Source organism: Oncorhynchus masou, chromosome 6 (assembly GCF_036934945.1).
Source record: "Oncorhynchus masou masou isolate Uvic2021 chromosome 6, UVic_Omas_1.1, whole genome shotgun sequence".
In the NCBI taxonomy this organism is placed as follows: Eukaryota; Metazoa; Chordata; class Actinopteri; order Salmoniformes; family Salmonidae; genus Oncorhynchus; species Oncorhynchus masou.
The window spans coordinates 27,024,836-27,096,924 of record NC_088217.1 but is presented as its reverse complement, the minus strand read 5'-3'; the positions used below and the strand labels follow the sequence as shown (position 1 = coordinate 27,096,924).

At 45.3% G+C, this 72,089-nt stretch overlaps 1 protein-coding gene across 2 annotated transcripts; it reads right to left on the bottom strand.

Annotated features, from left to right (window-relative positions):
* Positions 1–21,420: 21,420 nt before the first annotated feature.
* LOC135541784 (RNA-binding protein Musashi homolog 1-like) lies at positions 21,421–71,863 on the bottom strand. 2 transcript variants are annotated; one of them, XM_064968158.1, is made up of 14 exons: positions 71,750–71,863; positions 71,249–71,289; positions 70,331–70,412; positions 70,111–70,195; positions 54,425–54,466; positions 53,892–53,984; positions 44,654–44,702; positions 26,887–26,969; positions 26,624–26,741; positions 26,092–26,172; positions 25,348–25,404; positions 24,962–25,018; positions 24,533–24,687; positions 21,421–24,111 (listed from the first exon to the last, which is right to left on the bottom strand). In XM_064968158.1, exons 1-14 carry the CDS (start codon positions 71,809–71,811, stop codon positions 24,073–24,075), a joined length of 1,044 nt encoding a protein of 347 aa, XP_064824230.1. In that variant the 5' UTR covers positions 71,812–71,863; the 3' UTR covers positions 21,421–24,072. The 2 variants fall into 2 exon arrangements, with proteins under 2 accessions (XP_064824230.1, XP_064824231.1); XM_064968159.1 differs by lacking the exon at positions 25,348–25,404.
* Between the last annotated feature and the right edge of the window lie 226 nt (positions 71,864–72,089).

Genomic DNA, 72,089 nt, shown 5'->3' with positions numbered 1-72,089 from the left:
GCTGAGCACAGTTCTAAGGCCTACCTCCAGTCAGGAAAGGAATCCTCGTGCACAGACACCATAACCCTGTCCTGCTGTCAGTGGGGTAAATATCATTATGGCTTGTATAATATCTTGTAAAAACACAGGTAACACTACACATACAATATATGCCTGTGTGAGGCCAGGACAGTCTATGTACAGTATGTTCTCTTCCATTACATTGATGCTCATTAATCCCCTGCTTTGTGTGTATTCCTGCCAGACGCCCCACCCCCAACACCCTGCAGTAAGCCCTGATGCCCATGGTAACCTAATGTAGCAGGCCCTGATGCCCATGGTAACCTAATGTAGCAGGTCCTGATGCCCATGGTAACCTAACGTAGCAGGCCCTGATGCCCATGGTAACCTAACGTAGCAGGCCCTGATGCCCATGGTAACCTAACGTAGCAGGCCCTGATGCCCATGGTAACCTAACAGAGCAGTCCCTGATGCCTGACTGAGGGCTTGTAGGCCTGTTGTAAGGCAGGTCCTCACCAGACATCACCGCCAACAGGGTCGCCTACGGGCACAAACCTACCGTCGTTGGACCAGACAGGACTGGGAAAAAGTGCTCTTCACTGATGAGTCGCGGTTTTGTCTCACCAGGGGTGATGGTCAGATTTGCGTTTATCGTCGAAGGAATGATCGATTTGGAGGTGGAGGGTCCATCATGGTCTGGGACGGTGTGTCACAGCATCATCGGACTGAGCTTGTTGTCATTGCAGGCAATCTCAACGCTGTGCGTTACAGGGAAGGCATCCTCCTCCCTCATGTGGTACCCTTCCATGACCCTCCAGCATGACAATGCCACCAGCCATACTGCTTGTTCTGTGCGTGATTTCCTGCAAGACAGAAATGTCAGTGTTCTGCCATGTCCAGCGAAGAGCCCGGATCTTAATCACATTAAGCAGGTCTGGGACCTGTTGGATCGAAGGGTGAGGGCTAGGGTCATTCCCCCCAGAAATGTCCGGAAACATGCAGGTGCCTTGGTGGAAGAGTGGGGTAACATCTCACCACAAGAACTGGCAAATCTGGTGCAGTCCACGAGGAGGAGATGCACTGCAGTACTTAATGCAGCTGGTGGCCACACCAGATACTGACTGTTACTTTTTATTTTGACCCCCACTTTGTTCAGGGACACATTATTCCATTTCTGTTAGTCACATGTCTGTGGAACTTGTTCAGTTTATGTTTCAGTTTTTGAATCTTGTTATGTTCATACAAATATTTACACATGTTAAGTTTGCTGAAAATTAATGCAGTTGACAGTGAGAGGACGTTTCTTTTTTTTGCTGAGTTTATATACTGTGAAACAGGACATCCACACAACACTACTCTATCTGAAACCAACAGCCTTGATTGTTTTTTATTTTATTTACCTATGCAAGTCAGTTAAGAACTTATTCTAATTTACAATGACTGCCTACCCCGGCCAAACCCTAACCTGGACGACACTGGGCTAATTGTGCGCCACCCTATGGGACTCCCAAAAATGTCCAGTTGTGATACAGCCTGGAATCAACCCAGGGTCTGTAGTGACGCCTCTAGCACTGAGATGCAGTGACTTAGACTGCTGCGCCACTGGGAGCCCCAGTGATGGATAGCAACACCTGTTTCCTCTTCATATCCACACTGGCTACTACAGCTGAAATGTATGAGGAACAGGTCACAACCAGTTGCAGTCATTTAGCATTAAGCTATAATGGAGTGTGTACTGTATGTCACATTTCTGAAAAAGGAGAGGAGCTCCAAAGTAGCACTAACCTAGCAGCCTCTGGCACAGGAAGCGTGTATGTGTATGGAGCAGCAGCAGAGCCCGTTTCAGGTTTCTTTCTGCCAGTTCCACATCACAAACCCAGGAGTTCCAAAGAAACATCAATCACACAGACTTGTCTAAAAGCTGTTTTCATTTGGAGTGTCTGAGGTGTGTCTCTTTGTGATGTGGTGTTTTAACCAGGAAGTTAGTTTAAGTTCCTTTAAAGCACAGAGATCATGGATATAGTTTCTCTATCCTGAGGGTTTAGTTGGTGGACGATACTCGGATGTGGGGTGGGAACTGTTTACCAGTGTGGTATTGTTTTTTTCTAGCAGTCATTTCTCCCTCCCAATGTAAAAACAAACATTTTGTTTTAACCCTTTGTTGGTACAATTACGTTGTCTGTCCAAAAGCATCTACAACCTGTAGCAAAACACTTCATGGATACCAATTAATTTTATAAAATAGACAAGAAATGTTGAACGGAGAGATACACCTTAGTTTTGTAAAAACAAAATGTTTTCTTTTCATAAAGCAAAACATAATATTTTTTCCACACAAAGCTCTTATTTGAAACCACACTACCATAAATCATACCAGTATGTCATCTGTTCTGGTTAGCTTGCAAAAGGTGGTCCCACCACAGCTTCCTACAAAAGCTAAAGTGTTTACATTTGGCTCTACTCCAGCATTTTGGATTTGAGATCAAATGTTTCATATGAGGCGACAGTTCGTGTCATCTGACCATAGCACCAGTTCCAATCCAAGTGCCAATGCCATTTAGTAAACTCCAGGCGTTTACATTTGTTGGTTGTTATCAATGAAGGCTTTTTTTTGGACAAACATTTTAAAGAGCCTATTGAAATGGAGATGGCGCCTAATTGTAGAGATGGTGACCTCAAGATACAACCAAATTCTGTAATTCTCCAACTTTGCCCCCTGTATTTTTCTTTGGCTCCCTGAACCATCTTCCTCACTGTGCATTGGGACAAGATACACTTGCATCCAATACCGGGCAAGTTTACCACTGTTCTAGAGGTTTTAAACTTTTTAATTGTTACCACCTAATAGTGGTAATATTGTGTTATATTTAATGTTTTTGCTATTTGTTTTGTACCCATTGCCTGATTTATGAAGGTCAACAACCATTTGTCTCTTTTCATTTGTGAGCTCTGTGCCTTTTCCCATGGTGATAGATGACAAAATGATTTTACTGTACATGCGTGTAACCTCAGTTTATACATCAGTGAAACAGGAATCCATGGAAGGCCACAATACAGTTCCTTAACCTCTCTAGGCTAGGGGGCGGTATTTTCAAGTGAAAAGCGTGCCCAAAGTAAACTGCCTCCTACTCAGGCCCAGAAGCTAGGATATGCATATAATTGGTAGATTTGGATAGAAGACACTCTGTAGTTTCTAAAACCGTTTGAATAATGTCTGTGAGTATAACTTATTTGGCAGGTGAAACCCTGAGGACAAACCATCCAGGAATTTGTTTTTTTAGGTCACTCTCTTTTCAATGGGTTTTCTATGTGAATCTATATTTCTAAGGCACTTGCTTGCAGTTCCTATCGCTTCCACTAGATGTCAACAGTATTTAGAAGTTGGTTGATGTTTTTCCTTTGAGAAATTAAGAACTAGGGTTTTTCAGAATGAGGGTTGAGTCTAGTGTACTGTTTGTTAGGGGCGCACGACCTGAAAGCTCGCTCCACTTTGTTTTTATCCGCTATTGAACGCAGTTTATCCCGTCTTAAATTTGATCGATTATTTACGTTAAAAAATACCTAAAGTTGTATTAGGAAAGTTGTTTGAAATGTTTGGACAGAGATTACAGGTCATTTATTATATACAGTGCCTTGCGAAAGTATTCGGCCCCCTTGAACTTTGCGACTTTTTGCCACATTTCAGGCTTCAAACATAAAGATATAAAACTGTATTTTTTTGTGAAGAATCAACAACAAGTGGGACACAATCATGAAGTGGAACGACATTTATTGGATATTTAAAACTTTTTTAACAAATCAAAAACTGAAAAATTGGGCATGCAAAATTATTCAGCCCCCTTAAGTTAATACTTTGTAGCGCCACCTTTTGCTGCGATTACAGCTGTAAGTTGCTTGGGGTATGTCTCTATCAGTTTTGCACATCGAGAGACTGAATTTTTTCCCCATTCCTCCTTGCAAAACAGCTCGAGCTCAGTGAGGTTGGATGGAGAGCATTTGTGAACAGCAGTTTTCAGTTCTTTCCACAGATTCTCGATTGGATTCAGGTCTGGACTTTGACTTGGCCATTCTAACACCTGGATATGTTTATTTTTGAACCATTCCATTGTAGATTTTGCTTTATGTTTTGGATCATTGTCTTGTTGGAAGACAAATCTCCGTCCCAGTCTCAAGTCTTTTGCAGACTCCATCAGGTTTTCTTCCAGAATGGTCCTGTATTTGGCTCCATCCATCTTCCCATCAATTTTAACCATCTTCCCTGTCCCTGATGAAGAAAAGCAGGCCCAAACCATGATGCTGCCACCACCATGTTTGACAGTGGGGATGGTGTGTTGTGGTTGATGAGCTGTGTTGCTTTTACGCCAAACATAACGTTTTGCATTGTTGCCAAAAAGTTCAATTTTGGTTTCATCTGACCAGAGCACCTTCTTCCACATGTTTAGTGTGTCTCCCAGGTGGCTTGTGGCAAACTTTAAACAACACTTTTTATGGATATCTTTAAGAAATGGCTTTCTTCTTGCCACTCTTCCATAAAGGCCAGATTTGTGCAATATACAACTGATTGTTGTCCTATGCACAGAGTCTCCCACCTCAGCTGTAGATCTCTGCAGTTCATCCAGAGTGATCATGGGCCTCTTGGCTGCATCTCTGATTAGTCTTCTCCTTGTATGAGCTGAAAGTTTAGAGGGACGGCCAGATCTTGGTAGATTTGCAGTGGTCTGATACTCCTTCCATTTCAATATTATCGCTTGCACAGTGCTCCTTGGGATGTTTAAAGCTTGGGAAATCTTTTTGTATCCAAATCCGGCTTTAAACTTCTTCACAACAGTATCTCGGATCTGCCTGGTGTGTTCCCTGTTCTTCATGATGCTCTCTGCGCTTTTAACGGACCTCTGAGACTATCACAGTGCAGGTGCATTTATACGGAGACTTGATTACACACAGGTGGATTGTATTTATCCTCATTAGTCATTTAGGTCAACATCGGATCATTCAGAGATCCTCACTGAACTTCTGGAGAGAGTTTGCTGCACTGAAAGTAAAGGGGCTGAATAATTTTGCACGCCCAATTTTTCAGTTTTTGATTTGTTAAAAAAGTTTGAAATATCCAATAAATGTCGTTCCACTTCATGATTGTGTCCCACTTGTTGTTGATTCTTCACAAAAAAATACAGTTTTATATCTTTATATTTGAAGCCTGAAATGTGGCAAAAGGTCACAGAGTTCAAGGGGGCCGAATACTTTCGCAAGGCACTTTATTTTGTAGTCATGTTGCGCGAGTTGGAACCGGTGTCTTTCTGGATCAAACCCGTCAAATAAATGGATATTTTGGAGCTATAACGACGGAATTAATCGAACATCGAACAAAAGGACCATTTGTGATGTTTATGGGACATATTGGAGTGTCAACAGAAGAAGCTCGTCAAAGAATCGGCATGAATTATTTAGTTATTTCTGAGTTTTGTGTCGCGCCTGGCGGGATGAAATATGATTGTCTGTGTTTGTTTGATGGGGTGCTGTCCTCAGATAATAGCATGGTTTGCTTTCGCGGTAAAGCCTTTTTGAAATCTGACAAGGTGGCTGGATTAACAAGAAGTAAAACTTTAATTTGGTGTATTGCACTTGTGATTGTATGAAATGTAAATATTTATAATAATTTAATTTGAATTTGGCGCTCTGCCATTTCACCGGATGTTGTCAAATCAATCCCGTTAACGGGATTTGATCCCTAAGAATTAAGACAGTTACCTGACAGTAACTGAAGTGCCAAAAGTTTTGTTAAGCATTCCCACAGATTACGTTTTGGTTTTCTTAACAGGCAGTAACTGAGTCTCTTGTTGTCCATGTGACTTGTGTTAGACAGAACACAGCATGCTAGCGTGTCATGCAGCCCAACACCAGCAGACAGGGAAATCTGTCCCTATATTTAGCCAGTGATGGGTGATACTGTTACATATAAAACTATATGATCCTTCTGACTCTGCAGATTGCAGCTGACTCTAAGGGGACTAGGGGAGAGGGGCGAACAAAGGCCGGAGCAGGTTGTGGTCAGTCATTAGGACTATCTGCGTTCAATCAGAGCTATCTATGATTAAAACTAAAATCCTCTCAGAACAACTCGTAAACCCTTGCCCTGTCAATGGAAAACCCAAACATAAACCAACTGCTTAGGTGTTTCTTTAATACATTTGTTTCAAATAAATCTATATTACAGTTTTTTTTCGATTGCTAAACGACAGTGGGCACAACTGGAGTCACATGTGCAAAACTCTAACTACAGTCTGCACAACCAACAGTCACCTGAGCTAAACAGTTCACATCACCTGCAAAACTCATTCCAAGCAACACAACTCTTAACACATGGCTCAAAACACGCTCAGTGCGTCCAAACACTATGCACAACCCTCACTGAGACACACACTGTCACTCAGAACACACTGAGAGTAAAAACACTAGCATCAAACAGAAAATACAAACTTTTCATCTTTACAGTTTGAACAATTTCTGTGACTTCATACAAAGTAATATTTTCTTCAAAGAAAAGAGCGACATTCTTTCACATGATTTATTAAAATTTTTAGAACATAACAATTCTTTAAGGTAAATGAAAATTAGCAGTTTGCTTCGATAGTCTGTAGTAATTTACGGAATTACAGTAAAGAGAAAAAAAGGTAGAAACTAAAAGTACATACTGTAATTTGAACAAATAATTGAGGGGCTAATCCTGCCTCTCTCTAGCATCAGGCCACAGGTTTTCTTCAACATCACATCTAATGTTTTCTCTTGCCATGCACCTGGGGAAGAACCTTCTGGAGTGCCTTATCCATCCCTGGCAGTCCTCTGGACTCGTGTCCTCACATCCGGCACACATGGCTTCCAAAAGAGACATTTGGTCATGTGGGTGGTGACCAAACACTTTCCACCTCCAGGCAGAGAAAAACTCCTCTATTGGGTTGAGGAAGGGTGAATATGCAGGCAGGTACAAAACCATAAATCTGTGATGTGCTGCAAACCAATCTGTGACAGCTGCAGAGTGGTGAAAAGCAATGTTATCGCAACCTATGACAAAAACTTGGGGGTTTCTTACTGGCTCCCCCTGTTCTGCTGGCACTAGCTGAGCATAGAGCTGTTCTAGGAAAGCTATAAGCCTTTCTGTGTTGTATGGGCCAATGAGTGGTGTGTTGAGAAGCAAACCATCATTGGGCATTGCAGCACACATGGTGATATTTCCCCCCCTTTGGCCTGGAACCTCCACAGTGGCCCTTTGACCTATAACATTCCTTCCTCTGCGTCGTGTTTTGGCAAGGTTAAATCCAGCTTCATCGATAAATACAAATGAATGTGGTCTTTCCAGTGCTTCCACCTCCATTACTCTCTGAAAACAGTAAGTGCACAGTTTTACTGTAGAAATGCTAGTGGTTTTTTTTACTGTAAATATTTTGTATAGCTGTGTACGTAACCTCAGACGTCTTACCTGGACATATTGGTATCTTTGCTCTTTTACCCGTTCACTGTTTTTCTCGAACGGTACAGTGTATAACTGTTTCATTGTAACTTGGTGTTTCTTTAGGACTCGAGCAATAGTTGTTGTGCTGACAGAATTAACATTTTCAAGTATATCATTATCAGCCAGCACTCAATCTTGAATCTCCCGCAGTTTTATTGCATTGTTGACAACAACCATGTCAACAATAGCATTTTCCTGCGCATCTGAAAATATTTTTCCTCTTCCCCCTGTTGGGGGCAGCCTTTGGGTCCTGTTGTAAATATATATTTTACAGTCAAACTTACTGTAATATATATCTGTGTAAATATTCTATAATTGCAATACAAAATAGATTCCTGTAATGTTTTCATTTACTGTAAGGATGTAACTCTCACCTGTTTGTATGATGGAAAATTCGCATTACAGATGCCACTGTGGATCTTTGCAGATGGGTTGCACCCTCAACCCTGCCTCTCTCAATGAGAGACCATGGTTCACAACATGGTCTATAAGTGTAGCCCTTATTTCATCTGAAATAACAGCTCTTTGTCTTCTTTGTCTTCCTCCGAGGGCATCCGCCCTCTCCCTGCCACCCTTCTCCCTCCACGAACCCATCTTCCTTGTTCCATTTCCAAAATGGTTCTTTCTGAGCTCTACCTATATATACTGTAATATGTGTGTGTGTTCACTAACAAGTCTAAAACAAGACACCTGCTTAGCCTTTCAGCTGAAATTGCAATCAGCAGTGTTTGAAAGGCACAAGGCTGAAATCTATTCCGTTTTGAATGTGTGGTTCACAGTTTTGACAGCTGTGTGTTAGCATTTGAACAAAGTGCTGTAAATCCACAGTGTTGTGCAGGTTGTGGTCAAAGTCATGGGATGTGTAGAGTTTTGAAAACTGTGTTCAAGCAATGAAAAACGAACTAGAGTTTGGTCCACATGAACTGCTCCTGTGCAGACTGTAGTTAGAGTTTTGCACATGTGACTCCAGTTGTGTCCACTGTCGTTTAGCAATCGAAAAAAAATGTATTTTGATATTCAAATACATGACATTCTGTTGGTAATGTGCATATATTGTCATTATGTGTTTTTTGACATAAGAAGAAAACACTCCTACACATACATATTTGGAAGATGTAATATTTAGTAGAAAAACCAAAAACATCTATGACAGTAAACACGAGACAGTTACATAATTGACACAACAAACATTACAAGTGATGACGAAGAGGCACAATAAATACTTGTTAGCATGTCAGTGAACACATATTTGCAGTGGCAACATGTCATTGATCTCCCCTCCCACAGCCCACACTATAAATCAACCCACACAGGAGTAGGCAGGTGTTTCTGCCTATTCTAATGTAAATGTGTGTGTGTGTGTGCGTGCGTGCGTGCATGCGTGTGTGCCTGCATGTGTGTGTGTGTGTGTGTGTGTGTGTGTGTGTGTGTGTGTGTGTGTGTGTGTGTGTGTGTGTGTGTGTGTGTGTGTGTGTGTGTGTGTGTGTGTGTGCGTTTGTGCTTGTGTGTGTGCGTGCGTGCGTGCGTGTGCACATGGTGTTGTGTGAGGTTTGTGCTGTAGGTATCATAGGATACAGAGGCCAGTGTTCCATACAGAGTCATTCAAAGGATAGTCTTGCTTCTTAAGTTCTTCTCCCAGATGGAAGGTATAGCAGGGTGTGGAGAGCATGTGATGGGGTGGAGTCCCATTTTTTGTGGGTGAAGATTACTGCCAAATCTGGCGCTGTAGAACCTTCGTTCTAGTCCACCCAGAGAGGTGTCTGGGTCTTTGATCTTAGTTTAGCTTTCTCCAGCGTAATTCTGCTAAAAGTTATACTAGAATAGAGAAAAATACAGACACACAGTACTTTATGTCTGTTAGACCGTTCAAACAGTTTTTGTTTTCTTTTAAATACTTGGAGCTTTTGATTGAGGCTGCCTGAAGTGCCAGATGGGTGGGGTTTGCCATTGGTTATCAGCAGTTTATTAGGTACACCACCCTGTTCATGAAAATGGATCGTTCCTACAGAAAGTGAATCATCACGTGGCAGTAGCTTGCTATATGAAGCATGCAGACGGGCATGAAGGCATTCAGTTACTTTTCGATTGAATGTTAAGCAACTTTGAGCTTAGTATGGTCGTCGGTGCCAGGCGCACCAGATCCAGTACCTCAGAAACAGCCAGTCTCCTGGGCTTTTCCCTCACAACTGACGCGGGTTTACCAAGAATGGAGCGACAAACAAAAAACATCCAGTCAGTGGCTGACCTGTGGGACAAAACAGATTGTTGACAAGAGAGGTCGAAGGAGAATAGCAAGAATCGTGCACGCTAACAGGCAGGCCACAAAGAGAAAATAACAGCGCAGTACAACAGTGGTTTGCAGAATGGCATCTTGTCTATTTTTGTCACGGATGGGCTATTGCAGAAGATGACAACACCGGCTTCCACTCCTATCAGCTAAAAACAAGAAGAAGCGACTCCAATGGGCAAGCAGTTTTTATTTTACCAACACAGGACAATTGAGGAGTGGAAAAACATTGCCTGGTCCGAAGAATCCCAGTTTCTGTTGTGTCATGCTAATGACAGAGTCAGGATTTAGTGTCAACCGTACAAGCTGGTGGCGGTTCTATACCCCTGTCCAATCTACAGCAACTGTGTGAGGCCATCGTGTCAGCATGGACCAACATCCCTGAGCTGCCAGAGTCTCCCGTCTGTCCTGAGCTGCCAGAGTCTTTTGTCTGTCCTGAGCTGCCAGAGTCTCCTGTCTGTCCTGAGCTGCCAGAGTTGCCAGTCTGTCCTGAGCTCCCAGAGTTGCCAGTCTGTCCTGAGCTCCCAGAGCCGCCAGTCTGTCCTGAGCTGCCAGAGCCGCCAGTCTGTCCTGAGCTGCCAGAGCCGTCAGCCAGCCAGGAGCTGCCAGAGTCGTCAGTCAGCCAGGAGCTGCCAGAGCCATCAGTCAGCCAGGAGCTGCCAGAGCCGTCAGTCAGCCAGGACCTGCCAGAATTGCCCTTCACACCGTTCGTCCGGTGCCGCCGGAGTCTCCCGTCCGTCTGGTGCTTCCGGAATCTCCCGTCCATTCGGGACCCAGGGCTAGGGTCCCCAGTCCGAGGTCGGCGGCAAGGGTTGCCGGTTTTAAGAGGCCACGGAAGTGGGGTCCACATCCCGCGCCAGAGCCGCCACCGCGGACAGACGCCCACCCAGACTCTCCCCTATTGGTTCAGGTTTTGGGGCCGGAGTCCGCACCTTTGGGGGGGGGGGGTACTGTCATGTTCTGACCTTAGTTCCTTTGTTTTGTCTTTGTTTTAGTATGGTCAGGGCGTGAGTTGGGGTGGTCAGTCTATGTTGGTTTTTCTATGTTGTTTTTTCGAGTTTGGCCTGATATGGTTCTCAATCAGAGGCAGGTGTCTTTAGTTGTCTCTGATTGAGAATCATACTTAGGTAGCCTTTTTCCACCTGTGTTTGGTGGGTGTTTATTTTCTGTTTTGTGTGTCATCACTAGACAGGACTGTTTCGTTTGTTTGTTCTTCCTAGTTGTTATTTTGTTTTAGTGTTCAGTTTTGATTATATTAAAAATCATGAACACTTACCACGCTGCACCTTGGTCTTCACCTTCTTCCACCGACGACGGCCGTTACAATACCTGTACTTGTTAAATTATTTGGAGTAAAAAAAAACTGTCAAATTTATATGTGATCTTCACATGTGAATGAGGTACTGTACAGGATACATAAAACCACGCATGGGTTCAAATAGTATCCATTTTCTTTAAAATATTTTGAGTGTTTGATTGAGCCTGGCTAGAGTGCCAGATGGGTGGGATCTGCACTTTTAACTATTCCATTGATTAAATTGCACCAGGCAAGCTCAATCAATTGCCTAAATACTAAATGAACACAGGTCTGCATAACATTGTGTGTCTGAGGGAGAAGAGAGGGGTGGGAGAGAAAGTAAGGGAGTCCAAACTCTTGGATAGGACAGTGTGTCAGTGACGTGTATGTCAGAGGGCAATTAGATGAAACCATGCCCTGTCACACACACCTGTTCCTCTCATCAGACATGTGTGGCTCTTTTCCTCAAACACACACCGACAGACACACACACACACACACCGTGTATACACAAAAGGCCACAAGCAGATTCTCAAATACACACCAGATTACTTGTAGACTATTTCCCATGTTACTAACACCATTGCTCTTTCTTGGTCACACACAGACATACAATGGCTTCAGAAAGTAATTCATAACTTCACCATGCTCAAAGGGATATTTAATGTCTGCTTTTTTATTTTTTACCCATCTACCAGTAGGTGCCCTTCTTTGCGAGACATTGGCCTTTGTGGTTGAATCTGTGTTTGAAATTCACTGCTCGACTGAGGGACCTTACAGATAATTGTATGTGTGGCGTACAGAGATGAGATAGTCATTCAAAAAACATGTTAAACATTATTATTGCACACAGAGTGATGAGTCCATGCAACTTATTATGTGACTTGTTAAGCAAGCTTTTACTCCTGAATTTATTTAGGCTCGACATAAAATTATCAAGATAATTCAGCGTTTCATTTGTAAAAATCTAAAAACATAATTCCACTTTGACATTATGGGGTATGGTATGTTGGCCAGTGACACAAAATCTACATTTATTAATTTTAAATTATGGATGTAACACAACAAAAAGTGGGAAAAGTTAAGGAGTGGGAATGCTTTCTGAAGGCACTGTATGACACACACACACACATCGTGGGAAAGTTGGGCTAGAGATCCTAGTGTAATTAGCCAGCTCTCAACTCTGTATCTTATGTACTGACATGTAATGTTAGCTTAAGACCATGTGAGAATTGCAGAGTAGCACTTTGTCCTGCCAAGCATTTTAGCTGGTACACCAGATCTCAATGTTTACTGCGTGTTGCTGGAATCCCAGAGAAACAACATGGAAGCGGATTGTTAACCAGATTAATATTGCATTCAAAAGCATGGGGAAATGTCTAGAGCAGAGCAGCCTTCCGCAATAAGGTGCGCTCTCCTCCACTTTCCCCATGCTTTTGAACAACTGCTAACAGAGACTATATTTCTACAAGCATTGCTACATTTTCCAAAAAAACTAGACAGATTATTATGGACGTTTCCAATAAATTGAAAAACGGAAGTAAAAAAACAAGTTAAACTTAAAAAATAAAAAAATACTACAGCAACAGAACATGCAAATAGGATTATTTGTATAATTGCAAATATCGTGAAATACAATAGCCCATACGTTTACAATGTATTCATCATGCAATATATCACACTCTACATTGGCTTTTCCTTTCATGGAAATTTACCTGATGTTGGCCTGGCTTCATCAATAAGTGCATCGATGACGTCACACAGTGACCATATGTACATACCCCAACCAGAAGCCATGGGTTACAGGCAACATCCTCACTGAGCTAAAGAGTAGAGCTGTGCCCTCAGACTAACCATCAAACAGGGAAAACGTCAATACAGGACTAAGATTGAATCGTACTACGCCGGATCTGACGCTCGTCGGATGTGGCAGGGCTTCCAAACTATTACAGACTACAAAGGGAAGCACATCCGCGAGCTGCCCAGTGACACGAGCCTACCAGACGAGCGAAATCACTTTTATGCTCGCTTCGAGGCAAGCAACACTGAAGCATGCATGAGAGCATCAGCTGTTCCAGAAGACTGTGTGATCACGCTCTCCATAGCCGATGTGAGTAAGACCTTCAAACAGGTCAACATTCACAAGACGGATTACCAGGACGTGTACTCCGAGCATGCGCTGACCAACTGGCAAGTATCTTCACTGACATTTTCAACCTGTTCCTGATGGAGTCTGTAATACCAACATGTTTCAAGCAGACTACCATAGTCCCTGTGCCCAAGAACACCAAGGTAACCTGCCAAAATGACTACCAACCTGTAGCACTCATGTCTGTAGCCATGAAGTGCTTTGAAAGGCTGGTCATGGTTCACATCTGTCAGGATTTGGCCAGGGTTGTTCCGGGTTTTGGTCAGTAGATGCCCCCATTGTGCTTTTTGTCCTTATGTTTTTCCCTTGATCCCCATTAATTATTTGCACCTGTGCCTCGTTTCCTCTAATTGTATTTAAACCCTTAGTTTCCCTCAGTTCTGTGCTCTGTGTTTGTATGTTAGCACCCTGCCCTAGTGTTCTGTGTACTCTTGTCGATTCCGGGTGACGCTCTTGTGGTATTCTGTTTTTTGTTTTTGTTTATTTTTTGTGAGTTTCTTTTGAGGCCTTTTTGTGCTTTTCCTACCACCTTTTGGATTTGCCATTTTTTGTATTTAAGGATTTTTTCTTTATTAAATACACCGTCTTAAGTACTGCTGTGTCTGCCTCATCTTCTGGGTTCTGCTGACTATTCGTGGCTCAGTTGGTTAAGTGACTGTTTCTCACTCCGGAGACCCAGGTTCGAAACCGGGTCCTGACAGAAACACAGAGCCAAAAATGAACCCAGAGGCAGCCAGTTCCCAGGACCTTTTTGCCACGCTGTCCCACCACCAGGAGACTGTCCAACGCCACGAAGCCGCCCTGGTTCAGCAAGAGGCCTTAATGGCTAGACATTCTCATCTTCTGTCGGAGATGCTGACTTCCATTAAGCAAATATCTGATCGACTTACCCCGGCAACAGTTCCCGTCCCAGTACCTCAGGTTCACGTACCCATGGCAGTTAACCCCCTGGCTGAACCTCGTCTTCCACCTCCCCAACGGTTCTCAGGTGATCCAAGTGCTTGTAAAGGGTTTCTCACTCAATGTTCTCTCTCCTTTGAGCTGCAACCCTCGTCGTTTCCCACCGACCGGTCTAAGATCGCATATATCATCACCCTGCTGTCGGAAAAAGCCCTGGTCTGGGCTACTGCTGTGTGGGATGCCCATAGTTCCTGCTGTGCCAGCTACTCTGCCTTTGCTGAGGAATTCAAACGAGTGTTTCAAGGCCCAAGCAGTGGTTCTGACTCAGCCAAACAGCTCCTGACTCTCCATCAAGGTTGGCGCAGCGTGACGGACTATGCCATCCAGTTCCGCACGGTGGCAGCAGCGAGTGGCTGGAACAACGAGGCGCTCACGGTGTGCTTTCTGAAAGGCCTTTCCGACACTATCCAAGATGAACTGGCCACTCGGGAACCACCGGACAATCTCGAGTCCCTAATCAAGTTGGCCTCACGCATTGACCAGCGTCTGAGAGAGAGAGAACTCAACCGTAGACCTCTAGCCCCTATCAGTCCCAGCTCCGAGTCCCCACCTTTATCATCGCTGGCTCCACCGGAACCCATGCAGATTGGACGCATCTCCCAGGCTGAGAGAGACCGCCGGATGAGGGAGCGACGCTGTCTATATTGCGGCAAACCGGGCCATTTCCGTTCCACGTGTCCCGGGCTCCAGGGAAACGCTCTGTCCCGTACAGACCGGGGGAACTGTAACGGGAAACATAACCTCCTCCCATCCGTCCAACTCCCGTCTGCTCATTCCAGTCACCCTCTCCTGGGACAACCACAAGCTTCACCTTCAAGCCTTGGTAGACTCTGGAGCCGCAGGTAACTTCATGGATGGTGTCTGGGCGAAGGAGAATGGCGTTCCCTCTGAACCTCTAAGTGACCCCATGAGGGTTACTACATTGGATGGAAGCCCTTTGGGATCTGGACTTGTCACTCATGTCACTACCTCCTTGCGACTTTCAGTTTCACAACACCAGGAATTGATGAACTTTCATTTGATCTCCTGTTCCGAGTTCCCTCTCGTCCTTGGATACCCCTGGCTTCACAGCCATAACCCTCACATCGACTGGTCTGTGGGCACTATCAAGCAGTGGGGTCCTACGTGCCAAGCTACTTGTATTTTCCAGAATTCCCCGAGTTCTACTCCCGAGTCTTTAGAATCCATCGACCTGACCCGAGTTCCCGAGTGTTACCATGACCTCAAACTGGTGTTTAGCAAACAGAGGGCCACCATGCTACCACCCCATAGACCTTACGATTGCCCCATCGACCTGTTTCCGGGCACTTGCCCCCCCAGGGGTCGGATCTTTTCCCTATCTCCACCCGAACGAGCTGCTATGGATACCTACATCAAGGACGCTCTGGAAGCAGGCCTCATGCGTCCATCCACCTCCCCGGCGGGAGCAGGGTTTTTCTTTGTGGCCAAGAAAGACGGTGGATTACGTCCTTGCATCGACTACCGGGGACTCAATGCCATAACCATCCGTAACCGTTACCCGCTACCCCTTATGGCCACAGCCTTCGAGCTGCTCCAGGAAGCAGTTGTTTTCACTAAGCTTGACCTGCGGAACATCTTGCATGCGGATCAGACCTGGTGACATTTACATTACATTACCATCAATAGTGCATCTAAATCATTAAGGGGGGGTGGTGATTACTTATCCTATCCGGATCAGACCTGGTGACGAGTGGAAGACCGCTTTCAACACGCCTACTGGTCACTATGAATACTTGGTGATGCCCTTCGGCCTGACCAACGCCCCAGCGGTGTTCCAAGCGCTCATAAACGATGTGCTTAGGGATATGCTTAACATATTTGTGTTCGTTTACTTGGATGACATCCTCATCTTTTCGAGCTCCCTTCAAGAACACACTAAGCATGTCAGACAAGTACTCAAACGCCTCCTAGACAGCCATCTGTACGTTAAGCCGGAAAAATGTGAATTCCATTCATCCCGAGTACAATTCCTGGGATTTGTAGTGGAACCCGGTCGAGTCCAAATGGACCCTAGGAAGGTAGGGGCGGTAGCGGATTGGCCCACCCCCAAATCCGTTAAGGATGTTCAGCGTTTCCTGGGCTTCACAAACTTTTACCGCAAGTTCATCAAGAACTTCAGTTTGGTGGCAGCTCCTCTCTCAGCTTTAACCAAAGGTGGCAATGCAAGGTTTTTGTGGGGAAGAGAAGCCGAGACGGCCTTCCAAGGACTCAAGCAGCGCGTTCTCTCTGCTCCCATCCTGATACTACCGACTACGGATGAACCATTTGTGGTGGAGGTAGACGCATCAGAGGTTGGTGTTGGAGCTGTCCTGTCTCAGAGGGGTGAAGACAAGAAGCTTCATCCGTGCGCTTTCTTCTCACACCGGCTTACCCCGACTGAGAGGAACTACGATGTGGGGGATCGTGAACTCCTAGCGGTTAAGATGGCATTGAAGTAATGGAGACACTGGCTCGAGGGGGCTTCTCACCCGTTTCAAGTGCTTACGGACCACAAAAATCTGGAGTATATCCAGCAGGCGAAGCGATTGAACTCTAGACAAGCTAGATGGTCTCTTTTCTTCAATCGATTCCAGTTTATCCTCACCTATCGGCCCGGGTCGAAGAATCTCAAACCGGATGCCCTGTCCCGAGTCTACGCTCCTGCCATTCGAGATGACACGGACATGCCTGTCCTTCCTGCTGCTAAGATTGTGGCTCCGATCTCGTGGCAAGTTGAGGATACCGTGAGACGTGCTCAAGCTAGCGAACCGGACCCTAAAGGAGGCCCTGCCAATCGGTTGTTTGTCCCCAAGGCAGTGAGGACTCAGGTCCTTCTGTGGGGGCACTCCTCTCGCCTCACCTGTCATCCGGGCGTAGGTCGCACCTTGGAGTTCATCCAGCGTAAGTTCTGGTGGCCTACCATAAGAGAAGACGTTGCCACTTTCGTCAATGCCTGCCCCGTGTGCTGCCAGGGCAAATCTTCTCACCTCCGCCCTCAAGGACTCCTTCACCCTTTACCTGTTCCCCACAGACCCTGGTCCCATATCTCATTGGACTTTATTACTGGACTTCCTCCATCCCATGGCAATACTACTATCCTAGTCATAATCGACAGGTTTTCAAAGGCGGCCAGGTTCGTCCCTCTGACTAAGTTACCTTCTGCCAAGGAAACGGCTGAGTTGGTAATTAATCATGTGTTCCGAGTCTTCGGCATTCCTCAAGATGTGGTTTCTGACAGAGGTCCCCAGTTCGCCTCAAGGTTTTGGAAGGCCTTCTGCCAACTCATGGGGGCTTCTGCCAGTCTATCTTCAGGGTACCATCCGGAGTCCAACGGCCAAACAGAGAGGATGAATCAAGAGCTGGAAACCACCCTCCGATGTATGACTCGTGACAACCCGTCCACATGGTCATCCTTTATTGTTTGGGCCGAATACGCGCACAACACCTTGCGCTCCTCCTCCACTGGTATGTCCCCCACGAGTGTCAGTTTGGCTATGCTCCTCCATTGTTCCCGGACCAGGAGGCAGAAGTCAGAGTGCCTTCAGCCTTGAAGTTCGTCAGACGCTGTCGGCTTATGTGGAGGAAGACCCGTCTTAATCTTATGCGTTCCTCACAGAGGTATCAACAACAAGCCAACAGACGTCGCCGTCCCGGGCCTACCCTGCGCCCCGGCCAGAGAGTCTGGCTCTCCACAAGAGACTTACCTCTACGGGTGGAGTCTCGCAAGCTGTCCCAAAAATACATCGGTCCCTTCAAGGTTGCCAGGAGAGTTAACCCAGTTTCTTATCGCCTACACTTACCCAGATCCCTTAAGATTAATCCCACATGTCATGTTTCATTGTTAAAACCTGTTGTTTTTTCTCCCCTTGTCCCGGCAGACAGACCTCCCCCTCCGCCTCGTGTCATTGGAGGCCAGCCGGCTTATACCGTCCACCGGATACTGGATTCCCGCCGGGTGCAGCGGTCCTGGCAGTATCTGGTGGACTGGGAAGGCTACGGTCCTGAGGAGCGCTCCTGGGTTCCTGCCAAAGACATCCTGGACCCTGACCTCATTCGTCAGTTCAGGGTCCTCCACCCTGAGAGAGCTGGTAGGAACGTCAGGAGCCGTTCCTAGGGGGGGGATTCTGTCAGGATTTGGCCAGGGTTGTTCCGGGTTTTGGTCAGTAGATGCCCCATTGTGCTTTTTGTCCTTATGTTTTTCCCTTGATCCCCATTAATTATTTGCACCTGTGCCTCGTTTCCTCTAATTGTATTTAAACCCTTAGTTTCCCTCAGTTCTGTGCTCTGTGTTTGTATGTTAGCACCCTGCCCTAGTGTTCTGTGTACTCTTGTCGATTCCGGGTGACGCTCTTGTGGTATTCTGTTTTTTGTTTTTGTTTATTTTTTGTGAGTTTCTTTTGAGGCCTTTTTGTGCTTTTCCTACCACCTTTTGGATTTGCCATTTTTTGTATTTAAGGATTTTTTCTTTATTAAATACACCGTCTTAAGTACTGCTGTGTCTGCCTCATCTTCTGGGTTCTGCTGACTATTCGTGGCTCAGTTGGTTAAGTGACTGTTTCTCACTCCGGGGACCCAGGTTCGAAACCGGGTCCTGACAACATCAACACCATTATCCCAGAAACCCAAGACCCACTCCAATTTGCATACCGCCCCAAAAGATCCACAGATGATGCAATTTCTATTGCACTCCACACTGCCCTTTCCCACCTGGACAAAAGGTGAGAATGTGAGAATGCTATTCATTGACTACACCTCAGCATTCAACACCATAGTGCCCTCAAAGCTCATCACTAAGCTAAGAACCCTGGGACTAAACACCTCCCTCTGCAACTGGATCCTGGACTTACTGATGTGCTGCCCCCAGGTGGTAAGGTAACAACACATCTGTCACGCTGATCCTCAACACGGGAGCCCCTCAGGTGTGCGTGCTCAGTCCCCTCCTGTACTCCCTGTTCACTCATGACTGCATGGCCAGACATGACTCCAACACAATCGTTAAATTTGCAGACGACACAATAGTGGTAGGCCTGATCACCGACAACAACGAGACAGCCTACAGGGAGGTCAGAGACCTGGCCGTGTGATGCCAGGACAACAACCTCTCCCTCAACGTGATCAAGATAAAGGAGATGATTGTGGACTAGAGGAAAAGGAGGACAGAGCACGCTCACATTCTCATCGATGGTCCAAACACACCAAGACAGTTGTGAAGAGGGCACAACAAAGCGTATTCTCCCTCAGGAGACTGAAAAGATTTGGCATGGGTCCTCAGATCCTCAAAAAGTTCTACAGCTGCACCCTCAAGAGCATCCTGACTGGTTGCATCACTTCCTGGTATGGCAACTGATCGGCCTCTGACCGCAAGGCACTACAGAGGGTAGTGCGTACCGCCCAGTACATCATTGGAGCCAAGCTTCCTGCCTTCCAAGACCTCTATACCAGGCGGTGTCAGAGGAAGATCCTAAAAATTGTCAAAGACTCCAGTCATAATGTTCTCTCTGCTACCGCACAGCAAGCGGTACCGGAGAGTCAAGTCTAGGTCCAAAAGGCTTCTACCCAGACGATTTGAACTGTTATTTAAATGCTTCCCTTTAACTATTTGTTATCTTTTTTTTTACTTAACACTTATTTTTCTTTTAACTGCATTGTTGGTTAAGGGCTTTATGGTAAGCATTTCTCTGTAAAGTCTACACCTGTTGTATTCGTTGCATGTGACAAATATGATTTGATTTGACTGGGTAAGCGGGACTGAAGCTGGAAAGGATTGTTAGCCACAGGTAATTGTGGACGGGAGGTGGAGGATGCTGTTTCCCCATAAAACTCAGTCTGTCAAAGTTTGCACTCCAATTTACGGAACTCTTAGCTCCCAAATGCCCTCTTATCGGCTCCAGAACCAGAGGGCCATGGTATGAGCAACAGATGACGGCAGGAGAGAGAGAAAACAGAGAGAAGAGCCAAAAAACGATGACTAAAAACAAATGGAAAGGTAGGACAGAGAGAGATAAAGAAATCTCAGCCCCCCCCCCAAAAAAAACAAAGAAAAAAATAATGGCCAAATGACCTTGAACCCTGGAGCTTCAGGGATGGTACAGGAAACACTGTACAAGTAAAAATCCCACTCAAGACGAAAAAAGGGTATAATGAGACTTTGACAAAGGAACAATGGAATAGCCAGTCAAGGAGTAAAGGTTGTCAAGCTTCCCGGAACTGATCGAAACTGTGTGAGAGGTCTGAAGAAGGGAGGTAGTTGTGGGATTAGGTGTGAGGAGGACTGTACCCCCACACACCTCACCCCCCTCCCCAGGCAAGAGAAAGGAGGGAGAAGAGAGTTCAGGACTTGACCTAATTTGCTGTGATTAACATTAATATCCCTCTTTCTCACACACATAGACCTACAGAAAGACTGGAATCTCCAGCATCCCCAAATGACATTTTGGTAAATGTACAACACTGTATTCCCCACACTCATAAACAACAATTACTCACACTGCAATCAATACACAAGGGTGAATAGCTTCTGTTTCAGCCCACCTTCAGCACACCCAGCTCATGTTCAGTAGGCACGAAACAGGACAAATATACCTAGTAAAAATGTTACATATTATTATTATGATTTGCTTTGTGACACTGCCAAGGTCAGGAGTGGTGCTGTAGTCCTGCCAAAATATATGTGCTAATGCTTCCCATACATTTATATTCTCCTCCTACTATAGATGAGCTTACTAGAGGCTAGTACAAATGACATCAGTCCCTGAGAGTGATGACACAACAGTCTAGATGACACTGTAGCTAAGCACATGTTGACATGTCATGGTACCTGTTCTGCAGGATTAAGTTAATATCAAATTTCAAGACATTCTAAAATAAAATTGCAACACTGTGACCCAATAACGCATTGTATAACTTGCAATAGGACAACTGTCAAAATACATAAAGGGTATAAAAGCATATATACAAAAATAAACATTCAAGAATGTCTCTCCTTCAATATTTATTTATGTTATACCTACATTTATGGAAGCAGATTCATGCCAAAACAAATACAAATTTAAATCAAAATATTTGTTTTGGTATTAATCTGCTTCCATAAATGTAGGTATAACATAAATAAATATTGAAGGAGAGACATTCTTGAATGTTTATTTTTGTATATATGCTTTTATACCCTTGCTTAGTCTCGAACTCTCAGAAAAACAAACAGAACCACAATCTCAGTGGAATACTTTAAAATAATTTATTAGGAATTGTAAAATTGAAATTTCCAGAGTAGAACAAAATAAGAAATACATATGACAAAACGGGCGGGGAACAGTCCAAATAAAAGTTGAGTTACAGTGTTGGGCAAGACCTTGGAGCTCTAACAACCAAGGCCTTGCCCCTTTCCCGACCCTGAAGAAAGCATCAACACAAACAAACAAAAGAAACACCAGCGTCTTAAAAATCACTGAATCATTATGGTACATGGGGAACGAAATCGTACAAAAGAAAAAAATATATTTTTTTGTTCTGAAAATAAGTCTTAATGCCATGGAATTATCAATACTCATATTGCTATTAATATCATTATTATTTCTAAGGTAAAAAATAACTTATTGCTTTTTGTAAGTTAAAAAGTTACAGTGTTCGTGTCCAGCAGTAGTTTTGTGTAGTGACCCAGCCAGTTGGAAAAGGGCAGTACTAGCCAGTTCAAAATGGGAGATTCTTTTTCATGTTTATTGGAAGACTTCGAGGAAAATGTACAAAATTCATGTGATTTTCATTGAAATAGCTTTGTGACACACTGTCTCCTCCTCCCTTCCAGCTACTGGTCTGTGTATACCTATTTTCTGTACTGACTGGGACAGAGGCCCTATTCTATTTTGATTTATCTAGCCCTAGTCCCTATGTGCAGGGTGTTAGACTAAATGGAACCAGACAAACATATCAGTACCAAAATGGCTTTACCAAAATCAAACAAATGCATCTCAACTGTCAAATATTGCTAGTTCCATACTTCACCTCACTATTTTTTATTTTACCTTTATTTAACTAGGCAAGTCAGTTAAGAACAAATTCTTATTTTCAATGACGGCCTAGGAACAGTGGGTTAACTGCCTGTTCAGGGGCAGAACGACAGATTTGTACCTTGTCAGCTCAGGGATTTGAACTTGCAACCTTTCAGTCCAACGCTCTAACCACTAGGCTACCCTGCCGCCCCATTGTTTGTGTACACGCACTATTATGCGTGTACACAAACACTCACACACACAAACACACTTTCACACATAATGACACACACACTTTCAGAAGTCATCAGAGGACAAATACAACCATGATGTAATAGTATTTTAAGAGTCAATTGCTTTGTTAAGTATGTCCTTCATTTGTTTCTATGGTCCATATGACCCGTACACTGAACACCAAGAAAGAAAGAAAAAACATAATGAAGGAAAATAGCGCAAAATATACCTAAAATAGCACAAAATATATCCCACCAAAAAGCTGTATTAAAACCCACCCAATCCCCCTTAACCCCACCCATGCACCCTCACCATAGCCAATATATAAAAAAACAGGGCCTCGTTTAAGTTTTTCCTTATCCAATCATCTGTTCCAATTCAAGTTCTTCTGAGGGATACGTGGATGTCATGTCCATATAACTAGAATTACTAGAATCCCCATTCAAGTAATTCTATTTTTATGTTCATGTGACGTGATAAGACTGTGCCTTTAAGGGGCCCGATTCAATAGAAACCGGTTACTGGCACAAATCAATAACTCTGTTGTAGCGCTGTATGACAAAATGCAGATTTGGAATTCACACACTACAGTTAATACATGTTTACAGTAAGACACGGAATGAAACTCAACTGCATGTAAATTCAAGCGTGTTCTCTTGTTGTTACTTTTGGATAATCTCTGAAACCAATTTCTAATGAATAGGATCTTATCACTCCGACTTATTTACAAATATCATCTAGTCTTCAACCCTGCTCATGCATGTTGTTGGCCTAAACATTAAACAAATGCTGAGGGCATAGCCACTTTCAAGTAGAAGTTAAAAAGACTTCCAGTTTAAATGGCGCCCGACCGATTAACCTTACCTGCCAATCAAAGTACAACCCCCCCCCTCAAAAACTCTATATACAATATTTTACAGGAAGGAAATAAAATATTCCTTTCAAAACCAATTACGGAAAAAAATACCTTCCCGATTATCATCATTACGTTCAATATTAATAACAATATTACAAATGTTTTGTTTTAAAAACTATCAAAATATACATTTTAGTTTTCTTTTCATGTTTCCTGGGACATCATTTCTTTGTTCTTCAACTGTTTAAAATGAGTTAGGTACTCCTTTTGACAAGGAGACCCAATCCCACACACCATTTCAGTTCTCTCTGCCCCTCTATTCTCCTCGTTCTCTCCATCTCACCTCAGTAACACATTAAAGGGAGGTCAAAGGAGCAGACAATAAATCAAAACATTGTGATTAAATAGAAATTCATCAGATATAAAGTAAAAATACATCTGACAGAATCTGTGTTTGCCATGAGCGCAACCCAGTCGTTCTTTTCACATGTATTTTTCTGTCAGAACAATTTTTTAAAAAGAAACAGCATTGGAATCTAATTAAATAAACCTACGTGAAGGTAAAGAATAGAGGAAGAGACTGAGAAGAGGAAGTGATATTAGTACAGTAATACAAGATACAGGAGCCTAAAATATAAAATATCTTCTTCAGTCGGTGGGTGGATTCAGAGGGAGCCAGGGGTGGGGTTTGACCTGTGGCTGCCAATTGGATTGTGCCATGGGTAGGCACACAGCAGTTTGATTGGCTCGTCAGCAGAAGAAACCTCCTTCCGTGTCCGGTGATTGGCTGAATCTACTTAGTGGTACCCATTGGTAAAGGCTGCGATCAGAGGACCCTGAGAAAGAAGAGAGACACACAGACTATTAGAGAGTGCAGCTGGTAGATATTTTGACATTCAGAAAGGAGATGATTCAACAAAATTGCAAATAGTGCAGTGATTCGTCATTATCGAATAAATCGAATTTTGGCAGCTTTACACTTCCATATTAAACTGGTAAGCAAACCCCTGGTTTCCCCTCGCATCAGATACATGCCATATGCCACCAAGCGGGCTCCTTTAGCTGATTCTTATAGATCCCTCTTTGCGATATTCCAACCCTAGGTTGTATTCATTAGGAACCAAAAGGAACAAAACAGACTGAAGCAAGGAAGGACTTGTCAAATAAGAAATGCTCCTTTTCCATTGCAAATCATTTTGCTATGGTTTGCCCTAATAAACACAACGACCCTGTTCTGTCTCAGTGATAGTGACGTACCCCGAGACCGTGGCCAAATCCTGAGTTGGGGCCAGGACTGGCTGTGCTGAGATAGCTGCTGACTGCTGAGTCCTGACTTGCTGCTGCATACAGGTCAGCCATTGGCCCAGGGCTGCTGGTGCCCAGGTAGCCTGAGTTACGTGACTGGGTGGAACCTGAGAGTGTGAGAGTGTGTGAGAGAGAGAGAGAGAGAGAGAGAGAGAGAGAGAGAGAGAGAGAGAGAGAGAGACAAGGAGAAGGGAGAGAGAGAGAGAGGGAGAGAGAGAGAGGGAGAGAGAGACAGGGAGAAGGGAGGGAGAGAGAGAGGGAGAAAGAGAGAGAGAGGGAGAGAGAGAGACAGGGAGAAGGGAGGGAGAGACAGTCAGTCAGTCACATACATATGGACGACAGACAGACACAAACAGAATGATGAAGGAGAATTATCTTTACCTCTCATAGCAGCTGCTGCTGCCGCTGCCATTGGTCCGTAAGCTGACAGTGGAATGGCTGAGGGACAGAGGAGAGAGGGACAATTTCACAGTGTTTGGCAGTGTGTGAATTTAGTTCACCAAACCATTCATCGTCAGGTAGTTGACAGTTTTAAAGATGGTGAAACCATGCAAAAAATATCCAAGCATTACATTGCTGCGGTCAATTCCATGACCATCAATATTTTTTGTTGTTGCAAAAGTTGTGCTTATATCAAAGTTATTAGGCTTGAACTCTTCCCGATTGGAAAAAGGAGGGCCATTACTAAATTCCGCAACAGGCTAGCACTGTTGCCTTGCAAATAAAGAGAAAGAGAGCTGCTTGTAGATCTTAGAGGAGTCACTGACCTGTGAGCTCAGAGGGGTGGGGTGATGTCAGAAGGGGGGTCCTCTCTAAATGGAATTCTAGAACAGAAATGTCAAGAGAGCGCTTTTTTAATACAAACACCATCCATGTGGCTACCGACACACACACACACACACACACACACACACACACACACACACACACACACACACACACACACACACACACACACACACACACACACACACACACACACACACACACACACACACACACACACACACAAGCAGGCACATAGGAGAACACACACAAGAAAGCAATTTACAGTGAAGAGACTACAGGGGAGGAGGGTGGTAGGGAAAAAGGAGAGGAAGCAAGAGCCGTGAGGGGAGAGTGGACATGAAAGAAGGAGAAAATTAGGCGATGGGGAGGGAGATAGAGGTACAGCACATTTCAACAGATTGCAAGATTACTTTTACCATGAGAGGGGAGGGGAAATGGAGAAGAGGACCGGGAAGAGGAGGATGAGAAATCCTAAATACAACTCTCTGAAATCTACAAGCAGCCAGATACTCTGCTATATGTGCTTATATATGGAGTATAAAGTGTAGGTGTGTGTGTATATGTTTATCAACTAACATAAAAATAACATCAATATGTTTGGATCACTAGGCCAATGCATTGTTTCCTAGGCAGATCTTTGGATGAATAACAGACTCAAGTCGTCTGTACATCTGTAACTCAACCTCTCCATGAATCAATGTGACAGAGAGTGATGTTCATACCAGGGAACTGGTAGGTGTATCCAGGAGCGATGCCAGGGTAGCTGCGGCTAGCGTACGTAGCTGCTTGGAAGCCTGGGTAGCCTGCGAAGAGAGAGACAAATAAATACCCATCATTATATGGCTGAACACAGCTGAAGGAGATGAAATTGCATTCATATTAGACCTCATGTAGCATGTAGCAACTAGCACTACAACTCTGTACCAATGCTGTTGCCATAACTGTAGGTGGAGCAAGAGACAATGATTTCACTGTGGGCCATGGCTTACTTGAGTTCCACTGAAACACTTTCTCCCTCTACCTCTCCCATCTATTTAGCCCTGCTCTCCGGTACTGGTCCTGAACTCATAAAGCTTCTTTAAGTAGGAGTGTTGATCTAGGATCAGGTCTCCCCGGGTATATCATGTAAATCGTATTCATTGTGAATTCAAAACACAAAACTAGATCAGCACCCCTACTCAGAGACGCTTTGTGAATATGGTTCCAGTGTTTAGTGGTGGCAACATGACTGTGTTATTGATGTCCTGTTCTTACTCAGCATTCCGATCCCCAGCATGAAAGCGTCCACGCCGTAGGGCATAATCCTGGCACGACCTCGAGCCGTACCCGTCGGTGACATCACTTCCTTGGGCTGGGCTTTCTTGCACTCCACCTGGAGAGGAAAGCTAATACTTTTAGATATTCTGCACAAAGACACACACTCCTCGCCATAAACACTGGCACACACACACACTCGCACATACACATTCTGTACATGTTGTCCACATACACACTGTACATGTTGTCCACATACATACCATTTTGTTGTTGATTTCGTGGAAGTGGATCTCACACACTTTTTCCACCATGTCTTCATTCTCAAAGGTCACAAAGCCGAAACCTGGGGGGGGACAGGAACGCGAGGAAAGAAAGTTAATGATTGGGACACAGCCCCTTTAATGCTCACTTTTCGGGCTAGTAACCGAAAGGTTGTTAGATCGAATCCCTGAGCTGACAAGGTAAAAATCTGTCGTTCTGCCCCCTGAAAATGTCAGTTAACCCACTGTTCGTAAGCCATTGTAAATAATAATTTGTTCTTAACTGACTTGCCTTGGTAAATAAAGGTAAAAAAATCTATATATACCCTTCCTTTCTCCTTCAAAGCATGTTTAATTTGCTTTCAACTATTCAATCCCTTTCAGATGAAAGAACAAATAGGTATCGGAGACTACATCAAAGTATTGAGACTCACCTGGTCTCGACCCCTTTTCCCTCTCTCTCCCTACCCCATTACGGACAGATCGGAATTAAGGGGGGGGGGGGGCTGGTCCAACTCAAAGTGGCATTAAAGAAAAAATGCGCCTCCCTCCCCAAAGTTCCAACATTTTTCACATGACCCTACCTTTGTACTGGGGATTTTGCACCAACCGGTTTCTGTGCCAGTGCACCACACAACCAAAAACAAAGCATACCGACTTAGAGCTATTCAATATAATGGTTTGTGTTTTCAACAATAAATAGACTATGTCAATCTCAACAAACAGAAAATACACATCCCTCCCTACCATGTAGGCTTACTCAGTATCGAAGGCTTGACAATCTCCGAATGGCAGAAGTCTCTTTCCATTTATCAAATATGCACAGTTTGGCTTGATTGCTTGATTGATTTTATTTCTCAGTTTAAAAAAATAGTTTTTTACACAAAGTGACCAGGATTGCACAATAAAGTTGGGGACTTACTCCCATTGTGGTCCCTATTTTTTGACATAAATACATATACAATTACAGAGGTACATACACATTACAGAGAAACAGACAAATTACAGAGACAGAGACGAAAAAATGAGGGAGGAGTTTAAGTACAGTTCTTACAAGCCTGTTTGTCTGGTAGCTTATTCTTTAGATGTTTGGGGCTGCAGGTGAACCATGTGCAGGCATAATCAAAGTGAAACTGGACTAGCACCCTTGCCAGAGTCTTTAGGGTGCCTATAGCTAGGTTTCCATCCAACTGACGACAACTTTTCATGTGAATATTCTAAATCTTCCAAAAAACAATATGCCATTTCAGTTTCCTTTAGGAAAATTTGGCGCTGGACAACATGACTGGGAAGATATTAATTTACTGGACATTTGAGAAATGTAATGGACATCCATATGCATTCAGATACAAACTGCTGCAGCCAGCGCCATCAATAAACAAGGGATGTTGGCCAAATGAGCCACATTTACTTGTCCTTAAAAACAGCCTATAACAAATGACAAAAACATAATTCCATGTGTTTCGATGTGTAGAATATGTAAAACTTTCCAGCCTAAAACTTAACAGGTTTTGTTTAGGCTACTTTTCTAAAACAATAATTGTCGACCTCATGGTTCAGCTGTCAGAGATTTGAGCACTAAATGTATCAGGGCATTGCATGCAAAGGCCTATAGGCTTAGGTGTCCACTGTATGATATTAATATTTTTATAAATATATACTACACGTCTCAAAAAAAATAAAGCTAACACTTAAACAACACAATGTAACTCCAAGTCAATCACACTTCTGTGAAATCAAACTGTCCACTTAGGAAGCAACACTGATTGACAATAAATTCCACATGCTGTTGTGCAATAAAGGAGTGGTTCTACAGGTGATAACCACAGAACACTTCTCAGTTCCTATGCTTCCTGGCTGATGTTTTGGTCACTTTTGAATGCTGGCGGTGTTTTCACTCTAGTGGTAGCATGAGACTGAGTCTACAACCCACACAAGTGGCTCAGGTAGTGCAGCTCATCCAGGATGACACATCAATGCGAGCTGTGGCAAGAAGGTTTGCTGTGTCTGTCAGCGTAGTGTCCAGAGCATGGAGGCGCTACCAGGAGACAGGCCAGTACATCAGGAGACGTGGAGGAGGCCCTAGGAGGGCAACAACCCAGCAGCAGGATCACTACCTCCGCCTTTGTGCAAGGAGGAGCACTGCCAGAGCCCTGCAAAATGACCTCCAGCAGGCCACAAATGTGCATGTGTCTGCTCAAACGGTCAGAAACAGACTCCATGAGGGTGGTATGAGGGCCCGACGTCCACAGGTGGGGGTTGTGCTTACAGCCCAACACCGTGCAGGACGTTTGGCATTTGCCAGAGAACACCAAGATTGGCAAATTCGCCACTGGCGCCCTGTGCTCTTCACAGATGAAAGCAGGTTCACACTGAGCACATGTGACAGACGTGACAGTCTGGAGACGCCGTGGAGAACGTTCTGCTGCCTGCAACATCCTCCAGCATGACCGGTTTGGCGATGGGTCAGTCATGGTGTGGGGTGGCATTTCTTTGGGGGGCCGCACAACCCTCCATGTGCTCGCCAGAGGTAGCCTGACTGCCATTAGGTACCGAAATGAGATCCTCAGACCCCTTGTGAGACCATATGCTGGTGCGGTTGGCCCTGGGTTCCTCCTAATGCAAGACAATGCTAGATCTCATGTGGCTGGAGTGTGTCAGCAGTTCCTGCAAGAGGAAGGCATTGATGCTATGGACTGGCCCGCCCGTTCCCCAGACCTGAATCCAATTGAGCACATCTGGGACATCATGTCTCGCTCCATCCACCAACGCCACGTTGCATCACAGACTGTCCAGGAGTTGTCGGATGCTTTAGTCCAGGTCTGGGAGGAGATCCCTCAGGAGACCACCCGCCACCTCATCAGGAGCATGCCCAGGCGTTGTAGGGAGGTCATACAGGCACGTGGAGGCCACACACACTACTGAGCCTCATTTTGACTTGTTTTAAGGACATTACATCAAAGTTGGATCAGCCTGTAGTGTGGTTTTCCACTTTAATTTTGAGTGTGACTCCAAATCCAGGGTTGATAAATTTGATTTCCATTGATAATTTTTGTGTGTTTTTTTGTCAGCACATTCAACTATGTAAAGAAAAAAGTATTTAATAAGAACATTTCATTCATTCAGATCTAGGATGTGTTATTTTAGTGTTCCCTTTATTTTTTTAGCAGTGTATATACTATATACATACATATATATGCATATATATATATACATATATATGTGTATGTACAGTGGGGCAAAAAAAGTATGTACAGCCACCAATTGTGCAAGTTCTCCCACTAAAAAAGATGAGAGAGGCCTGTAGTTTTCATCATAGGTACACTTCAACTTTGATCATGTGGACTGGGATATGTTCCGCATAGCGTCGAACAACAACATTGATGAATACGCTGATTCGGTGAGCGAGTTTATTTGCAAGTGCATCGGTGATGTTGTACCCACAGCATCTATTAAAACATTCCCCAACCAGAAACCGTGGATTGATGGCAGTATTTGCACAAAACTGAAAGCGCGAACCACTGCTTTTAATCACGGAAAAGTGACCGGAAACATGACTGAATACAAACAGTGTAGCTATTCCCTCCGCAAGGCAATCAAACAAGCTAAGAGTCAGTAGAGAGACAAAGCAGAGTCGCAATTCAACGGCTCAGACACGAAAGGCATGTGGCAGGGTCTACAGTCAATCACGGACTACAAAAGAAAAAACATCCCCATCGCGGACCACGATGTCTTGCTCCCAGACAGACTAAACAACTTCTTTGCTCGCTTTGAGGAAAATACAGTGACACTGACATGGCCCGCTACCAAAACCTGCAGGCTCTCATTCACTGCAGCCAACGTGAGTAAAACATTTAAACGTGTTGACCCTCGCAAGGCTGCAGGCCCAGACGGCATCCCCGGCCGCGTCCTCAAAGCATGCGCAGACCAGCTGGCTGGAGTGTTTAAGGACATATTCAATCAATCCTTATCCCAGTCTGCTGTTCCCACATGCTTCAAGAGGGCCACCATTGTTCCTGATCCCAAGAAAGCTAAGGTAACTGAGCTAAATGACTACCGCCCGTAGCACTCACTTCCTTCATCATGAAGTGCTTTGAGAGACTAGTCAAGGGCCATATCACCTCCACCCAACCTGACACCCTAGACCAACTCCAATTTGCTTTTTGCCCCAATAGGTCCACAGGCGACACAATCGCAATCACACTGCCCTAACCCAACTGGACAAGAGGAATACCTATGTAAGAATGCTGTTCATCGACTACTGCTCAGCATTTAACACCATAGTACCCTCCAAACTCCTCATTAAGCTCGAGACCCTGGGTCTCGACCCCGCCCTGTGCAACTGGGTCCTGGACTTCCTGACGCGCCGCCCCCAGGTGGTGAGGGTAGGTAACATATCCACCCCGTTGATCCTCAACGCTGGGGCCCCACAAGGGTGTTTTCTCAGCCCTCTCCTGTACTCCCTGTTCACCCACGACTGCGTGGCCATGCACGCCTCCAACTCAATCATCAAGTTTGCACTACAGTGGTATGCTTGATTACCAACAACGACGAGACGGCCTACAGGGAGGAGGTGAGGGCCCTCGGAGTGTGGTGTCAGGAAAATAACCTCACACTCAATACCAACTAAACAAAGGAGATGATCGTGGACTTCAGGAAACAGCAGAGGGAGCAGCCCCTTATCCACATCGATGGGACAGGAGTGGAGAGGGTGGAAAGCTTTAAGTTCCTCGGCGTACACATCACGGACAAACTGAAATGGTCCACCCACACAGACAGCGTGGTGAGGAAGGTGCAGCAGCGCCTCTTCAACCTCAGGAGGCTGACGAAATTTGGCTTGTCACCAAAAACACTCACAAACTTTTACAGATGCACAATCGAGAGCATCCTGTCGGCCGTATCATCGCCTGGTACAGCAACTGTTCCGCCCATAACTGTAAGGCTCTCCAGAGGGTAGTGAGGTCTGCACAATGCATCACCGGGGGCAAACTACCTGCCCTCCAGGACACCTACACCACCCGATGTCACAGGAAGGCCAAAAAGATCATCAAGGACAACAACCACCCGAGCCACTGCCTGTTCACCCCGCTATCATCCAGAAGGCGAGGTCAGTACAGGTGCATTAAAGCGGGGACCGAGAGACTGAAAAACAGCTTCTATCTCAAGGCCATCAGACTGTTAAACAGCCATGACTAACATTGACTGGCTGCTGCCAACATACTGACTCAGCTCTAGCTACTTTAATAATGGAAAAATTGATGGAATAAATGTATCACTAACCACATATGTTTACATACCCTACATTACTCATCTCATATGTATATACTCTACTCTATACCATCTACTGCATCTTGCCTAAATATATATATATATATATATATATATATACACACACAATTGAAGTCGGAAGTTTACATACACCTTAGCCAAATACATTCAAACTCAGTTTTTCACAATTCCTGACATTTACTCCTAGTAAAAATTCCCTGTCTTAGGTCAGTCAGGATCACTACTTTATTTTAAGAATGTGAAATGTCAGAATAATAATTTTATTTCAAAAGATTTATTTCAGCTTTTATTTCTTTCACCACATTCCTAGTGGGTCAGAAGTTTACATACACTCAATTAGTATTTGGTAGCATTGCCTTTAAATTGTTTAACTTGGGTCAAACGTTTCGGGTAGCCCTCCACAAACTTCCCACAATAAGTTGGTTGAATTTTGGCCATTCCTCCTGACAGAGCTGGTGTAACTGAGTCAGGCTTGTAGGCCTCTTTGCTCGCACACACTTTTTCAGTTCTGCCCACACATTTTCTATAGGGTTGAGGTCAGGGCTTTGTGATGGCCACTCCAATACCTTGACTTTATTTTCCTTAAGACATTTTTGTCACAACTTTGGAAGTATGCTTGGGGTCATTGTCCATTTGGAAGCACCATTTGCGACGAAACTTTAACTTCCTGGCTGATGTTGCTTCAATAAATTCACATAATTTTCCCACCTCAAGATGCCATGTATTTTGTGAAGTGCACCAGACACTCCTTCAGCAAAACACCCCCACAACATGATCCTGCCACCCTCGTGCTTCACGGTTGGGATGGTGTTCATCAGACCAGAGGACATTTCTCCAGAAAGTACGATCTTTGTCCCTATGTGCAGTTGCAAACCGTTGTCTTGTTTTCATGACGGTTTTGGAGCAGTGGCTTCTTCCTTGCTAAGTGGCCATTCAAGTTATGTCGATATAGGACTTGTTTTACTGTGGATATAGATAATTTTGAACCTGTTTCCTCCAGCATCTTCACAGGGTCTTTCGCTGTTGTTCTGGGATTGATTTGCACTTTTCGCACCAAAGTACGTTCATTTTTTATTTAATTATTTCACCTTTATTGAACCAGGTAAGCTAGTTGAGAACAAGTTCTCATTTGCAACTGTGACCTGGCCAAGATAAAGCATAGCAGTTCGACACATACAACAACACAGAGTTACACATGGAATGAAGAAAAAATACAGTCTATAATACAGTAGAAAAAAAGAAAACAAAGTCTATATACAGTTAGTGCAAATTAGTTCAAATAAGGAAGTGAAGGCAATAAATAGGCCATGGTGGCGAAGTAATTACAATATGGCAATTAAACACTGGAATGGTAGATGTGCAAAAGATGGATGTGCAAGTAGAGATACTGTGGTGCAAAAGGAGCAAAATAAATAAATACAGTATGGGGATGAGGTAGATAGATGGGCTGTATACAGATGGGCTATGAACAGGTGCAGTGATCTGTGAGCTGCTCTGACAGCTGGTTCTTAAAGCTAGTGAGGGAGATGGGAATCTCCCGCTTCAGTGATTTTTGCAGTTCGTTCCAGTCGGTGGCAGCAGAGAACTGGAAGGAAAGGTCACCAAAGGAGGAATTGGCTTTGGGGGAGACCGGTGAGATATACCTGCTGGAGCGCGTGCTACGAGTGGGTGCTGCTATGGTGACCAGCGAGCTGAGATAGGGCGGGGCTTTACCTAGCAGAGACTTGTAGATAACCTGTAGCCCGTGGGTTTGGCGACGAGAATGAAGCGAGGGCCAGCCAACGAGAGCGTACAGGTCGCAGTGGTGAGTAGTGTATGGGGCTTTGGTGGCAAAACGGATGGCACTGTGATAGACTACATCCAGTTTGCTGAGTAGAGTGTTGGGGGCTATTTTATAGATGACATCGCCGAAGTCAAGGATCGGTAGGATGGTCAGTTTTACGAGGGTATGTTTGGCAGCATGAGTGAAGGATGCTTTGTTGCGATATAGGAAGCCGATTCTAGATGTAATTTTGAATTGGAGATGCTTAATGTGAGTCTGGAAGGAAAGTTTACAGTCTAGCCAGACACCTAGGTATTTGTAGTTATCCACGTATTCTAAGTCAGAGCCGTCCAGAGTAGTGATGCTGGATGGGCGGGCAGGTGCGGGCATTGATCGGTTGAATAGTATGCATTTAGTTTTATTTGCGTTTAAGAGCAGTTGGAGGCCACGGAAGGAGAGTCATATTAGTAGGTTAACACAGTGTCCAAAGAAGGGCCAGTAGTATACAGAATGGTGCCGTCTGCGTAGAGGTGGATCAGAGAATCACCAGCAGCAAGAGCGACATCATTTATGTATACAGAGAAGAGAGTCGGCCCGAGATTTGAACCATGTGGCACCCCATAGAGAATGCCAGAGGTCCGGACAACAGGCCCTCCGATTTGACACACTGAGCTCTATCAGAGAAGTAGTTTGTGAACCAGTCGAGGCAGTCATTTGAGAAACCAAGGGTGTTGAGTCTGCCAATAAGAATGTGGTGATTGACAGAGTCGAAAGCCTTGGCCAGGTCGATGAATACAGCTGCACAGAAATGTCTCTTATCGATGGCGGTTATGATATTGTTAAGGACCTTGAGCGTGGCTGAGGTGCACCCATGACCAGCTCGGAAACCAGATTGAAGAGAAGGAGGTACGATGTGATTCAAAATGGTCAGTAATCTGTTTGTTAACTTGGCTTTCGAAGACCATAGAGATGCAGGGTAGGATAGATATAGGTCTGTAGCAGTTTGGGTCTGGAGTGTCTCCCCCTTTGAAGAGGGGGATGACCGCGGCAGCTTTCCAATCTTTGGGAATCTCAGACGATATGAAAGAGGTTGAACAGGCTAGTAATAGGGGTTGCAACAATTTCGGCAGATAATTTTAGAAAGAGAGGGTCCAGATTGTCGAGCCCGGCTGATTTGTAGGGGTCCAGATTTTGCAGCTCTTTCAGAACATCAGCTATCTGGATATGGGTGAAGGAGAAATGGTGGGGGCTTGGGCGGATTGCTGTGGAGGGTGCTGGGCAGTTGACCGGGGTAGGGGAAGCTAGGTGGAAAGCATGGGCAGCCGTAGAAAAATGCTTATTGAAATTTTCAATTATAGTGGATTTGTCGGTTGTAACAGTGTTTCCTAGCCTCAGAGCAGTGGGTATCTGGGAAGAGGTGCTATTATTCTCCATGGATTTTACAGTGTCCCAGAACTTTTTTGAGTTTGTAATGCAGGATGCAAATTTCTGTTTAAAAAAGCTAGTCCTAGCTTTCCTAACTGCCTTTGTGTAATGGTTCCTAACTTCCCTGAAAAGTTGCATATCAGGGGGGCTATTCGATGCTAATGCAGAACGCCACAGGATGTTTTTGTGCTGGTCAAGGGCAGACAGGTCTGGAGTGAACCAAGGGCTTATCTATTCCTGGTTCTACATTTTTTGAACGGGGCATGTGTCACGAATACCACCGAAGGTGGCTCCCCTTCCTGCTCGGGTGGTGCTCGGCGGTCGTCGTCGCCGGTCTATTAGCTGCCACCGATCCCTTTTTCCTTTTCGTTTGTTTTTGTCTAACTGTTTTCACCTGTTCCTTGTTGGGGTTTTGGGATGGGTGTGATTTAAGTTCGTTTTGCCCGCTGGTGTTTGTGTGGGCTTGTTGGTTGTTATGTTTGGTGATGTATCATGTTTTGGTTTTGGTTTTTTTCGCTGTCCAGTTTGCGTCTAGGTTTTGGGTTGGTTTAGCGCCAGTGTTTTGGGCATTCACACATGTTTTGGACCTGTTACGATTTGAAGGACATTAAAGCGATTTCCCATTCATTTCACTCTCTGCATCTGACTCCTCACTCATTTCACTCACCCGTCGTTACAGAAGCCCGCAACCACCAGATGGAGTCAGCAGGAGCAGCGACAACCCCTCTCCCTATGATGGAGGAGAGAGTCCTTCATCATACGCCCATTCTCCATCGCATCGGATCAGCAATAGATCAAATGATGGAGAGGATGGATCGTTGGGAGAGGAGTGGTCTCCCTACTACCCCACCTACACTCCCACCAACAACTCTACCATCTCCTCCAGCAGGATCCGGTGCCAGCGCTCTGCGCATCATGCCTCCAAGGGAGTACGATGGAGCAGCGGCGGGGTGCCAGAGATTTCTGCTAAAACCAGAGCTCTACTTGGCCACCGTTCGGCCTGCTCCTTCAGACGAGGAGAGCGTGAGTGTTCTCGTCTCCTGCCTGACGGGTAGGGCCCTGGAGTGGGCCAACGCCATTTGGAACGTGCCCGAATCAGCGAGGAGCCACTACCTGGAGTTCACCCGCCATTTCCGGGCTGTGTTTGATCATCCTCCGGAGGGCCGAGTGGCAGGTGAGAGGTTGTTCCATCTACGGGCAGGGGACGAGGAGCGAGCAGGACTTTGCATTGGATTTCCGGACTTTGGCCGCTGGAGCTGGGTGGACCGACAGGGCCCTGAAAGACCATTATAGGTGTAGCCTAAGAGAGGACGTCCACAGGGAGCTGGCTTGTCGGGACACTACGCTCAGCTTGGATGAGCTGATCGACATGTCTATCCGGCTAGACCATCTGCTGGCTGTTCGCGGATGTTCTGAAAGGGTCCTGTCAGTTCCACCACCTGCACCCCCCCCACCCCTCCCCACTCCAATCCCGCTGGAGCTAGGAGGGGCTGCGTCTAGGGAGACCGGAGGAGGAGGCTCCTCCTGTACCCATCGTGGCCGGAGAGGGCACACTTCCGGTCAGTGCTGGAGGAGTCCATCCGGGAGTCAAGAGAGCAGGCGGAACACTCCTCGGTCACCCCAGGTGAGTCAGCACCACACTCTCCCAGAGCTTCCTGTTGGACACATGTTTTTGTTAACCTGTTTCCTTAAGTTTTTCCCCTCTCTCCAGCATAAGGCGCTAGTTGATTCAGGCGCAGCGGGGAATTCTATAGATCGCGGACTCGCTCAGAGGTTGAGGATTCCGTTAGTTAAGGTAGACCCCACCCCTTCCCCGTGCACTCCTTAGATAGTCGACCGTTAGGGTCAGGGAGGCCATGATTCCTCTGGAGATGATTACGCAGGGGATCATAAGGAAAGGATTAGTCTGTTCCTTATCGATTCACCTGCGTTTCCGGTGGTACTGGGGATTCCCTGGCTGGCTATTCACAATCCTAAACTTTCGTGGAGTCAGGGAGCTCTCCAGGGGTGGTCTGATGAGTGTTCAGGCAGGTGTTTAGGAGTTTCCCTCGGTGCGACAACAGTGGAGAGTTCAGACCAGGTGTCCACCGTGCGCATTCCTGCTGAGTATGCCGATTTGGCTATCGCCTTCAGTAAGAAGAAGGCGACCCTATTACCACCCCATCGACAGGGGGATTGCGTGATAAACCTCCAGGTAAACGCTGCACTCCCCAGGAGTCACGTGTATATGTTGTCCCAGGAGGAGACGTTGGCTATGGAGACATATGTCACGGAGGCTCTGGGACAGGGGTAAATTCGGCCCTCCATGTCACCCATCTCCTCAAGTTTCTTTTTCGTGAAGAAAAAGGAGGGTGGTTTGCGTCCATGTATTGATTATCGAGGTCTAAATTCCATCACTGTGGGTTTTAGTTACCCACTACCTCTAATAGCTACGTGGTGGAATCATTTCACGGGGCTCGATTTTTCACGAAACTGGATCTCAGCAGCGCGTATAATCTGGTGCATATTCGGATGGGAGATGAGTGGGAAACCGCATTTAGTTCCACATCTGGCCATTATGAGTACCTTGTCATGCCGTATGGGTTAAAGAATGCTCCAGCCATCTTTCAATCCTTCGTTGATGAGATTCTCAGAGACCTGCACGGACAGGGTGTAGTGGTGTATATTGACGACATCTTGATTTACTCTGCTACACACGGCGAGCATGTGTCTCTGGTGCGCAAGGTTCTTGGGCGACTGCTGGAGCATGACCTGTATGTGAAGGCAGAGAAATGTGAATTTTCCAAACGAGCCGTTTCCTTCCTGGGTTATCGCATTTCCACCCCGGGGGTGGTAATGGAGGGTGATCGCGTCAAGGCCGTGCGTAATTGGCCGACTCCCACCACGGTAAAGGAGGTGCAGCGGTTCTTAGGGTTTGCCAATTACTACCGGAGGTTTATCCAGGGCTTTGGCCAGGTGGCTGCCCCTATTACCTCACTGCTGAAGGGGGGGCCGGTGCGTTTGCAGTGGTCAGCAGAGGCGGACGGAGCGTTCCGCCGTTTGAAGGCGCTGTTCACCAAAGCGCCAGTGTTGGCATATCCGGACCCTTCTTTGGCATTTATAGTTGAGGTGGACGCATCCGAGGCTGGGGTTGGAGCTGTGCTCTCCCAGCGCTTGGGTGGGTACGCCACCGAAGCTCCGCCCCTGTGCTTTTTTTTCAAGGAAGCTCGGGCCAGCGAAGCGGAATTATGATGTGGGGGATAGGGAGTTGTTGGCCATGGTTAAGGCTCTGAAGGTGTGGAGACACTGGCTTGAGGGGGCTAAGATCCCTTTTCTCATCTGGACTGACCATCGTATCCTGGAGTATATCCGATCAGCTAGGAGACTGAATCCTCGTCAGGCAAGGTGGGCCATTTCGTATCGACCAGGTTCCCTCAAGACTAAGGCCGATGCGCTGTCCCGCCTACCTAAACGACACTGATGACCGGTCCATCGATCCTACTCCCATCATTCCGGCTGCCAAGCTGGTAGCACCGGTAGTATGGGAGGTGGACAAGGACATTGAGCGTGCACTAAGGGAGGAACCTGCGCCTCCACAGTGCCCGGAGGGTCTGTTCGTGATCAATTGATTCGATGGGCACATAGTCTACCCTCATCAGGTCACCCGGGTATTTCGAGGACGGTGCGAAGTCTTAGAGGGAAGTACTGGTGGCCTACCTTGGTGAGAGACGTGCGATTCTATGTCTCCTCCTGTTCGGTATGCACTCAGAGTAAGGCTCCTAGACATTTGCCACGAGGGAAATTACAACCCCTCCCCGTTCCACAACGGGCGTGGTCCCATCTATCGGTGGATTTTCATACGGATCTTCCCCTGTCTCAGGGGAACACGACGATCCTGGTCGTTGTGGATCGGTTCTCTAAGTCCTGCCGTCTTATCCCGTTGCCTGGACTCCCTACAGCCCTGCAGACTGCGGAAGCACTATTCACCCATGTCTTTCGGCACTACGGGGTGCCCGAGGATATCGTTTCTGATCGAGGTTCCCAGTTTACGTCCAGAGTATGGAAGGCGTTTATGGAGCGGCTGGGGGTCTCGGTCAGCCTGACCTCGGGTTATCACCCGGAGAGTAATGGGCAGGTGGAGAGAGTGAACCAGGAGGTGGGTAGGTTTCTGCAGTCGTATTGCCAGGACCGGCCAGGGGAGTGGGCGAGATACATCCCCTGGGCAGAAATGGCCCAGAACTCACTAAGCCACTCCTCTACCAACATGTCACCGTTTGAGTGCGTGTTGGGGTACCAGCCGGTTCTGGCACCATAGCATCAGAGCCAGACTGAGGCTCCTGCGGCGGAGGAGTGGGTTCAGCACTCTAAGGAGACCTGGAGAGCCGTCCAGGAGTCATTGCGTCAGGCGAGTGGACGGCAGAAGAAGAGCGCTGACCGTCACCGCAGTGAGACCCCCGTGTTTGCACCGGGGGACAGGGTCTGGCTCTTGACCCGAAACCCGCTCCTCCGCCTGCCCTGCTGGAAGCTGGGTCCGCAGTGTGTAGGGCCATTTAAAGTCCTGAGGAGAATAAACAAGGTGTGTTATCGATTGTTACTCCCTTCGTATTATCGTATTAACCCCTCGTTTCATGTGTCTCTCCTCAGGCCGGTGGTAGCTGGTCCCATGCAGGTAAGTGAGGTGCCGGAGGTCCCTCCGCCCTCTCTGGACATCGAGGACTCCAGACGCTGGGTGAGGGGCCTGCAGTACCTCATGGACTGGGAGGGGTACGGGCCAGAGGAGAGGTGCTGGGTCCCGGTGGGGGATATATTGGATCCCACTATACTAAGGGAGTTCCTTCGCCTCCATCCGGATCGCCTGCGCCTCGCCCCCCGGGTCGTCCCCAAGGCCGGTGTTGGTGCGCTGCGGGAGCCGCGCGTCAGGGGGGGGTACTGTCACGAATACCACCGAAGGTGGCTCCCCTTCCTGCTCGGGTGGTGCTCGGCGGTCGTCGTCGCCGGTCTATTAGCTGCCACCGATCCCCTTTCCTTTTCGTTTGTTTTTGTCTAATTGTTTTCACCTGTTCCTTGTTGGGGTTTTGGGATGGGTGTGATTTAAGTTCGTTTTGCCCGCTGGTGTTTGTGCGGGATTGTTGGTTGTTACGTTTGGTGATGTATCGTGTTTTGGTTTTGGGGTTTTTCGTTGTCCAGTGTGCGTCTAGGTTTTGGGTTGGTTTAGCGCCAGTGTTTTGGGCATTCACCCATGTTTTGGACCTGTTACGATTTGAAGGACATTAAAGCGTTTTCCCCTTCATTTTGCTCTCTGCATCTGACTCCTCACTCATTTCACTCAACCGTCGTTACAGCATGCCTATTTAAGATGCTGAGGAAGGCACTTTTAAAGAATAACCAGGCATCCTCTACTGTCGGGATGAGGTCAATGTCATTCCAGGATATCCCGGCCAGGTCGATTAGAAAGGCCTGCTCGCAGAAGTGTTTTAGGGAGCGTTTGACAGTGATGAGGGTGGTTGTTTGCTCGCAGACCCATTACGGATGCAGGCAATGAGGCAGTGATCTCTGAGATCTTGGTTGAAAACAGCAGAGGTGTATTTAGAGGGTGAGTTAGTTAGGATGATATCTATGAGGGTGCCCGTGTTTACGGATTTGGGGTTATATCTGGTAGGTTCATTGATAAGTTGTGTGAGATTGAGGGCATCAAGCTTAGATTGTAGGTTGGCCGTGGTGTTAAGCATGTCCCAGTTTAGGTCACCTAGCAGCACAAGCTCAGAAGATAGATGGGGAGCAATCAAATCACATATGGTGTTGAGGTGGAGGCAGAGGGAGGTCTATAGCAAGCAGCAACGGTAAGAGACTTGTTTCTGGAAAGGGTCATTTTTAGAAGTAGAAGCTCAAATTGTTTGGGTACAGATCTGGATAATAAGACAGAACTCTGTAGGTGATATCTGCAGTAAATTGCAACACCGCCCCCTTTGGCAGTTCTATCTTGTCTGAAAATTTTATAGTTAGGAATGGAAATTTCAAGGTTTTTGGTGGTCTTCCTAAGCCAGGATTCAGACACGGCTAGGACATCCGGATTGGTGGAGTGTGATAGGGCAGTGAATAAAACAAACTTAGGGAGGAGGCTTCTAAAGTTAACATGCATGAAACCAAGGCTTTTACGGTTGCAGAAGTCAACAAATGAGAGAGCCTAGGGGATGGGAGTGGAGGTTGACACTGCAGGGCCTGGATTACCCTCTACATCACCAGAGGAACAGAGGAGGAGTAGGATAAGTGTACGGCTAAAGGCTAACAGAACTGGACGCCTAGTATGTTCAGAACAGAGAGTAAAAGGAGCAGATTTCTGGGCACGGTAGAATATATTCAAGGCATAATGTACAGACAAAGGTATAGTAGGATGTGAATACAGTGGGGGTAAACCTGTGCATATAGTGACAATGAAAGAGATATTATCTCTAGAAATAGCATTTAAACCAGGTGATGTCACTGCGTGTGTGGGAGGTGGAACTAAATTGTTAGCCGAGGTGTGTAGAGCAGTGCTAGAGGCTCTAAAGTGATATAAAACAATAGTTACAAACCAGAACAGCAATCGACACGGCATAGTGACGTTAGGGAAAGGCATGCGTAGCCGGGTGATCATACAAGTCCAGTGCGTGGCTTTAAGCAGCTAGCGGCACAGGGCTAGCAGGGTAACAGAAAGGCCTTAGAGGGATGACGGAGGACAGTCTGTTGTGGCCCCCTCGTGCAGTTACATCAGCGGACGGATCGGCAGGGCTCCGTTTGGTAAACCAGGCCAATTGGCAAAATATGTACAGTGGCCGAAGGGGTCGTTAGCTGCTATAATTCCAGGTGGGGATTTTTTTTATCATAATGAAAATGTTTTTAAAAAATAGGTTCAGAGCTTGTGGTAGGAATCCGGAGATATAGAAGAATAAGTCCGACTAGCTCTGGTTTGAGTCGCGCTGTACAGACTGGCGAGAGTTGTCCGGGATAAAGGTAGCTGATGACCGGTAGCAAAGGATAACTGACTGCTAGCTAGTGGTTTCGGAATGGATTCGATGGGCCTCGTAAGCCAACAGTCTGTTGTGCTCTCGACAGCTAGCATTCAGGGGACGCTAGCTGCGAAGGTCGGAAGGTGAGAGGGTTCAGAGCTTGCGATAGGAATCCGGGGATATGGAGAGAAAAATAGGTCCGGTATGCTCTGGTTGAATCACGGTGTACAAACTGGCGAGAGCTTTCCCGAGCTAGGGGTTAGCTGATGACCGTTAGCTGGCTAGATTATGTTGGAGAGATTCCAGTAATAGAGGCAGAGAAAAATACTTTAGAGAAAAAGCGGGTCCACACCACATTGGGTGAGGCGGGTTGCAGGAGAGTATTTTGAAGTAAGGGTTTAGAAAAATATAAAAAGATATGCAAAGAAAAATATATAAAAATATATATGCATGGGACACGACAAGACGAAGGACAAATACGTCTGACTGCTACGCCATCTTGGATTGATCTAGGAGACAGAACGAACGTGTCTTCTTCCTGAGCGGTGTGACGGCTGTGTGGCCCCATGGTGTTTATACATGCGTACAATTGTTTGTACAGATGAACGTGGTACCTTCGGGCGTTTGGAAATGGTCCGGAACCTCCGGCGACAGTCCCCAGTCTGGAACCTCCGGCGACGGTCCCCGGTCTGGAACCTCCTGTGACGGTCCCCAGTCTGGAACCTCTGGCGATGGTCCCCGGTCTGGAACCTCCGGCGACGGTCCCTGGTCCGGAACCTCCTGCGACGGTCCGGAACCTCCGGCAACGGACCACGGCCCGGAACCTCATGCGATGTTCTACGGTCCGGAACCTCCAGCGATGGTCCATGGTCCGGAACCTCCAGCGAGGATCAACGGTCCAGAGAGTCCAGGTACGGTATCCAGTTCCGCTCCAGGGCAGGACCCTTCCTCTGTGCCGGTGCCCAGTTCAGGCACGTTGTCCAGTCCCGCTCCATGGCAGGAGCCTTCCTCTGTGCCGATGCCCAGTCCCGGCATGGTGTCCAGCCCCGCTCCAAGGCTGGAGCCTTCCTCTGCGCCGGTGCCCCATCCAGGCACGGTGTCCAGTCCCATTCCATGGCAGGAGCCTTCCTCTGCACCGGTGCCCAGTTCAGGCACGGTGTCTAGCCCCGCACCAAGGACGGAGCCTTCCTCTGCTCCGATGACCAATACAGGCACGGTGTCCAGCCCTGCTCCAAGGCCGGAGCCTTCCTCTGCTCCGATGACCAATACAGGCACGGTGTCCAGCTCCGCTCCAAGGCCGGAGCCTTCCTCTGCGACGATGACCAGTACAGGCACGGTGTCCAGCCCTGCTCCAAGGTCGAAGCCTTCCTCTGCGCCGATGACCAGTCCAGGCACAGCGTCCAACCCAGCTCCCGGGCCAGAGTCCTCCTCTGCGTTCAGCCCGGCTCCATGGTCGGATCCGGGGTCTGGGAGGGGGGCTACGACCTGCCCCGGAGCCGCCACCGACACTAGTCACCCCCCCCTAACCACCTTTTTTGACCGGAGTCCGCACCTTTGAAGGGGGGGGGGGCTTGTTTCTCTATGGTGTAGTAGGTCAGGGCGTGACTAGGGGGTATTCTAGTTTATCATTTCTATGTTGTGTTCTACTTTATATTTTCTGTTGGTATGATTCCCAATTAGAGGCAGCTGGTAATCATTGTTTCTAATTGGGGATCATATTTAAGTAGATATTTCTCCCACCTGCGTTTGTGGGAAATTGTTTTGTGTTTTGCCTGTGCACCACGTAGTCACGTTTAGTTGTTCGTTTATTCATTTATTTGTTTTTGCTTTATGTTTCACTTTTCAATACAAATGTGGAACTCAACATCCGCTGCGCCTTGGTCCCGTTCTTACAACAACCGTGACACATGGGAACAGTGTTTAAACCCCTTACAATGAAGATCTGTGAAGTGATTTGGATTTTTACAAATTATCTTTGAAAGACAGGGTCCTGAAAAGGGGACGTTTCTTTTTTTGCTGAGTTTATTGATATATATATATGTGTGTGTGTGTGTGTGTGACATGGCGCATGTGTCTCTTTTATAAAGCACATAACCATGTGTGTGAGGTGTATACTTTTGTTTCACAGTAGATTCGTTTAAGACTCACCAAAAATCTCTGTGGGATTCTGTGTGACCCTGATTTAGCCCACTGCAGTAAAATGTTAATTGTGTGTGTGTGTGTGTGTGTGTGTGTGTGTGTGTGTGTGTGTGTGTGTGTGTGTGTGTGTGTGTGTGTGTGTGTGTGTGTGTGTGTGTGTGTGTGGGCTGGTGTTTCGTGGCAATACCTCTGTGTCTGTTGGTGGTTTTGTCGAACATGAGCATGGCATCATCAACCTATGAGAGACAGAGAGACACAAACAGTTCACAAACACAAACCGACTCCACAGAGCTGCAGGACAGCAACACAAATTATGAGAAAACAAAAAGATAACTACTTTAAACATTGGAATGAATCAACAACAAAAACATAGCAAACTGGAATGTTATTTGGCCCAAACAGAGAGTACACAGTGGCAGAATATCTGACCACTGTGACTGACCCAAAATGAAGGAAAGCTTTGACTATGTACAGACTCAGTGAGCATAGCCTTGCTATTGAGAGAGGCTGCCATGGGCAGACCTGGCTCTCAAGAGAACATAGGCTGTGTGCCCATTGCCTACTAAATGAGTTGGAAACAGAGCTGCACTTCCTAACCTCCTGACAAATGTATAGAGATACATATTTCCCTCAGATTACATAGACCCACAAAGAATTTTAAAACAAATCCAATATTGATAAACTCCTATTTCTATTAGGTTAAATACCACAGAGTGCCACCACAGCAACAATATTTCCCAAACTGTTACAACATAGCCAATAATATAACAATGTCTATATTCTTTTAAAATGTTTGTGAGTGAAATGTTTACAGTTAATTTCTGATTGTTTATTTCCCTTTTTGTTGATTGTCTATTCCATTTGCTTTGGCAATGTAAACACATTTCCCATGCCATTAAAACCGTTTAACTTAATTGAGAGAGATGAGCTTGGACACCACGCATGCACGCGCACACACGCACAGGCCATTACACAGCATGGGGCTTCATTGTCCCTCCTTCAGGGCCTGTCCTTTGGAGCAAGAGAGGAGAGGGGGCCAACAGATGGAGACAGTGGAAGGGAGCAGGGGGGTGACAGGTGACAAAGGAGGAGAAAGAAGGGGGGACAGGGGAAAGAAGGGGGGGGGTAAAGAGAAAAGCGGAGAATAAGAAGAGACAGGAAAAGGAGGTCCCATCTCTGTGAAGTTAAAAAGTTGCTGTTTAACTCACTCCCAAAGTTCCACACTCTTAGAAAAAAAAGTGCTATCTAGAACCATAAAATGGTTATTCGGCTGTCCACATAGGAGAACCCTTTGAAGAACCCATTTTGGTTCAGTGTGCACCCCCTTTGGTTCAAGGTAGAACCTCTTTGGTTTGAGGCAGAACACTTTTGGGTTTCATAAAGAACCCTTTACCCAGAAGAGAGACCAAATGTCACGCCCTGGTCGAAATATATTCTGTTTGTCTTCATTTATTTGGTCAGGCAAGGGTGTGACATGGGTTTATTGTGGTGTGTTTTGTCTTGGGGTTTTGTGGGGTGTTGGGTGTGTGGCTTAGTGGGGTTATCTAGCAAGGTCTATGGCTGTCTGGAGTGGTTCTCAATCAGAGGCAGGTGTTTATCATTGTCTCTGATTGGGAACCATATTTAGGCAGCCATATTCTTTGAGTATTTTGTTGGTGATTGTTCCTGTCTCTGTGTTTGTTGTCACCAGATAGGCTGTATAGGTTTTCACGTTCCGTTTTGTTGTTTTGTATTGTTCGTTCGTTCTTCGGCATTAAACATGTATCAAAGATACCACACTGCATTTTGGTCCGCTTCTCCTTCACCAGACGAGAACCGTTACAGAATCACCCACCACAACGGGACCAAGCAGCGTGGTAACAGGCAACAGCAACAGCAACAAAGAGAGGAATGGACATGGGAGGACAAATTGTTCGGGGAAGGACCCTGGGATCAGCCTGGAGAATATTGCTGCCCCAAAGAAGAACTGGAGGCGGAGAAAGCTGAGAGGTGCTGGTATGAGGCAGCACGGCGACGCAGATGGAAGCCTGCGAGTCAGCCCCAAAAATTTCTTGAGGGGGGCTCACAGGGAGTATGGCGATGCTAAGTCGGAGAACTACGCCAACTTCCTCTGATTACCGGGGGGCTAGAGAGACTGGGCAGGCACCGTGTTATGCTGTGGTGCGCACGGTGTCTCCTGTGCGGGTGCATAGCCCGGTGCGGTATATTCCAGCTCCGTGTATCGGCCGGGCTAGATTGAGCGTCGAGCCAAATGCCATGAAGCCGGCTCTACGCATCTGGTCCCCAGTGCGTCTCCTTGGGCCGGCTTACATGGCACCAGTGTCCCCGGTTCGCCTGCATAGCCCAGTGCGGGCTATTCCACCTCGCCGCACTGGCAGAGCGACCGGGAGTATTCAACCAGGTAAGGTTGGGCAGGCTCGGTGCTCAAGAGCTCCAGTGCGCCTGCACGGTCCGGTCTACCCAGTACCACCTCCACACACCAGCCCTCCGGTGGCAGCTCCCCGCACCAGGCTTCCTGTGCGTGTCCTCGGCCCAGTACCACCAGTGCCAGCACCACGCATCAGGCCTACAGTGTGCCTCGCCTCTCCAGCGCTGCCGGAGTCTCCCGCCTGTTCAGCGCTGCCCGAGCCTTCCTCCTCTCCTGCGCTGCCGGAGTCTCCTGCCTGTTCAGCGCTGCCAGAGCCTTCCTCCCCTACAGCGCTGCTGGAGTCTCCTGCCTGTTCAGCGCAGCCAGAGCTGCCAGCCTGCATGGAGCAGCCAGAGCTGCCAGTCTGCATGGAGCAGCCAGAGCTGCCAGTCTGCATGAAGCAGCCAGAGCTGCCAGTCTGCATGGAGCAGCCAGAGCTGCCAGTCTGCATGGAGCAGCCAGAGCTGTCAGTCTGCATGGAGCAGCCAGAGCTGCCAGTCTGCATGGAGCAGCCAGAGATGCCAGTCTGCATGGAGCAGCCAGAGCTGCCAGTCTGCATGGAGCAGCCAGAGCTGTCAGTCTGCATGGAGCAGCCAGAGCTGCATGTCTGCATGGAGCAGCCAGAGCTGTCAGTCTGCATGGAGCAGCCAGAGCTGTCAGTCTGCATGGAGCAGCCAGAGCTGCCAGTCTGCATGGAGCAGCCAGAGCTGTCAGTCTGCAAGGAGCTGCCAGTCTGCAAGGAGCCGCCAGTCTGCAAGAAGCCGCCAGAGCTGTCAGTCTACATGGAGCAGCCAGAGCCGCCAGTCAGCCAGACTCTTCCAGATCTGCCAGTCAGCCAGACTCTTCCAGATCCGCCAGTCAGCCAGACTCTTCCAGATCTGCCAGTCAGCCAGACTCTTCCAGATCTGCCAGTCAGCCAGACTCTTCCAGATCTGCCAGTCAGCCAGACTCTTCCAGATCCGCCAGTCAGCCAGACTCTTCCAGATCTGCCAGTCAACCAGACTCTTCCAGATCCGCCAGTCAACCAGACTCTTCCAGATCCGCCAGTCAGCCAGGATCTGCCAGAACCGCCAGCCAGCCAGGATCTGCCGGATCCAACTACCTGCCTGGGCTTCCTCTCAGTGCTGAGTTTCCTCTCAGTGCTGGACTTCCTCTCAGTGCTGGCTTCCTCTCAGTGCTGAGCTTCCTCTCAGTGCTGAGCTTCCCCTCAGTCCCAAGCTTTCCCTCAGTCCCGAGCTTCCCCTCAGTACCGAGCTTCCCCCCAGTCCCAAGCTACCCCTCAGTCCCGAGCTGCCCCTCAGTTCAGTGGGGTTCTGGGTGAGGACTACTAGGCCATGGTCGGCGGCGAGGGTGGACAATCATAGGACGCAAGGAGGAGGGATTAAGACATTAATAGAGCGGGGTCCACGTCCCGCGCCGGAGCCGCCACCATGGACAGACGCCCACCCGGACCCTCCCCTATTGTTTTGATGTGCGTCCGGGAGTCCGCATCTTAGGGGGGAGGGGGGGGTTCTGTCACGCCCTGGTCGTAATATATTGTGTTTGTCTTCATTTATTTGGTCAGGCCAGGGTGTGACATGGGTTTATTGTGGTGTGTTTTGTCTTGGGGTTTTGTGGGGTGTTGGGTGTGTGGCTTAGTGGGGTTATCTAGCAAGGTCTATGGTTGTCTGGAGTGGTTTTCAATCAGAGGCAGGTGTTTATCGTTGTCTCTGATTGGGAACCATATTTAGGCAGCCATATTCTTTGAGTATTTCGTGGGTGATTGTTCCTGTCTCTGTGTTTGTTGTCACCAGATAGGCTGTATAGGTTTTCACGTTCCGTTTTGTTGTTTTGTATTGTTCGTTCGTTCTTCGTCATTAAACATGTATCAAAGATACCACGCTGCATTTTGGTCCGCTTCTCCTTCACCAGACGAGAACCGTTACACCGAAGAACCCTTTTGGAACCCTTTTTTCTAAGAGTGGAGGAGGGACTATTCTCTCCCCCATTCTCTCTCTCTGTTTGGTAAGGGGGATAAGCTTTTCACAAACTCTCTGTCCTGTTCTCTCTTTGTTTCACTCTCTCTCTTTCTTCTCCTCTCCACAAAGTTTACTATTCCCATGGAGACCCTGTAAAGAATTTAAATTAGGAGAACTCACCCTCCTCTCACTACTCTCACTATGAATAGAACTACAGAGAGGGAGAGAGAGGGGTGGGGGGATGTAGAGAGGGGGACACAGTTGAAAAAGGGCTTACTAGAAGGAGAGAAAATGAATTTTTCGTGGACTTGAAGAGAAGAGAGGAAGCGAGAGATAGTTCAGGACAGAATAAAGATGGGAGGGGGATTGGTGCATATGAAAGAGTGGGTCGAGAGTGAAAAGGAGAAAAGAGTTGGGGGAGAGAGAGAGGGTTGGATGGACAGAAAGACAGACTGAGGGAGAGACAGGGAGAGAAAAAGTGAGAGAGAGAGAACAAAGAGAAGTGGGGCTTTGTCAACACTCACCCATTTAATTCTTCCTCTCCCTCCGCTTTTCTTTTTTTCTATCCCACTCCCTGCAGCCCTATTCATGCTGACCTCCTCCCTCCCTGCCCTCTTCGCTCTCCTAAGAAAGTTAGCACAAACTCTCCTCTAATAGAGAAACTGTGAAACTACTCCACGTTTTGCCAGTGAGAGACATCATCAGTTGTACCAACGCTAACACACGCACACACAGCATGACTGCATTGCTATTTTCATTACCTATCAGTGAAGTGTAATGAAACTTAACACAGGGTGAAATGTGAGTGGCGGAAAGCTCTAGACTCAGTTTGATTTCTAACCTTTGAGATCATCTGATAGTGTCTTAATGAAAGCAGTGCATATAAAAAATATATTTAGTTTATTTCAATCTGACAAGAAAGCTCACACAAGCTGTGCGTGTGTGCACCTGTCTCTCTGACTGTGAGAGAGGACGTAGGAGAAAGATTTTGTGTGTGAGTGTATGTATCTGGGTGTGTGTCCCTGCGTGTGACCATGAAATATGGAAAAGGTCAGGGTTGGAGAACAGGTTAGTCCAAGTGAGTCTCTCTCTCTTCACACACACACACACACACACACACACACACACACACACACACACACACACACACACACACACACACACACACACACACACACACACACACACACACACACACCCCAGTCCACCCTCTGTCCTTCATTCAGTTTTATCTCCCTCCTCTCCCTTCACCCTTAAGGTCCTTTAAACCCAATGACAGAGCAAAGTCGGGACAGGGACAGCAAGTGCACAGCTGCAGCACCAGAGACATGTTATGATAAGCGGTGTGTTACATGTTCATTTAGGCCCATTAGCATTAGGCTAACGCGTGTGGGTGTGAACACAAATCAGTCACCTTCAGCCCTATTATCGAGCTGTGAGGATGGCTAATGGTGAATTATACAAATTTACTAGCTAGCTAACATCTTGAAGCGTATAGCTGTGGGTAAGCTTTATTGCCGTCAGTATCAATAACAAAAGTGTTAGGCCAACTGTTACAGAGTCACTAGGATATGCAACAAGCTATCTATGTGTCTGAGAGGAAAGTTAGCCTCCAGGCCGAAGTCAAAGGTAAACAACCTGTTGTCCACTGTGTCCAGAGCAGTTTAATACTATCTGTCTGAACTATAGTGTCTAGTATTTACCTCAGCACAGTTCACACTCACTGCCCAGTAGAGAGAGCATTCACCTTACAGCATGGCACATAACATTCTCATTAGGTTACATTGACATGGAACTTTTCAGGAACGTTCTGAGGACATTTTCGGTCACACTCTCACCTCAACCACCTTACTCATTCCTTTCTGTTTCACGCTTCCCTAGCTCTCTTTCCTTCCCTCTCTCTCATCCCTCTCTCCACCCACCTCTCCAAACAAGCCAGCAGACAAAGTGTCCAGTGAAGCCCTCTAATTGCAAACTCACATGGCTGACTGGAGCCCAACTTATCCGTCTGTCCTGTCCACCCCTCTATCTCTCCCCTCCCTCCCTCTATCTCCACACCTCCCTCTATCTCTCCCCTCCCTCTATCTCTACCCTCCCTCTATCTCCACACCTCCCTCTATCTCTCCCCTCCCTCTATCTCCACACCTCCCCTCCCCCATCTCTCTCGTCCATTTTGAAGGACGAAATTAGGCCTATAGTTTGCTGACTCTTCAAAGTGAAGCTGGTGCTGTGGAATTATTGCACTGTACTTTGAGGTACAGTGCTATCCGATGGTTTCCCAGTACTGTTTGGGAGGACAGGTCTGGGAATGGGATAGTGGGAACACCAGGACAGAGTGCCGGGGAACACAGCGGACTTCTGGCCAGGCAAGGCAGGGGCGTAAAATGAGACGCGTCTCTGTGGGATTCTGACCTGCTTCCCAGATAAACATGGTCGCCCGTGAGCGCTGGGATCGGCTCGGTTGAGCAACCCGCGTACAGTTACATCCGGTTGGTCAATCACATCAAAGAAAAAAGGGCTTATGTTTTGCACTAGACTGACATTGACCTAATTTGAAAGTGCACAGAACACAATAAGAAATTAACAGTTCTGTTGAGTGTGCCAGATGATTTGACGAGACTGTCCATTCTTAAATCAAGTGACAAACTCCCTCCAAAACACACTGCTGTACAAATCAAATGCTGGAAACGCAATGTGGAAATCTGCAAAGATTTTATTTGGCCCAAGCATCCGCTATGTAGAGATCAGGATCCTCCACCAGAACTCCATTTCCTCAACCCCTTTCTCTCAGTCTCTTCCATCCTTTAGTTTATTCCTCTCTCTCCCGCCTCAAAGTGACATCCTTAAGCCCCTTCTGAGGGGATGGTGATTCTGTCTTTCTAGAAGGTTTTCTGTCCACTGCTGCTCAATACAGTCAGGACACACTCTTTTAAGTCGGTGAGTGTGAGACATAAGCCTCACACAGACATACTGCTAAATTACCAAGGGACATTGGCTAAAGCAGGTCACCAAGGCAACAGACTGAGACAGGTGCAGGGGGTAAGAGTGTGTAAGAGTGTGTTTTGGGATGGGGTGTGTGTGTGTGTTTATGATAGTGTGTGTGTTTTTTTGTGTGTGTGTAGGGGGGGGGTCTTGTGGCAAGAGCAGCTGTTGCATTAGATTAGTTCAGAATTAGAGACCCTTCTCCTCCTCCTCCCCACTGTCCTCCCTCCCTAACTACACCTCTCTCTCGCACAAACCTCTTCACTCGTTCTCCCCCTAACACCTCTTCACTCGTTCTCCCCCTAACACCTCCTACCCCTTCACTCGTTCTCTCCCTAACACCTCCAACCTCTTCACGCGTTCTCTTCCCACCTCTTCACTCGTTCTCCCCCTAACACCTCCCACCCCTTCACTCGTTCTCTACCTAACAGCTCTCCACCTCTTCACTCATTCTCTCCCTAACACCTCCAACCTCTTCACCCGTTCTCTCCCTAACACCTCCCCACCTCTTCACTCGTTCTCTCCCTAACACCTCCCGCCCCTTCACTCGTTCTCCCCCTAACACCTCTCCACCTCTTCACTCGTTCTCTCCCTAACACCTCTCCACCTCTTCACCTGTTCTCTCCCTAACACTTCCCACCTCTTCACTCGTTCTCTCCCTAACACCTCCCTACCTCTTCACTCGTTCTCTCCCTAACACCTCTCCACCTCTTCACTCATTCTCTCCCTAACACCTCCCGCCTCTTCACTCGTTCTCTCCCTAACACTTCCCACCTCTTCACTCGTTCTCCCCCTAACACCTCTCGCCTCTCCACTCGTTCTCCCCCTACAACCTCTCCACTCGTTCTCCCCCTAACACCTCTCCACCTCTTCACTCGTTCTCTCCCTAACACCTCTCCACCTCTTCACTCGTTCTCTCCCTAACACCTCTCCACCGCTTCACTCGTTCTCTCCCTAACACTGCTCGACCTCTTCCTTCCCACTGATTCAAGACTGTTTGTCAACTTTCTTTCCATCTGTTCCACTTGTCATCCCTTTATGACACTTGTTCTTCAGCCTATTTGAAACCTCTCTTACATTTGAGTGAGAGTTGGTTCTTCTCATACATGTCTGTGTTCCTCTTCTCTCCTGCAGCTTGAAAACACTTCCCTTCTGAGTACCCCAACCTCTCTCCAGGTGGTGCCCCTCTTTCTCCCCCTTCCCTCTTTCTCTCTCTCTATCCACTCCTCTGTCATCCCCGCATGAGTTTGCCTTTCACTGCATCTCATTCAAATAGGCTTAACTGGCTTGAAGAAAAATTGAACAGCCGAAGCAACTCAAACAACAACAACGGGAGAAAAATGGAAGACAGAAGTGCTAATATCCATCAGAATGCCTTTTGATAGTAAATATCAAACATAATGTTGTTGTGTTCCCTCTTTTGGGATCCCTCTCTCCCTCTTCTCCACCTCCCTTTCAACTGTTCTCTGAAATTAGCCACGCTTACCCTGTCTCTAACCCAAATGTGGAATAAGAGAAAAAGAGAGAGAGAAAAGAGAGAAACAGGGAGTCAAATAGACTGAGAAAACATGAGATATAGAGTGATGGGGGAGAACTGGAGAACTACTACTGATTCAATATATACATGTAGTACAGGGATGGGCAACTTTGATGGGGTGGGGGAACAAAAAAATGTTGTACAGCTAATTTCCTGCCATTCTAAACATTTTGCCATTGGGTGGAAAGAAGTATTTGCAATTTTTAATATGATATTTGAGTGACACTGACTAACAAAATCAATGAGGGCCTGCCGGGCTCTAATTCGACCTTGATTACTACAAGTTTAGATAGCTGGCCAATCTAAAAAACGAGACACTATCAGGGACTGACATAACAAGAGAAAACCCATTGATGGACAAACACATTTCTAAATTGCATCTTGGTCTACTATTCTGCCTCACAACAGTAAGTTGAGTTCCCCAAAAAATCGACATTTAATCCGAGGGCTTTCAAATGGTGGCCTGTCTGCATGCGGCCCGCCAGTTCCCGATCCCTGATCATGTCAACAAACGTGTCTTAAGACAGTGTGTCACATTTACCTTTCCAAACTGGTCAAAGTACTGCTTGACGTCTTCGATGGTTGTGTTCACAGAGAGACCTCCCACAAATATCTTCTTTGTCCTGGTCACCAGCTGACAACACAGGGGAAGAGGACACACAATCATTAACACACAACAAATTGAAAAGGTAGATGTTTCAGATAATAAAGCTCTAAGATCTGTTAAGCAGTAAAAAAATAAATATCTAGGGCGGGGGTTGCCAGGCATTCGGAACAGCATAGTACAGTAATAACACAATTCATTTGACCCAGTGTGTGACTGTGTGTATGAGTGTGTATGTGTGCATGAGTCTTTAGGCTAGTACAGCCACCCCGTTTCTTATGTATTGGGGTCATATACAGGTCAGATGAGGTTGGGGGTAAGAGAGGACGGAGGATTGCTGCCCCTTCATCACGTGAACGGAATATAGGAACATAATCTGGTGCGCCAGGCAGGCCTCTCCTGATGGTACATGGCGGCTGTGCCGTCACCTAGGCGTCTAGGAGTTAACCCTGTCAGGGATGAGAACTCACCTTGGGCTGGGCTCTACGAGGAAACGCTACCTTGGGATCAATCTGGAAAGAGAGGGAGATCGAGAGAGCAAGGGAGAGACGATGCGTTAGAAACAGATGGAGAAAAACATTTAGAGACCATACCGGTAATTGTGACTCAAAGTTCAAGACAATGGATCACAAACTTGAATGATACAAACTTTATGATACAAAGCTTTTCTGGTATTTGAAAAGTATTACATTCCATTTCTTTGACAATCCCCAACCTGTGATACACTGGAATTATATGACTTTATCCAATGTAGTGGCAGACTGCATACCACCAGCCTGGTCCCAGATCTGCTTGTTCTGTCTGGCAAACTCCTATGCTCACGCCGTATGAGTTGGCAAGACAGCAATAACAGATCTGGAACCGGGCTAGCATACCACAGTATAATACTCTACAATAGCAACAAAAAAAAAACCTTAAGTTCACACATTATATCAATGAATAGACTCATGTTGACAGTGAGTACTTGTGGAAAACACTGTCTGAACTGAGAAAAAAGCTTCTGTGCAAATCAGAGCATTGTATGCCGTGGAGAATTTGCATAAAGGCTCAGGTTTTCAAGTCAAATCAGGGGCTGTGGTCGTGTGAGGCTCTGTTGGTATGAGCATTGGTCTAGGAATGGCAGGCTTACGGGTTCCATTCATGCTGGGGTTACATACTACTAAAATCTACAATGACTGTACAAAACATTAGGAAAGTGATTTTGAACAGGGTATGATAGTAGGTGCAACGGTTTGAGCGTGTCAGAACTGCAACTCTGCTGGGTTTCTCACACTCAACAGTTACCTGTGTGTATCATTAATGGTCGTCCACCCAAAGGACATCCAGCCAACTTGACACAAGCGTGGGAAGCATTGGGAGTCAACATGGGCCAGCATCGCTGTGGAACGCTTTCGACACCGTGTAGCGTCCATGCCCGACGAATTGACTGTTCTGAGGCCAAAAGGGGGTGCAACTCAATATTAGGAAGGTGCTCTTAATGTGTTGTACACTTAAGTGTATGTACTCACTCTACTTTTAGTCACTCTGGATAAAAGCATCTGCTAAATGACACATTAATGGCTGATGTTTGAGTGAGACAGAGGGCTCCTCCTCACCCCATGGTGTAGGATGGAGAGGAGGGGAGGACTGTCATCTCCGGCTGCCTTCAGTGTCAGAGGGTACTGTTGATGACGGAAGGGGACTACATAGCATGGCTACGTTGGCAGGTGTGGCACAACAGCTCTTGTCGAGTGTTGAGCACCTGGAACTTTTCAAATTCTGCTTCTCATTTACCCCGTATGCCTGGAAGAAACCATGAATTCTACTGATGATCTCACACTTGTCGCTCGATACATATGCCTAATGACACTTGACTGAATTGGCCCTTGTGGCAGAGTGATCACACCATGATACAAACAATAGTTTTTGGGGTCAAACAAGAGCCTGATCATCCCAATAGTTTAGTGCCATTTTATTCCAAAACATTCCTATCAAGCATGTTCATGTTCCCTCTAGTGCTCATGAATCAGTAAAACAAAGCATGTTTGTCATAAAGATAGAAAAACACATCAAAGAGAAAGGACCAACACCCCTAACTACGTATTGGACCTAAAGTATCGACTACTAGAGTTGTGCTATAAGCTACATAGGCTACATCTTAACATGCTGTTTAGTATCATTACATTATAAAGAGAGACAGGGCACAGATCTACAGCACCTTGAATGAAGCAGAAAGCAGGTATATATAGGTATCGATAGTACAGTGAATGTGGGACTACATGGCCCCTATAGGAAACTATTTTAGTTTAGCCCAAATCAGTCTATTCCACAAACCAGGAGCAATTTCACAACTAACATCCATAAATATTAAGAAACATGACCTTGATCGTGAATAACAACTTAAAATGGCAATGGTATAACTGACTTAATAACATATTCTACGTTATAAAGCAGAGAATAATAGTAACAAAGTTATAACTGAGTTTATAAATGTTAGTCGGCCAACTTCTTGCTTTGTGACATACATCCCGGGTGGATACTAGAGAGCAGAGAAGGATCCCATCAAGCCAGAGCGTATTGGTTGAGTGCTTTATGTTAAAGGAATACAAATCAAATCAAATTTTATTTGTCTCATGCGCCGAATACAATTTCACCTTACAGTGAAATGCTTACTCACACGCCCTTAACCAACAACGCAGTTTTAAGAAACATACCCCCAAAATTAAGAAATAAAGTAACAAATAATTAATACTCTGAGACTTTGGCAAAGAGGCCCTTTATCTACTTCCACAGAGTTAGATTAACTTATGGATGCCATTTCATTGTCTCTGTGTCCAGTATGAAGGAATGACTGGAAGTCTATTGTTATCTATTAGCACGATAGGGGATACCTAACGCTAGCAGACTTCCAGTCATTGGTTAACGCTAGTTAGCAATTGCACACTAGCGCTAGTTGGCAACTTCCTTCAAACTTCACACAACCACACAATATGCTCCACCAAATCACCATTTTTTCTAACACTCCCCATTCACAAAATGTTTGCGAGGAAAACACACACAAATAGTTAACAAAAATGTGCTATCCTATCATCTCATAATTCAAGACATTATAAAATCTGTTTAGAAGCAGCCATAACAAGACGTTTGGAAGGTGGCTAGGCTATTGTACCACTGTGGACAGCGATTGGATTTGGGTCTGGGCTATCGGGGTCAATCTGCACAGCTGAACAATGGCAGAGTAATTAGTTAACGAAGTCCCCCTACCCCTAAGACCCAGCTAGGACAACCTGTGTGTGTGTGTGTATGTGTGTGTGTGTTTTAATGTGCGAGTGAATGTGAGTGTGAGTGTTTTCCTGTGTGTTTGTGAGTGTGAGTGTGTGTGTGTGTGTGTGTGTGTGTGTGTGTGTGTGTGTGTGTGTGTGTGTGTGTGTGTGTGTGTGTGTGTGTGTGTGTGTGTGTGTGTGTGTGTGTGTGTGTGTTTTAATGTGCGAGTAAATGTGTGTGTGAGTGTTTTCTTGTGTGTTTGTGTGTGTGTGTGTGTGTGTGTGTGTTTTAATGTGCGAGTGAATGTGTGTGTGAGTGTTTTCTTGTGTGTTTGTGTGTGTGTGTGTGTGTGTGTGTGTGTGTGTGTGTGTGTGTGTGTGTGTGTGCGTGCGTGCGTGCGTGACTTGATCAATTCCTTCAGGAGGGAAGATACACATTCAGGGATGATGCTATACTTCAGAAGAAACACTTTATTTTCTTCAATCCGATTAGGTTCCTTTCAGATCCATACTAATTACAGACCAGGGCCTCTCTGTCTCTCTCTTCCTTTCCATCTTCTCCTCCATCCCCTTCTCGTCTCCTCTCCCCGTCACCACCAAAGCTCTAATCTCCACAGAGCCATGACCTGCGACATTGCAAACAGCTAATGTTAATGCTAACCTAGTTCTCACCCCATATTTAGAATTTTTAGGTCTCACCCCATATGGAGACCAATCACCCGCCAGTAAACAGACACACAGCCAAATCCAATGATCAGATTTGCAAGCGTAGCAGATTTTGTCATCATGCTAAATCTCTTTGCTTGCTCTGAGTCCAGTAATGAGTTATACCCTTGTGCCAAAAACATTTAATAGCCTTTTCTTGGTGAGGCATCTCAGCATTGATAGATAACTTTAACCAGGCCTGTGGCATTTTTTAAAATTGAACATGACAAGTCAGTTAAGAACAAATTCTTATTTACAATGACGGCCAACACTGGGCCAATTGTGCAACACCTTATGGGACTCGCAATCATGTGATACAGCCTGGAATCGAACCAGGGTGTCTGTAGTGACACCTCTAGCACTGCGATGCAGTACCTTAGTCTGCAGCGTCACCCGGGAGCAGCGGTCATCACTAAACTGCTCTAGAATTACGAACATCAGTAGACTGTCCATTCATGTATGTATTAGAATCAGTAAATACATGTATGCCTTAAGCATTGTTCCTAATCGGGCCAGTAATCTGCCTAAATTATCAACATAATTGTGTATTAATCTAATGCAATGGTTAACTACATGTAATAGTAACGTCTATGGGCAGTTTATGACCAAATCAAATCAAACTTTGTCACATGCACCGAATACAACAAGTGTAGATAGACCTTACCGTGAAATGCTTACTTACAAGCCCTTAACCAGACCTTCAAATATGATATTAAAAGTGTAACCAAAGTTATTTATCTTTCTCACACTCTTCATGAGGTATATTTAACGCAGTAGGATTAACATACATAATAAACTGATTGGTTTACTTAGCTGTGTTGTGCTAGAACATCAACAAAAAATTGTGTGGGCTTGGAATTTGACTACGTGCTTTGGAAATCCATGCAATCCAAACTTACTTTGTACTAGTGACGACGATTTGATGTGCTAAAGTCTATTAGTAATATACTATATTTGTTTTGCATAGTCAAAATGGGACCAGGGTCTAGTTCATTAGGCATCAAATGGAATAAATATGACTTAAGACAGGACTACCCTACCTAGTCCAATAAGAACGACTCATTTCCATTTTCCGGTACAAAACATTTTCCCATTAGGTGCACTAATAAAAAACGACCCTGGATAGTCCTACTGCAGACAGGAAACAACACGGGTCCTCTTTTCTATGCACTACATCACACTACTGCCCTGTGTCCAAGTCCTCTGAAGCAGCCAAACAAGTAGAACTCTGTCTTTATGTCAAAACATCAACAATATGCATCGCTCATAGAACACTTATTCAATTGGTCAATAGTGTCATTGTCAATAACAACACTAAAGTCGTCTAGATGTTGGCCTCTGAAGGCCGAGGCCTAACTTGAGATATGGGTGAATAGCTCAAATTTTCATGCAAAACTACCCTTGACATCCCTGCATGATGTAGCCCAGTGACCAAAAGTGCCCTCTTTGGCCTCATGGGTGGAATGCAAACTCATAATTGAATACATTTCAACTCTATACCTGACATGGTACAGGTGGTTTCTTTTTTTAAGCCGATAACCATGTGTGTGAGGTGTTGGTATCCACCTTTCCCTTTCCTTTATATGATTAGACTGTGCTATGTTTTCTATCTGAAAATTACAATTAGCAACACAGACTTTCCTAATCACGTAGTTGGCAAAAATATATCACATCTCTTCTATTTGTCCCCAGCTCTTTGCATTTACAGTGTCAAGCGTATTGTCACTGCATTTTCAAAGTGCTTAAACTTGCCCCCATTCCTACTGCCAAACCCCTCTCATTCACCTTGGCCTTTCTCTCTCTGTTTCTTTCTCACCCTCCATGGGGTTAGCATAGAAAAAAAACACTCAAAGTGTGGAACATTCTTTCTAATTCCAGAAAGGAATTTCACTCTCCTTCTCATCTCATCTCATGCTGGTCAAACAATAGCCATCCATAAGGGAGAGAGGGAAAACGGTTTGGAGGGAGGGAGTGTTCGAGATGTAAAAGTGCACAAGGAAAGTAGAAGAGATGGAACAAAAAGAGGACAGGCTGAAATAGGTGAATAGATAGGCAGAGAGAAGGTGAGGGACATTAAGAAGTTGAAAAATATGGAAGAGTCAGATAGAGAGAGAAAGCACGAGAGAGAGAAATGTTTGATGTAGATTGTAAAATTATGAGGAAAAAACATAGAACACTACCAACCAAAAGCACAGAGACCCAAATAATGGTGAATTATGCCTCCGTTACTGTGAGACTTTAAAACTCTATAAACGTACACTCAGAACCAAAAAAGCACAGTACAACAGCAAGCAGCTGACACTAATTGAAGAGTCCATAAACACAAACAACATCTGGCAAAATTGGATTTAAAAAAATAAATAAATTGCGATACAAAATGGTGACATATGGACAACCCATATTAAAACACTCTACAACACTGTTCAAATTGACACAAACGCAGAACAATGCCAAATTCACGAGAAGTTGAGTGGTTTAGAAAAAGCTATAAAGGACAATCAAAATCCATTGGACTCCCCAATTACTGACCAGGAGCTCTATAAGAAACTTCAGGCCCTCAAATTTAAAAAAGCATGTAGACCTGATGGCATCCTAAATGAGATGCTCAAACTCACTAGTGCAAAATGTCAATTGGCTATATTAAAACGGTTTAATTTGATCCTGAGTGTAGGTTATTTCCATGACATCTGGAATCAAGGACTCATAACCCCAATCTTTAAGAACGGAGACAATTTGGCCCTAACAATTACAGAGGCATTTGTGTGAACAGTAACCTGTGGAAGGTTTTCTGTAGTATTATAAATATAAGAGTTCTAAACTTCCTTAATAAGCACAATGTCTTGAGTAAAAGCCAAATTGGATTTATACCAAAACATCGCACGACTGATCATATTTACACCCTACACACCCTGATAGATAAACATGTCCATGAAAATAATACCAAAATATACGCTTGCTTTATCTACTTCCAAAAAGCGTTTGATTCCATTTGGCATACAGGACTGTTCTGCAAAGTTATTGAAAGTGGTGTAGGGGGTAAAACATATGACATAATTAAATCAATGTTTACTGGCAATACGTGCAGCATTAAAATTGGCAAGAAAATAACAGAATTTTTAACCAGGGGCGGGGCCTTCGCCAGGGTTGCAATCTGAACCCTGCACTCTTCAATATTTACATCAACAAATTGGCCCCTATTCTAGAAAAATCCTCAGCCCCTGGTGTTAGTCTCCACAAATCAGAGGTTAAATCCCTACTCTTCACAGATGACCTATGCCTGCTGTCACCCACAGCACATGGTCTACAGCAGAGCCTGGACCTGCTAGAGCAGTACTGCCAGACTTGGGCCCTGGCAGTGAACCCCAAAAAGACAAAATAATGATTTTCCAGAGAAGATCCAGATCTCAGGGAATTAGACCAAAGTTCTCAATTGGTACAAAATATAGAATACTGTACACACTACAATTACGTAGGTTTAAAAAGAAGCTCCACTGGACACCTTAATGAGGCAGTGAATGAACTGAGAGAGAAAGCACGCAGAGCATTCTACGCCATTAAAAACAAATTCAAATTTAAACAGCTATTAAAATTTGGCTAAAACTAATTGGAATGTGTCATTGAACCAATTGCACTTTATGGCAGCGAGGTGTGGTGTCCACTTGCAAAACAAGATTTCATCAAAAGGGACAAACACCCCATTGAAACCCTGCATGCAGAGTTCTGGAAGATTCTCCTACATGTCCAGAGGAAAACTACAAACAATGCATGCAGGGCAGAATTAGGCCAATATCCACTAATAACACAAACTCAAAAAAGAGCAATTCAGTTTTGGAAACATCTAAAATACAGTGACCCCCTCTAATATCATTACCAAGCTCTGCAATGCCAAGAGCTGAGCAAAGAAAATAGTCCCCTCATTCAGCTGGTCCTGGGGCTACTAACACACCTACTAACACACTGAAGCCTCAGGACCAGAACATCCAATCAATCAGAATAAACCAAATTATAACACAGTCAAAACAAAACTACATTGCTTATTGGGAAACACAAACACAAGCACAAAGCCTAATGCAGTGCTATCTGGCCCTAAATCGGCAGTACACCGTGGCTAACTATTTGACCATGGCTACTGATCAAAACCTTAGAAAAACCTTGACAAAGTACAGGTTCAGTGAGCACAGCATTGTCATTGAAAAGGGTAGACACAGGAAAACCTGGCTCCCTGTAGAGGAAAGGCTGTGCAACCACTGAACAACAGCAGAACCTGAGACAGAGCATTTCCTGACAATGTGTCAAAAATATAAAACAATTAGTGTAATTTCCCCAAATTTGAAACCCTTATTCAAGGTTTCAAAGACCTCTCTGGCAGTGCACTACATTGCTGACTGCCATAAGATGAGGGACAGTGTCTGACAGACCAATCAACCTGCACATATCCTCCACTGTATGCTTATAGTTATTGTTGAATGTATCGTTATTTTGACCCTTGGTTATTGTTGTTACTCTTGTCCCGTTGACAATTTTGATTCTTATTATTTATTCTTATATTCTTATATTTACAATTCTCATATTGTAAATATCCAAAGCAAGCTTTGGCAATATGTACATTGTTACGTCATGCCAATAAAGCAAATTTAATTTAATTGAAAGAGAGAGTTAGGGAGATGGGAAGACCAGAATTGAGTACCTTTTTTTCCGATTACACAGAGACATAATTTATCCTTTGACGTACTGTATGTGAAATCAGCACACCAGACATTTTCAGCACACCGAAACATAACACGGTGAGCTGCACCAAAATATTGTTACAAATCAAAAATGATGTCCTGCCGTTCAACCCTCAACATGGTCACAACATTCTCCTTTCAGGGTGATATGTCTCAAACCAAACCCTGCTGTGATTTCAGAGGCTTGGCCTCCTCCTACCTATGGCCAAGCATTAGCATCACAGACGCCCCTCTCATTCTCAAACATTATGCGCTGCGTCATCCAGACACGGTAACTCAATGATTGACCATCACACTTTTACACACACATCAACACAGTAGAGCCCGGGGTCGTCAAATGTCACCAAGCTCATCAGATATCTAAAGATCAGATTGAGAAACACACGCACGCACGCACGCACACACACACACAATTTTGACAATACAAGGCCTACCGTCACTAGGATCCACAAAGATATTGCCATAACACCCAACCCACACATCTGCTCCGGATTTCAAAGCATTTCTGAAGTGTAAAATACCTAGTCTGGGTACCTGTCTCCATAACAGTCAACTCTTTGTGTCATATGCCAAAGGTATGTACAAGGAGTGGAATGTAATAGCTGAACAGAGATGGCAACCAGGCTATAAAATACCAACAGGGTTACACAAAAAAACATGACCACCTCGATCAAGTAAACAACAAGATATAAATGGTGTGATCTATTTATAGGATAGTTAACGTAATAGTATTTTTATCTGTCTTGAACCGGTGATTCATTTGGAGTGGTGGTCATATGAATACAACTCAACATCTTCACAAACATACTGTATATCTACCATGTTATGACAATGTGCATACTGTATACACAAAACCCACTAATTTTACTGTAATTACTGTAGAATCTATTTCCTGTAGCCAGTGCATTTGCTTTGCAAAAAAAATATAATAGGCATATTATCGCATCATAAACTGTTAGCTATATTGAAGAGGTGAATTGTAACTGAAAAACATGTTTTAGTTTACTCAAAGCTAAGTAACCAAGGACCTGTAAAACCACTTCCTATTGCCGTGTGGCTCAGTTGGTAGAGCATGGTGCTTGCAATGACACGCTGTGGGTTCAATTCCCATGTGGGGGGCAGTATGACAAAGCATGTACTCACTACTACTGTATGTTGCTCTGGATAAGAACATCTGCTAAATGACAAAAATGTAAACACATTTGAAGTCGGAAGTTTACATACACTTATGTTGGAGTAAATTAAAGCTCATTTTTCAAACACTCCACAAATTTCTTGTTAACAAACTATAGTTTTGGTAAGTCGGTTAGGACATCTACTTTGTACATGAAACAAGTAATTTTTCCAACAATTGTTTCCAGACAGATGATTTAACTTATAATTCATTCAATGTATCACAATTCCAGTGGGTCAGAAGTTTACATCCACTAAGTTGACTGTGCCTTTAAACAGCTTGGAAAATGATGTCATGGCTTTAGAAGCTTCTGACAGGCTAATTGACATAATTTGACTCAATTGGAGGTGTACCTGTGGATGTATTTCAAGGCCTACCTTCAAACTCAGTGCCTCTTTGCTTGACATCATGGAAAAATCCAAAGAAATCAGCCAAGACCTCAGAAAAAAATGTAGACCTCCACAAGTCTGGTTCATCCTTGGGAACAATTTCCAAACGCCCTGAAGGTACCACGTTCATCTGTACAAACAATAGTACGCAAGTATAAACACCATGGGACCACACAGCCGTCATACCGCTCAGGAAGGAGACACGTTCTGTCTCCTAGAGATGAACGTACTTTGGTGGGAAAAGTGCAAATCAATCCCAGAACAACAGCAAAGGACCCTGTGAAGATGCTGGAGGAAACAGGCACAAACGTATCTATATCCACAGTAAAACGAGTCCTATATCAACATAACCTGAAAGGCCACTCAGCAAGGAAGGAGCCACTGCTCCAAAACCGCCAAAAAAAAGCCAGACTACGGTTTACAACTGCACATGGGGACAAATATTGTACTTTTTGGAGAAAGGTCCTCTGGTCTGATGAAACAAAAATATAACTGTTTGGCCATAATGACCATCGTTACATTTGGAGGAATAAAGGGGATGCTTGCAAGCCGATGTTGAAGCAACATCTCAAGGCATCAGTCAGGAAGTTAAAGCTTGGTCGCAAATGGGTCTTCCAAATGGACAATGACCCAAAGCATACTTCCAAAGTTGTAGAAAATGGCTTAAGGACAACATAGTCAAGATATTGGTGTGGCCATCACAAAGCCTCGACCTCATCCTATAGAAAATTTGTGAAAGCGTTAGCGAGCAAGGAGGCATACAATCCTGACTCAGTTACATCAGCTCTGTCAGGGGGAATGGGTCAACATTCACCCAACTTATTGTGGGAAGGTTGTGGAAGGCTACCTGAAACGTTTAAACAATTTAAAGGCAATGCTACCAAATACTAATCGAGTGTATGTAAACTTCTGATGCACAGGGAATGTGATGAAAGATATAAAAGCTGAAATAAATCATTCTCTCTATTATTTTGACATTTCACATTCTTAAAATAAAGAGGTGATCTTGACTGACCTAAGACAGGGAATTTTTACTAGGATTAAATGTCAGGAATTGTGAAAAACTAAGTTGAAATGTATTTGGCTAAGGTGTATGTAAACTTCCGAAGTCAACTGTATGTCTTTATGACATAGTGGCTATTATCCTTTTGGTGGCAGCAGTACATGCTGCATTGATCATGAAGACAAAAGTCCCACTAGGCTGTTGAGTCACCATAATGTCCCCTGTGGATGTGAATGATTTTACCTGGGGCAACAGACCTGCTTCATGTAACCACACTTGCCTTCTATCCTCCCTCTCTCTTTCACCCTCCAGGGCCAGGCAGTGTGTGTTTGTGGTAATAGTAGTGTGTGTACATGTGAGAGTATGTATCGAGGGGTGGAGGATGGAGAAACACCCACACATCCATTGCTGACAAAGCTGTATGCAACACTAAGTCACACAGACACATACTCACACCTTGTATAGTCATTCAAATGTTGATATTAGCAGCAATCAATCTTTGTGCTGGCCATCAACAACAAAGTGTTTAGACACAAGCTTCGTCAATGGTTATATTACTGTGCGTGGCGTCACCAGTCGGCTTCAAACACTACAGTGATTTCCATAGAATTAGAATGAATAGAGCTGACATTTCCATTCAAGTAAACCAGTGTTGTGTTCGAGACCACCTAAAGCCAGACCGATTGAAGACCAAGACCGGAGTGTCTGGCGAGATAAATCTAGCTAGCTAAGTCAGCCATTGGCTAGGCCATCAGAAGCTAGATAGAAGGCATCTGCCATTCAACTGTATTAGGGCAACATTTTGGAGTGACAGTGGAATCAACTAATCACATTTTTACTTGTAATGGGTGGGACTGTTTTTCCAAAAATGTATGGAAACTTCTGCCTTCTCAAAGTCCAACAGGTCACTGTGCAATAGCGAGCAGTAGTTTTCCCACTGTCTAGCTTGCTATCTTCTGTTGTAGGCTAGTTTGCAGCAACTGCAACAGGTGTTGTCAAAGAGGATATTGTTGCTAATTTGATAGATTCTCCCTTTTCAAGAATGACTTTCAACAAGAAGTTAAGGTTCAACTGATCATCATTTGGTGAGTGGAACTGTGTTTTTATTGCAGCTCGCTTGCTCTTGTTAGCCATTTCTTTGAAAATAACTTATGTGCGTAACATTGTTGCATTTAGTGTAGTGTTGCCTGGAGAGGTGGGTATACTCAAATTTTCCTAATCATTTCCCAAACGACCAGCCCAGTAATTACGCAAACGGCCTGTCTGTGTGAAAAATCCTATGTTTTTTTTATTCGTTTTCCTACATATTTTAAAGATTTTCACTCTCTAAATCACACATTATTTTTACAGAAAAACAAAAGAATTGTGATGTTCTAAGTCCACAGCAATGCTTAAACCACATCGGGAGACCCTTTTCGACATCTGGGAATCATACAGATATATATTTTTTGGGGGGTGGGGGGGATTGAGGAGTATTTTTGTAATAATAATGTGTTATTTTTCTGTTGTTGCTCAATCTTATTGGGTGGGACAGGCTCCCCAGTGGGTGGGCCTGTGTCCACCCATGCCTACACCCCTGGTGCAAACAGGGCACGATGACTGAATTGCGCATTACAAATAGCCTACTAACCAAGACTTCGGGATCAACCTTTTTCAATACCTGGTTTGCATGTAATAATGACAATTACAACAATACTGAATTAATACTTATTTTAATTTAATATAAAACACCAATAAAATCAATTTAGCCTCAAATAAATAATGAAACATGTTCAATTTGGTTTAAATAATGCAAAAACAAAGTGTTGGAGAAGAAAGTAATATGTGCCATGTAAAAAAGCTAAAGTGTAAGTTCCTTGCTCAGAACATGAGAACATATGAAAGTTGGTGGTTCCTTTTAACATGAGACTTCAATATTCCAAGGTAAGAGGTTTTAGGTTTTAGTTAATATAGTATTTATAGGACTATTTCTCTCTAAACCATTTGTATTTCATATACCTTTGACTATTGGATGTTCTTATAGGCACTATAGTATTGCCAGTGTAACAGTATAGCTTCTGTCCCTCTCCTCGCCCCTACCTGGGCTCGAACCAGGAACACATCGACAACAGCCACACTCAAAGCATCGTTACCCATCGCTCCACAAAAGTCGCGGCCCTTGCAGCGCAAGGTGAATAACTACTCCAAATCTAAAAGCGAGTGACGTTTGAAACAATATTAGCGCACACCCAGCTAACTAGCTAGCCATTTCACATCGGTTACACCAGCCATTAGGCTGATAGGCTTGAAGTCATAAACAGCGCTGTGCTTGCAAAGAGCTGCTGGCAAAACGCACGAAAGTGCTGTTTGAATGAATGATTATGGGCCTGCTGCTCAGTCAGACTGTTCTATCAATTCAGACTTAATTATATATAACATAATAACACACAGAAATACGAGCATTTGGTCTTTAATATGATCGAATATGATCGAAACTATCATTTCGAAAACAAAACGTTTATTATTTCAGTGAAATACGGAACCGTTCAGTATTTTATCTAACGGGTGGCATCCCTAAGTCTAAATATTCTTGTTACATTGCACAACCTTCAATGTATGTCATAATTACGTAAAATCCTGGCAAATTAGTCTGCAATGAGCCAGGCAGCCCAAACTTGCATATACCCTGACTCTGCGTGCAATGAACGCAAGAGAAATTACACAATTTCACCTGGTTAATATTGCCTGCTAAACTGGATTAGTAGTTATAACTAGTGATTATGATTGATTATTTTTTATAAGATAAGTTTAATGCTAGCTAGCAATTTACCATGGCTTCTACTGCATTCACGTAACAGGCAGGCTACTCGTGGAGTGCAATGGTTAGAGCGTTGGACTAGTTAACTGTGCGGTTGCAAGACTGGAACCCCTGAGCTGACAAAATGAAAATCTGCCGTTAACCCACAGTTCCTAGGCCGTCATTGAAAATAAGAATGTGTTCTTAACTGACTTGCCTAGTTAAATAAAGGTATATAAAAAAAAGTTATATAAAAAAAATGTAATAATCGGAAATCGGCGCCCAAAAATACCGAGTTCCGATGGTTGTGAAAACTTGAAATCGGCCCTAATTAATCGGTCGACCTCGAGTTGAAACGTCTTTCCTACCCTACCGACTACCGATGTCATTCTTCTGTGAGCTGCTCCATTCCAAAACCAGTTGAGCACTACACACTCTTGTTGCCTGCAGATGATATTCTGCTAAAACTAGGCTGTGTGCAGCACGCAGGCGAACAGATTTCACGTGCTTCGTGATTGCGTAGGCTACTTTGTGCATGATTTATCTATTGTAATACATCATTGATATACCTACACTATACTTATCAAGTAGTATACCTACACTACTACTTTGATAAGCATCAGTGGGGAATAAGAAGTGAGTCCATGCAATGCCCACTATGCCACTGGCCCTTTGTGTTTTACAAAAAGTACACTCTCCTACATGAGTGCGCTGGTATTACCGCTGCTGTCCTTTCAGCATCATGAACCTGCCACACACTGAATGTCCAATAGGTCCGCCACTGAGCAAACATGTCTATACTAGATATAAAGACTGACAGTATTAATGTTTCAAGAAAGGAGTGTATATATTTGGCCTGGCAAGGTAGTTTTATGCGCTGACTGAATGAAAGCTGATAATGATGAGCTTTGTACTCCGCTGGTCTCGGGAAGAAATTGCAAGTCCTCACTGTCCGAAACCGAGTACAAATGTATTGGACACCGAGACAAGACTAAGACAAGACCGGTCTCGAGTACTACAACACTGAAGTCAACATAGCCCAGGGGTTCCCAAACTGTTTTGGCCCGCAACCCCATTTGGATATTTAAAATAAATTGCGACCCCACCATGTAAAAAGGTGATGTAATCAACGGCCAATGCTATTTTTTTAAATTGGGGCTATGAAAAGAACATAATCATTATTGATGTTATTTCCCCCCAGTCTGATATATTTGCTGGTCTTGTCCACTCTGCTCTACCACCTGTGGTGGCTTGTGGACATTGTAGAGGGAAACAGAAGACATGTACGTCTTATCTTTCAGTGATGGGGTCATAATATTTTGTAGCTTAAACCATTCAAAACAGAGACACCTTTATTGGAAGGAAACAGAAACTGTTGTTTATTACATGGGAATCTAGCAGTTACCAGAGGTTATTGAAGTAAACGTGGTTCTATGAACTAGGGGTCTGCGTTTTTCCCGCAACCCCATATTCAAATCAGGCAACCCCACATGGGGTAGCAGGCCCTAGTTTGGGAAATGCTGACATATTGGCCCAGCGTAGTACAGGTTAGAGTTTGGCCGGGGTAGGCCTTCATTGTAAATAAGAATTTGTTCTTAACTGACTTGCCTAGTTAACGAAATAAAAAATAATAAAAAGGACTGAACTCAAGACCTAGTTGACAACAATAGACCGCTTCAAGTTTTTGTAGGCTTTAACTTAATCTAAACAGTTCTCTGATTTTGGTTAAACGTAATTGAAGAGTTTTACGAACTCACAATGAGTCACAACCCAACTTATGTTTCACAGCCCTAACATTTTTTTTGTCTAAAACTCTACTTTCTTTTTGGTGTGAGAGAGCTCAAGCCTCCTCCTCCCTGTCTCAGTCCCCAGGTAACCATGGCGATGAACAGCAAGAAAGAACCTTTCTTGTTGGCTGCCCTAAACCAGGATTTGGTTGTAGGGGAGGAGGGAGGCTCCCATGGTATCTCCCAAACTTTTCTACCAGGGCCTACCAGCGCCCTTTTCATTACATGGTATACAACAGTATGGTATATATTATGTCATCCATATTAAATACATAGATGCATGTAGGCCTAATAATAAATGTACTGTTCTAAAATCAGATTAAATAAATATAAGGATGCCAGCATAAACTTACTGTTTTAGAATCCAGCTCATGTCTGTTTTGCGCCAAAACTTTATCCACACCAGCTTGGTCTATGTATGTGACAAACCCGAATCCCCTGAAGAAAAAAACAATGCCTTTGAATTATAACTGGCTGACACAACAAAACACAACCTATCGCCCCGGCTATAAAGAAAATAAACCAATGAGCGCGCGCTGATGATAGGTAGGTGAGGTGCGCACGCCTCCTTACCTTGATCTCTTCGTAACTGGATCTCGCATCACCATACACTCCTTCACCTCGCCGAATTTACAGAAGTATTCATTCAAACCCTCTGTAAAAAAAATATATATATGAAAGGATGGTCGAACAGCGTTCCAAAGACGAAATATTATTTAAATGAAGGCAATAATAGGGTATTTAAGACGACAGACAACGCATCTGAACAAGACCACGTTGTTGTTTGTCTGTCGAAACGTCATTCATTGAAAGTAGGATAAGGGTAGACTATTCAACTCATGGCTGTCTGGGTTGATAGCCCATGTTATAATATGTTGATACAACCAGTTACTTCACAATTGATATAACGTAGGGTATACAAATAAGCCGATTTGACTATAGACTATACTTTTATAATCAACCAATTAGCAACACAGTTTACAAACAATGAGCTTTTGAAGAACACTGTATTCTATTGAATGAATGCCCTCAAAGATGCTGTAATAAGCGAAACAACGCAATATCACAAACAAAAACACCCTCACAGCTGCAAAAGACACGATGTTCTCACCTGCTTCAATCAGATATCAAAAGAAAAAACCGTGTTCCATGTGGTAACCAACCGCCCAAATAACATAAAATACTTTTAAACATTAAAATACTAGTCCAAATGTACAATGTTAATCCCATATCGTCTCGGCTGTTTCAGTCTGCAGTCCAAATCCTGCGCTGCCTACTGATCCTCGTTGAATGAAAGCTTTGATTTCGGCAGGATAGGCTATAAACTATGAACTGTTTTACAAACTTCCGAGAGCTTCACATAGCCCACTTAACAACGTTAAGAATTGTTCTACACATAGTATATACAACGGGTAATAACACTAGCCCAAATCTATCAAAGCATTCGATTTGCATCCAGGGACTTTAGAAGTCGCTCGCGGGACAGCTCACCTTGTGTTGTCTGCCAACTGAGACCCCCGATGAACATTTTGCTGAATGGGAGATAAAGGCGAGAGTAAGAACAACATATTACCGTAAAATAGACCTCAGACACTTAAACCAAACTGCAATTCATAGATTTATATACACAATAACTGAAATAAAGTAAAGGGGGGAAATCGGCCATGTTGTGAAGGCACGAGTGGTCAAGTCGGGCCAGTAAAATGCTTACGAGAAAATACTGTAATAAAGTGCTCTCCAAATGGAAATAAAAAGTTGTTACAATAGTTATCTCCTCACTCAAAAGAAAAAAGAGAATAGGTATTGGGTCCTGCCCGGTTGAGCGGCACTGATACACGGTTGAGCGGACCACATTGGAGAGCACAGCACATCAGAACAAGCATGCCTGCCTGTCTTTTGTCTCCGCGCTCCGGTCGGCTCCACACAAACCAAACTCCACTATTATCTCTCATACATAGGGAAGCAAGCAAGGCCAAGACGCTGGAGATTTACCAAGGGTCGTGGGGGGAGTTGTCCACCGAGGACAGGCTGCTTTGGCTCCCTTCCGTATCCATTCCGTTCCTCTGTTCTCGACTATGAGGTGAGGAAAGGCAGTGAGTAGCAGACTCAGGGTGGCGGAGGGGTGTGGGGGTGGTTTGTCTAGAGGAGGAGCGACGAGCGAGCGTGGCGCCCGCACACGCACGCTGACACACACACACACACACACACACACACAAGCAGGCTCCGCCTCTCTCTCGCTTTTCGGTGCTCGCGATTCCCTCCCCTCACCACACCGCCTTGTTGGTTTGGCGCTCTCTTGAAACGTTTCCCCGCGGAAGGATAATGATGTGCA

Bases quoted from the DNA above. Each gene is read 5' to 3' on its own strand.
- LOC135541784 (XM_064968158.1), bottom strand. From the start codon at position 71,811: ATGGATACGGAAGGGAGCCAAAGCAGCCTGTCCTCGGTGGACAACTCC. The intron at 70,413-71,248 runs GTGAGCTGTCCC...TTTTTTTTACAG, and splicing joins CAGTTGGCAGACAACACAAG to AGGGTTTGAATGAATACTTC. The intron at 25,019-25,347 runs GTCAGTGACTCC...TCTGTCCCTCAG, and splicing joins CCACCCCTCTGAGCTCACAG to CCATTCCACTGTCAGCTTAC.